General features: G+C 42.3%; 2 protein-coding genes across 4 annotated transcripts in view; one reads left to right on the plus strand and one right to left on the minus strand.

Annotated features, from left to right (window-relative positions):
• Window positions 1-9,135: 9,135 nt before the first annotated feature.
• On the minus strand, window positions 9,136-29,940 carry LOC129021736 (1,25-dihydroxyvitamin D(3) 24-hydroxylase, mitochondrial). 2 transcript variants are annotated; one of them, XM_054467581.2, is made up of 12 exons: window positions 29,268-29,940; window positions 28,851-29,041; window positions 27,520-27,613; window positions 25,129-25,225; window positions 21,392-21,483; window positions 20,106-20,217; window positions 18,372-18,517; window positions 14,670-14,836; window positions 13,799-13,877; window positions 13,101-13,298; window positions 12,882-13,002; window positions 9,136-11,435 (listed from the first exon to the last, which is right to left on the minus strand). In XM_054467581.2, exons 1-11 carry the CDS (start codon window positions 29,523-29,525, stop codon window positions 12,892-12,894), a joined length of 1,545 nt encoding a protein of 514 aa, XP_054323556.1. In that variant the 5' UTR covers window positions 29,526-29,940; the 3' UTR covers window positions 9,136-11,435; window positions 12,882-12,891. The 2 variants fall into 2 exon arrangements, with proteins under 2 accessions (XP_054323556.1, XP_063515063.1); XM_063658993.1 differs by having other exon boundaries at window positions 9,136-10,644; window positions 29,268-29,935.
• A 33,779-nt stretch (window positions 29,941-63,719) lies between these two features.
• The window catches only part of PFDN4 (prefoldin subunit 4), an 11,522-nt gene continuing 3,152 nt past the window's right edge, over window positions 63,720-72,089 (plus strand). The window contains exons 1-3 of one of the 2 annotated variants that reach the window (XM_054468059.2): window positions 63,720-64,018; window positions 70,200-70,307; window positions 71,144-71,284. In XM_054468059.2, the coding sequence (XP_054324034.1) occupies window positions 63,995-64,018; window positions 70,200-70,307; window positions 71,144-71,284 (273 nt within the window). In that variant the 5' untranslated portion in view covers window positions 63,720-63,994. Of the gene's footprint in view, window positions 64,019-64,460; window positions 64,497-70,199; window positions 70,308-71,143; window positions 71,285-72,089 lie in introns of those variants that run through there. The other variant, XM_054468061.2, reaches the window with a different exon arrangement.

The raw sequence follows: 72,089 nt of genomic DNA on the forward strand, positions 1-72,089 counted from the left end.
CTGTCCCACAGGCTAGAGTCCAGTGACATGATCACAGCTCACTGTAGCCTCAAACTCCTGGGCTCAAGTGATCCTCCCACCTCAGTCTCCCTAGTAGCTGTGACCACAGGTGTGCACCACCACACTTGGCTAATTTTTTAAAAAAGTTTTTGCAGAGATGAAGTCTTGCCATGTCGCCCAGGGTGGCCTGGAATTCCTGGGCTCAGGTGATCCTCCAGCCTCGGCCTCCCAAAGTGCTGAGATTACAAGTGTGAGCCACCACACCTGGCCTTAAAATTATTAGTTTGTTATATTATCATATATAAATTATAATATATGTTACATTATCAACTGTTAATTATATTATTAAAATATAGAAACATATTATTAACTATATTAATATATATTATACAATTAATTATAGTATATATTAATAAGAAGCCCCCCTTTTAATTTTGTACTTGGCCCCGCAAATTACATAGCCAGAGCTGTTCATACTGGTATACTTTTATAGGTGAGTTTTTCAACTAATTTTACAGTACTGATAATCTAAAAACTTTTGAAAATAGGAAAAGAAGGCTAATTACCCAGTTCAATTTAGAAGATCTTTGTAACAATTCCAAGATCTCTTGATGAAAGTCATTCAGAAATTTGGAAATAAAATGTTATTTCATTGGATCTGCCAAAATATGAATAACTGCCATAATCATTTATTACCTAAGAAGTTTGATATTGACCCTTACAGTTGAATTGTTGTGTCTTCAAATGAAGTTGTTTTCTAATTTTTTGTTTTTTCTGTTTCCAACAAAAAGTATGCTAGAATAGCTTATCCTAAATTCATTCTAGGTTAGTTGATGAGTTAACTATTTTAAGCTCTTCCGGCATTTCTACACTCTTAAAGTCTTAATATGAATGTTTTTCCAGGTCACTTGCTAGTGAACCTTGGAAAGATTTGGCAAATTGACTTAATGTTTGTCCAAGTCAGACTCAGCTTCTTTTTCCGGAAGCTCTAAGTTAAAAAAAAAAAAAAAAAGATGGAATTAGTGTTGGAAATCTTATCCAGAATACAGTGGAAGCATACTTGTTTTGTTCTTTTGTTCTGTTTCTATATTTCTGATCCAGCTACGTTGTTTCTCTATAAAGTGGGCAGATCATTTGAGGTCAGGAGTTGGAGACCAGCCTGGGTAACATAGCAAAACCCCATCTCTATTAAAAATACAAAAATTAGCTGGGTGTGGTGGCAAGCACCTGTAATCCCAGCTACTTGGGAGGCTGAGGCAGGAGAATCTCTTGTACCTGGGAGGCGGAGGTTGCAGTGAGCCAAGATCGTGCCACTGCACTCTAGCCTGGGTAATAGAGCCAGACCCTGTATCAAAAAAAAAAAGGTGGGGGGGCTGCCTTCTGTTTCTTGCCACCAGGGCCTCCCCAACACAATTGCCTGCTTCATCAAAACAGATGACTATTACAATCTTTTCTCACGTAATCACCAAGTGACATCTCATCACCTTTGACATATTCTATTGGTTAGAATCAAGCCACAGGCTCCGCCACACTTAAAGGGAGGAATTTACACAAAGCTTTGTTTGCCTCATAAATTATCATTCACTTATTATTTTACTTAGGGATCATCTTTTAAAATTTGAACCAATTGATTTACAAGTAAATTTTATAGTAGCACCAGAACTTTAGAAATAACTAGTATTACCAGAAGATAATTGTAAACATACATATTACCCGTAATAAAAATTACTTGTCTGTGTACCTTGAAAATTCTTCCTGTATATAACTTGTGATTATACATAAGCATCCTTAATAAAATGCTGAAAAAAATCAATGTAATACACTTAATATAGTGCCAAGCACACAGTCAGCCCTTAATCAATGTAAGTTATTCTTATTACAGATCTATTAGGTTGGTGCAAAAGCGATTGCGGTTTTTGCCATTACTTTTGTACCATCCTACTACAAGTTTGGTCTCCAGAATATATTGTATATCGGATGAAACACAGGCTGAACATCCCTTTTCTGGCACCCTTGGCCTGTTGATCATGATCTTCTTTCCTGGCATGCTTGGACTCAACTTTAGAATGTTTCTTGATACTGTGTTTCAGGCAATTGTCACCAATCAATTGGTGTTGGCACAATTCAGAGGACAGCTACTGGCCTCCAATAGATTTCACCTGGTGTAGAGAGATCTGGGTAAATCATAACGGAAAAAGAGCATTAACAATACATAAAATGAAGGGAGAAAATTGGTTTATTAAAAAGAAAACAAATGCAGATGAAAAAGCAAAGCATTTCTTTTTCAAGTATGTCATCAACTCTCAGCTTCATATTTATTTTGTCATCCTGATCTCTTTTCTCCCACAATATGGGACACCCTCATCACTTTACTTTTCTGCTCAATGTGTGCAAAATATATTGCACACCCATTTTTATGACAGCACAACAGATTTGGGAGGAGAAAGTTTCCTCTGTGCAAATCTTCTAATTAATTCTAAAGCATTGGTACTTGGGAGGTGATGCTACTTGAGAAGCTCAGGCACAAGTCATCCTGATGACTAAGGGTTCTGCAAATATTTTATTGCTGATAAAGGAGGTTCTAGAGGACAAAACAATCATGGAGAAGCATAAGTGATATTAATCACTTATTAGGTCAATGTCCAACCCAGGAGATTAGGAAAAGTTCAACAAATTAGGCCAAATCATAAAATGGCACCTTGGCTTTCAACCAACAGCTTTCTCCTAAATACTTGCTGATAGATTCATTGACTCTTTTAGGTTCTTTGAGCACCAAGAAGCGCAGGGAAATGAGCAAGAACTATGAAGTCAGACAGACTGGGGTTTCAGTCCAAGCCTGCTTGCTGCATTTCCCTGAGCAAGATACTTAACTTCTCTAAGCCTAATTGAAAAATGAGAAGATTCCCAGAGATTTGGCAAGGCTATGGGAGAAATTGTTGGGACAGGTTATAGAAAAGGACTAAAATACTCAAAATAGGTTCGTGGCCCTAATCAGATATTTGTGCATTTCAGCTTTTTAGAGAAATGCAGTGAGGTGCCCTAAAAACCAAAGGAAAAAAATTCATAGATTTCTAAAATGTGCAAAATAGACGTTGAAAATGAGGTGTGCCAGGTGCTATCAAGAGTAGAGGCTGAGTCAGGACTCAATGTTGGGGACCGAAGCTCAGGCCCTGCCCCAGAAATGATGGGCTCCAGCTGACGGCTTTGTGGGCTCAGGGGCCACACAGACCAGGACCTCTGTTTTTTCATGGAAGCCAGAAATATGAGATGGTGCATCTCATCCCACAACTGTTAAATGTTAGTACATCTTTAAATACCTGCTATTTACTGAGAATTCATCATGTACCAGACAGCTTCTAAGAGTTTTAGTGCATTGTTTCCATTTATTCTCTCAACAACTCTATGAAATATGTTTTGATCATTATTTCTGTTTCATAAATGAGAAAACTCAAGCACAGAGAGGTCAGAATCACTTCCCCAATGCCACACAGCAGAGGAGCTGGGATTTAAACCCAATCTATCTGCTTCCAGCACTCTTTTTTTTTTTTTTCTTGAGACAGAGTTTTACTCTTGTTGCCAGGCTGGAGAGCAATGGAGGGATCTTGGCTCACTGCAACCTCTGTCTCCTGGGTTCAAGCAATTCTCCTGCCTCAGCCTCCCGAGTAGCTGGGATTACAGGCACACACCACCATGTCCAGCTAATTTTTTTTGTATTTTTAGTAGAGACAGGGTTTCACCATGTTGGCCAGGCTGGTCCCGAACTCTCAACCTCAGGTGATCCACCTGCTTTGGCCTCCCAAATGGCTGGGATTTCAGGCATAAGCCACTGTGCCTGGCCTGCGTCCAGTTCTTAACCACCTCGATACACTGCCGATTTTTCTTTTCTTTTCTTTTTATTTTATTTTTTTTGAGATAAAGGCCTATTTTTCTTTTAAATTATTTTGACATAATTTCAGAAAAGTTACATGAACGGTACATAGAATTCCCATATACCACTTACCCAGATTCTTCAAGCGTTTGCATTTTACTACTTTGGTTTTGTCCTTCTTTTTCTCTCTTTCTACACACACACACACACACACACACACGCACACGCACGTCCTAACTCTGAATGCTGAGCTTGCCTAGAAGCAGTAACATCCCAGTAGCAACGAGCACCAGGAGCCAAAATCTCGATTTCTAAATGTTCTTTTCCACTGAAACAAATTAGGACTCCTTGAAGAAATAGATGATTCCAGGGTGGGGCAGGTAAAGTACAAGATCAGCCTGGAATATCTTATTGTTCCAGAAAGCAGGAAGTGCTCAAAAATGATAACATGTCAAAAGAAACAAACAAACAAAAAACCAGCAACAATGCACAGGAACCTATTTAAAGAGGTTCCCATTAGCCAAATCTGGGACAATCTGAATATCACAATGAATAATGACAGTGTAAAAATTATAACCCATTCAAAAACATAAGAATCTGCAAGCTCTCACTGACATAAATAGACATAAATTATAAAGAATTAATTCTTCCTGACAGCACGACTATAATCTCAGCACATTGGGAGGCCGATGTGGGCAGATCACAAGGTCAAGAGATCGAGACCATCCTGGCCAACATGGTGAAACTCTCTGCATAGCTCACCACAATAGCAAGTTTATATGCATTTCTGTGATTATTTGATTCACATTTCCTCCCTTGTTCTTCCGCATCCTCCGTAGTAGGATATAGATGGCGTAAGAGCAGGGACATGTTTATTTTGGTTTGACCCTGTACCCATGATGCTTGGCTTACAGATCTTAATAGGCACTCATTAAATATTTCCTTTTACCTGGTTGTCCTAGTTGTAATGTTTACAGCCACCATTTATGGTAACCAATAAAGCTAGGCAAATTTCCCAGGACTTGTGCCAAGTTGTAAATCCTCCTCTCCAAGGTCTTCTAGATTACCAGGTCATACAGTGCCTGTCACAGGGTAGATGCTTAGTGACTCAGGGCTATTGTGATTGTCATCAGTAACACACGCTGCTCAGTGCTCGTAGCTTATTATGACACCTTTCTGGTCCCTATTCTGTTTCCCTCAAGGCTGACTCCATATTTTAGCTTCAACAAAATTTCCAGGGATATTTGTGGGAAACCAGTACACAATAATGTATATGGAATTCAGTCCAATTGGCTTTTGTGATGTCCAAATAATTTTTTTGAGAGAGAGGAAGGGAAAAATAAGAGAGAAAGGAAAAAAAATGAAGGAGGAAATGCAGAGATCAAAGGAATTCCTCAATGTTTGTAGCAGGGATTCTGCAGACCAGGTACTGCTCCCCTGGAGAGTAGGAATTATTTATGGGAAACTACTCACGCAGGGGATGGAGTGAGGTTGCATTATATGCACACTTAACCCGGGCACATCCAACCATCCATGCTTGGAGTGGAAAGATGACTATGGAAGGATGTAGCCCAGCTGATTCCAACATCCTTACTCAATGATAACAGCAAGATGAGAAATAAGATCCACCTCTTGCTTTATTTCTCATGCACATCTCAAAATGTGAGCTCCTGATGCCCTCGGTGTGGTTCTAGCATCTGAGGAAGTGCATTTTTCATGTGACATGGCCCCTAGATGTAAGCCAACTACTTTAGGTTGTTTTCACCCACTAGAGCAGAAAGTTTTTCCAACACCGGAAGGAATCCTATGTGGATTAAAACCCATTTATGCCTAGTGTTCCATTAGTGGAACGCTAAGCTTTTGGGAGTTATTGATATCCCACTGCTTAAGCTCATCGCCAAGGTCTGATTTTTCGCAAAAAAATTTGCAACCTCTGGCATAAATGGGTTAATGAGAGATGAAACAATGTGTTTATGGTGTACTTTACAGATAATCGAAGGGATGTAAAGTTTACTGTAACTCTAAGAAATTTTACTCTGGTTGGTTGACTTTCAAACCTAAATCCCCAATGCGCTTTCTCGCTAATGAAACACCTGTGAGTTCCATACTCCTTAAACTTCATGCTGATATAGCAGGAAAAAACCTAGATTTTATTTTATTTTTTGATATGGAATTTCAATCTTTTGCCCAGGCTGAAGTGAAGTGGCGTGATCTTGGCTCACTGCAACCTCCGCCCCCTCCAGGTTCGAGCAATTCTGCCTCAGCCTCCCAAGTAGCTGGGATTATAAGCACCTGCCACCATGCCCGGCTAATTTTTAGTACAGATGGGGTTTTGCCATGTTGGCCAGGCTGGTCTCAAACCCCTGACCTCAGGTGATCCATCGGCCTCGGCCTCCCAAAGTGCGGGAATTACAGGCGTGAGCCACCGTGCCCGGGCAAAAAAGCCTAGATTTTAAAGTTGTTAACCTCACCAGGTTTTAATTCTAGAGGAACCATTTCCCAGTTGTGTGACATGGGGAGTTAACTTAACCTCTCTGAGCCTTAGCTATTCAATGGACATTAACATACCCGATGCACAAGTGTTCTCATGAAGATTAGAAAATTTGAAATGTACCTAGCTCGGTGCTGAGTACAAAGCAGGGATAGTGTCAGAACTCTTATTTCTCGATCAAAGAGGCAAAAGTCAAACAGCTCCCTTTACAGGGGCAGAACTTGTCAAAAGAAATGTTTTGGGCCCAAATGGGAAAAATGGGAGACAATTACACCATCTGGAAATACAGACACCATCAGTTTTACCTACTTGTGGAGCAGACCCTAAGAAACTTATGAGAAATTAATTTTTTTTCAGTGAAAGCAAGTTTATTAGGAAAATAAAGGCATAAAGAATAGCTACTTCACAGGGAGAACAGTAGCATGGGCTGCTTGATTGAGTATACTTGTAGTTATTTCTTGATGATATGCTAAACAAGGGGTGGGCTATTCATGAGTTTTCCAGGAAACGGGTGGGCAATTCCTGGAACTGAGGTTTCCTCCCCCTTTTAGATCATATAGAGTAACTTCCTGATGTTGCCATGGCATTTGTAAACTGTCATGGTGCTGGTGGGAGTGTCTTTTAGCATGCAAACACAGGAAATTAATTTTCTTTTCTGTTTAGATTAATTTTCTTCTTGGGACTGATGGAGAATTACCAGGACAATTAAAAAATACAATTAACTCCATCAACCCAGTGGTCTAATCATGGGAGATTTTACACTAAATACTGGAAACTACACATCCACAGATTAAATTTGATACATTTGGTTTGGTTCAAATCTAGTTGCCAAATAGTGATTTTTCTAATCCCATCAATTTTGTGTACTTTTATTTAATTAATTTTTTTTTTTGAGACAGAGTCTTGCTCTGTGGCCAGGCTGGAGTGCAGTGGCATGATCTTGGCTCACTGCAACCTCTGCCTCCTGGGTTCAAGCGATTCTCCTGCCTCAGAAGAATCTGCCTTTCTCCTCCCAAGTAGCTGGGACTACAGGCGTGTGCCACCACACCCAGCTAATTTTTTGTATTTTTAGTAGAGACGAGCAGTACATGACGTGCATCCCACAGGGCCGGAGACCAATCTATCTTTGTTGGAATCCTGGCTTCCCTACGTACTAACTGTGATTCTAAGGAGATTACTGAGCACCTCTGTGCCTCAGTTTCCCCAAGTGTGAAATGGGAAGAATGATCATATCTACTTACAGGGCAGTGACAAGGATCTGTGAATTCATATGCAGCAAGTGCTCAGAAGAGAGACTGGGGCAGCGAGAGCAGTCCATAAATATTATTATCATCATGGCTACATTGGCCATGTCAGTGTCGGCTCCAGACAACCTGCTCAGGGAGGTGAGGGGCAGCAGACGTGGCCCTTGCTCCACCCTGTGCTCCTCACACCCATTTGCCAGTCTTTGTGCCCTTCGCCCAGGTTTTTCATGCTTTGCTCCTCATGGCTGGCACCTGCAGCCTTCTTCAAAGACTACCTTCTGGCCACTATAGCCATTTTGCCTGGATATGTAAAGTCTAGAAGTATCTGAGAGTTTATACCCCAAGGTGCAGCCTGAATTGAAGGAGTGTGGAAGCCCTGCTCCCTGGGCACAAGGTGAACAAACTGAGCTGCAATGTACACTCCAGAGCTCCCAGGGATCAGGCTGAGGCTGGAACTTCACTCAAAACCACACGCTTGTTTGGCTTCTTTCCCTTCCTCATCCTGCTGTCCCCACAGTCGCACAGGTCTCCTTGGGAATCACAACCCTAATGAATCCCGGTGCTGGGGACAGCCCCTGTGGGATCTAAGCCATCAAGGAAGATTTCCTTCAGGAAATGAAAGCTGGGTGGACCTAGATGGTGCGTAGGAGAAGAACAGGCAGAGAAAGAGCGTGCTGGGAGGGAGACGGTGGGAGGAACCCTCTTGTCAGCATTTAAGGAACAGCAGAAACTGGCAGAAGCCACTGTGGCCGGGTTCCAGAGGCCTCTGGGGGTGGATGATGTGGGCTGAGGCCTGGGGGATCAGTGGGACCTCAGTTGATAGGGCCTGGAAGTGTGGATTGCAGAATCGGATCTTTACGTAAGAGCAATGGGAAGCCCCAGAGGCAGGATGAGGCATGATGAGGTTTGGGTTTTGAAAAGACCAATAAGGCAAGTGTGCAAAGAACAGAGGGGAAGGAAGCAAGAGAGGATTGAGATCAGCTGGGAGCTCCTGCAGAGGCTAGAGATATTAGTGGTCCAGGCAAGAGATTGTCAGTATTACTCCCAGCCATGGAAAATGTGGTTGTTGTGGGTCTTTCATTGTGAAATGTAAACTTATTCTTGGGACTTAGAGATTCAAACAGTGAATGTGGTAGGCAGGGGCTGAAACGGTTCGTAACCTCTACCTGACTGACAAGTGCCAGCCTCCTTTTCATGTCATGGAAGATGCAAGACAGAACAGGCTCCCAGGCCGTTCTACCCCCTTTTCAATCACACAACCAGTGTGTGACTGATTGTGTGATTGGAAAGTGGGTAGAGATAGAAGTAACTGGACTTGAGAAATATTTAAGCAGCAAAAAAATGGAAAGTTATTTTGCAATTCCAAGAATAAACTTTCAGTAAAACTGCTATTAAAATCTAGATTTATTTAAGGGTAAATTTGGTGATATAGGGCTTGTAGGCCATATGAGAAAATTTTCTACCAGTAAAATAAAGTTTGAATTTGTTTTTATTTTGTTGTAACAAAGGCAATAAAGAGGGGAAGTCTCTCAAATATTTAAAAACTTTTATTTTTACTTTCAGAGAATTTGAAGGTATACAGATGAAATCTGACAAGACATGTGAATTTATAATTCTAAAAATAATTTCACAGCAGAGAGAAAGCATATACCTAGATATGTACATATTTATTACAATATAAAGACATAAATGTATATTTCTGAAATGTTCTAAAAATATAATGTAGGAAGAAATATTTATTGAATATACAGAATTACATACAGTATGAATTTAGGAAAAGCAGTAGTAAAAATATGCACAAATAAACCACATGTAAACACAATTTTTAAGTCTTATAAGTATTGCATGCATTTCTGTGCATTTTACATTTATGAAATCATATTTTTCCTAGGAGTTCAAATCACAAAACAAATGTTATATAACAGATCTCTAACTTTTGCATGCTTTACAACTGTCCCATTTAATAGACAGAAAAATTATGGCATGGGAAATCATTTTATAATATTAAAGTCACACTGAATATTTTTAAGCTGTGACTAAACTTTGAAACATTGCCCTGCACCACAGATCCTAAATCAAGTACTGCAAATATTAAAAAAATGACTGAGGCAAATTACCATTAGAATACACACACACATACACGGACACACACACAGACACACACACACATGCATATCTGTGCTTCATATGCACATACACAATTTAAAAATTGTTGCTTCATCCTTACCCTAATGCCATAAAGGAATCACATTTAAAAAATAAAGAATTTTAAGGTCCTCTAACAAAATAATGCCCCAGTGAATCACTAGTCTTATAAGATGTTTGACTTCATTAAAGTCCTTTTCAAAATAGAGGTGTTCTCTAGTTTCCCAATAATGTTTTTATTTCAACGCAGGAAGAACGCAATTTCATGGGAGGCCTGATAACTTTAACCATCATTTAGCTTGGCTTACATTATTAAGCAGGGACAGTTTCCCAAGTAGTACATTAAGCAAAGCTACAGTAAATGGATTGTCAGTATTACTTCCAGCCCCAGAAAATTTAGCTGTTGTAGGTCTTTCATTGTGAAATGTAAACTTATTCTTGGGAATTAAAGATTCAAACAGTGAATGTGGTAGGCAGGGGCTGAAACGGTTCGTAACCTCTACCTGATTGACAAGTGCCAGCCTCCCTTTCATGTCATGGAAGATGCAAGACAGAACAGGCTCCCAGGCCATTCTAAGCACCTGAAGACGGTGCTGATACAGGTGAAGTGTAAACCAGCAGTGAACCCTGTAGAATGCCTTGGATCCCAGCACTCAGTCCGCTCCCTGAGTTGGATATGATGTTAGCAAATACCACCGTCTAGAAAGACAGTACATCTTCTGGAACAATTTTGCAGAAGAAAAAGTATCAACACCTGGGCCTAAATATTCTTTATAAGCTGTGGTATGGTGTGGTGGTTGAAGTTTGCTTTCCGGTAACGTAGAAGCCGTAAGCACCATTCTTGCAGAAAAGTTGAAATGGCTGTTTTGGTTTTGGTTAAAAAAAAAAAAAAAAATCTGAAAAAAAAAAAACCAAAAAAGGTATACCCTAATTGTATATATCAAAGAAGTGTATTTAAACAAGACAAATTATTAGCCCAAAAAAAAATGCTAAAACTTAAATTGCCATGGGCTCATGCCAAAGGTGTGGCTCACTGTGATAAACATGCATGCTCTTTGCTGAAGACTGGGGTCTCACAATTCAGCTAGAATACTTTCCTTACCCTACTTGATTCAATTCTGTTGGTTGGGATGCTCAGAATTTGACAAATTTCATAATAGCATCAGACACTTGGTGGAGGAATAATAATGTATTCATTTGGGCCTTGTTCAGAAATTTCATCTGTAATTGCATGTTTCTCTAAATAATCTACCAATAAGCAAATGCTCCTTAACTTGCCATTGGCAAACAGCATTTTTTTCTAGGAAGATCCTAGGAGGTGCTGCTAAAAGAACACAATGATAGAATCTAGGTTTAAACACTGACATGTCCGTCTATAAGGCCATATGTTACAAATGTCTTATTTCCGCCACTGGGGGTGGTGGCTCATGCTTGTAATACCAGCACTTTGGGAGGCTGGGGCGGGTGGATCATGAGGTCAGGAGATTGAGACCAGTCAGGCCAACATAATGAAACCCCATCTCTACTAAAAATACAAAAAATTAGCTGGGTGTGGTGGTGTGCACCTATAATCCCAGCTACTCGGGAGGCTGAGGCAGAAGAATCGCGTGAACCCGGGAGATGGAGGTTGCAGTGAGCCGAGATTGCACCATTGCACTCCAGCCCAGGTGACAGTGTGAGACTCCACCTCAAAAAAAAAAAAAAAAAAAAAAAAAAATTAGAGCTTTCTTAGGTGAATTTTTGATCACTTCAATAGTTTTGAATTCATTTTAATTCCTATTAGGAGAACATAACTAGACTTACTAACTCTTAATTTCATTAAGGAAATTATTACTCAGGACAAGGCCAACATATACTATTAGGCTTATGTTAATTTAAAGGAAATAACTCAGTAGTATTGAAATAAATAGCAGCTGGTTGGTATATGGATATGGCAAAAGTTGTGGAGGGAACATGAGAATTCCTCTATTGTCAGAAAAGGTATTGAATGGCATACTGCAGAAAAAATATTCTACTGTGTTCAATACAGGCTGATAAATATATACATTTATAGTATATGTGGTTCCATAACACAAACCTAGACCCTAGGGCTAAATACAGTCCACCGCTTGTTTTTTATAAAATTTATCAGAACACAGCCTTTGTAGGCAGAATAACAGTCCTCTTAAAATGTGAATGCCCTAATCCCTGGAACACATGAATATACTACCTTATATGAAAAAAAGGGCTTTCCAGATGAAATTAAATTTATGAACTTTGAGATGGGAGACATGGTCCTGGATAATATCTTGTCAGACAGAAGCAATGTAAGAAGAAAGAGAGATTCAAAGCGTGAGAGAGACTCAACCGACCATTGTTCTGGCTTTCAGATGGGGAAGGTTTCATGAGCCAAGGAATATGGGAAATCTCTCAAAGTTGAGTATAGCCTTCAGCTGACAGCAGCAAAAAAATAAAGACTTCAGTCCTGTAACCACGAAGAACTAAATTCTGCCAACAACCCAAACTAGCAAGAGAATAGATCCTCCTCTAGAGCCTCCAGAAAGAGCCCCGACAACACTATAATTTTAGCCTGGAAGAGCCTCATCAGACTTCTGATCTATAGAACTGTAAGATAATAGATGTGTGTCGTGTAACTCACTAAATTTTAGTAATTTGCGGTGGCGGCAATAGAAAGCTAGGACATCAGCTCACTCATTAGTTTACAAATTGTCTGTGGCTGCTTTCATGCTCCAAGGTAGTGTTAAGAGGATGTGACAAAGACTGTATGATCCACAAAACCTAAAATATTTGCCAACCGGCCCTTTACAGAAAAAGTTTGCCAACCCTTACTATTCACACGCAAAAACCATGAACAGCTGCTAGCATTTACTGAACATTTAATTGATGCCAGGCTCAGGAATAAGTATTTGGTATTCATATTAAATTTTTGTGATACACTCTCTTTGGGTCAGCATTTTACAAATGAAAAAATAAAAAAAAAAAAAGGAAGCTGAGAGTTTAGGGAACTGCTCAAGGTCACCCAGCAAGTTAGAGGTGAGCTGGGATTCAAACCCCAGTCTGGCTGACTTCCCAGCATAGCTCATCCCTCATTCTCACTACCTTGCAGAGGATAATGAACCGCCTAGATGCTCACCTGAGGCATCTTATCGCTGGCAAAACGCGATGGGGAGCTCCCGGCTGGGCACCAGGGTGCCTGAGTGTAGCATCTCAACAGGCTCATTGTCTGTGGCCTGGATGTCATATTTGCGGACAATCTGTAATGCACATGCACACAGAAACAGAATTACCCCTCTCTTCTTCTGCCTTGTGAAATAGCACAGAACATAATTGCAGAAACCGGTAAAGGTTTTACCCAACAAAGAGCCAAATGCAGTTGAAGCTCTGCTAATCGGCGACCAATGCACATTCTTTTTCCAATGCCAAATGGAAGATGCGCAAAAGGATTAATTTTTCCCTTCTCCTGAAGCCAACGTTCAGGTCTAAACTGACTTGAATCTTCAAAATTGTCTTCACTGGATCCCAACACCTGGGTATTTAGCATCAGCACTGTCTAAAAACATGCAGAAACACATAGTATTTAAAATAACCAGAAGAGACCTTTGAATGGCAAAATTTACAAAAGTTGTCACCTTACAAATCAAAAGCCAAATCCACAAATTTATAATAATGATTATTGCCAACATGCATGGAGTGCTTAAAATGTGCCAGGTAATAAATAGGTAAAGGGCTTTAAAATTTGTGCACGGCACTCACAACAACCCTGTGCGGCAGATTCTGTTATTAAACCCCTTTTACAGATGAAGTTGAGGCTCACAGAGATTATGTAACTCACTCAAGGCAACACAGATAAAGGTGAAACTGAATCCAGGTCTCTGTCTCCATAGCCATTAATTCTAATTCTATACTATGCAACATGTCAACTATTCACTACCATCTCTGTATTCCCAAAATGAATATTTTCCAGTACAAAGTCTAGGGAGATCTGATGAATATTTGCAAAGCGTATCTTCCAAGGTTTTGTAAGGTGTAGAATATACAAATTCTACTTACTCCTTTGGGTAAAGCATATTCACCCAGAACTGTTGCCTTGTCAAGAGTCCGAGTTGTAAATGGTACACTCGGCGTAAGCCTGAAAAGATAAAATCAAAGATGTAAAGGTGAGCACAGTCTAAGGTCTCTCTGAAGTGTCAATGGGAATGCAGATTGGATTAAATAAATGCTGCCCAAGTGCATACTCAAAGAGGCAGCACGATCACAGATCTTCCTAAAGAAGTTGTTTTTTTCTTCTCAATAATTGTATCTCTTGTTCCTCTCATCTTCTCGAGTTAGTTAAAACCCCAGTGCAAGGCTGTTTAGTAAGCTGTTAACGTTGGTTTTCTCCATTCACTCCAGACTAAAATGTGTATGTTTCCATGCTAGCCCTTGAAGCGTGATGTTTGTTCTATGTTTCTCCAATCTACTCTTCACAAAGTTGACAGTATCCTTCTAATCCTAAAATGTTGTGAGTTTTGTTTTCCCAAAAGGATGTAAAAAGAATTTCCAAAAAATGTTTTATACCAGAGGCTCAAAAGCAAAGCTTTCTCTATGTCCTATTATATAATAATATAGCTCTTTTGTGAGCTTCCATCTCATAACCTTCAGTCATGCCCCTATCTTAATTAGTGCTTACATCGTTCATTGGAGTAGCAAGATTATTGAATTAAAGGGGAGGGCACTGACTTTCCAAGATTTAATAGAATTTGCCCAAATGATTTAGGAAATGAGTGCCAGAAAAGAAATATGGCTCCAAAGATTTTTTTGCAGTGTGATAATTGTTTCTAGTTAGCTATGGGAAGCTGCCCATGAGTAGGGGACCACTTGTTTTGTGTTTACGAGAACAGTGTTCTAACACATTTATATTGGCTCAGAGATATGCTCTTACCTCATAGATTCTTTCAGACAGGCTTTTAAATACGGCATATTCCTCAAATCTTCTGCCCGTGGCACCTGATTCTCAGGTAATACACTTTGAATTTCCTTAAGAAGTTTTTGTTGCACTTGGGGATTACGGGATAAATTGTAGAGAATCCACATTAGACTGTTTGCTGTCTGCAAGCCAAATGGACATAAACTTGAGTTTTTATAAATAACTGCATTAAACCACTATTAGCTGAAAAAAAGGTGATGCCCACCACCTTATTCTGCAAATGTATCAGCGAAGCTCTTTCACGTGTCCTTATAGCTATGCCTTTAGACAAATCCAATATATAAAAAAGCAGACATTTCATAAAACACATCAATTAAGGATATATTTTAAATTATTTACTGAGGGAATCAAAGTATAATCCTTTAATCAGCTGCTTTAGAACATTTAAATACAGCTTTTTTTTTTTTTTTTTTTTTTTTTTTTTTTTGAGATGGAGTCTCACTCTGTCGCCCGGACTGGAGTGCAGTGGCACTATCTCGGCTCACTGCAACCTCCACCTCCTGGGTTCAAGCGATTCTCCTGCCTCAGCCTTCTGAGTAGCTGGGACTACAGGCGTCCACCACCATGCCTGGCTAATTTTTGTATTTTTAGTAGAGATGGGGTTTCACCATGTTGGCCAGGCTGGTCTTGGACTCTTGACCTCAGGTGATCTGCCTGCCTTGGCCTCCCAAATTGCTGGGATTACAGGCGTAAGCCACTGTGCCTGACCTAAAATACAGTTTGACGCAATAATTGTTCGAACACAAATGAGTACATGTAAAATTGGTGAAATGAGAATACTAGTGGGTTAAATCAATGCCAATTTTCAGATTGTGACAACGTTTTCTCATTAGACAGGAGGTTACTATTAGCGGAAAACTGGCTAATGGATGCAAGGGATTCCTCTCTATTTTTTCTTGGAACTGAATGTGAATCTACAATGATCTCAAAATAAACATTTAATTAAAAGTTGCTTGATATAAAAAACATTGATATAAAAATGGAGTAAATAGAGAGGGATGGTGATCCTCAGGGTGTTGCTAATGAGAGGCTTTAAGAGAATGTTATAGTGGAAATGGACAATAAATGGCATTTCTGAAATTTAAAAGTTCCTTTGGCCACACTCTAAAAAGTTAGCACAAAAATAAACAGGCACTACCTACACTCAGGGTTTCAACCACATGTAAACAGCCCTCATACGAGGGTGCCAACACCAAAAATAAGAAATTCAAAAATTGAGTTGAGTACTCCAGCTACAGTTTCTGACAAAGGCCCACACCCTTTTAAGTGGCATCTTTTATTTTCTCTGCACAGGCAATGACTAGAGAAAAAATATTGGTAGAAACAGCCAGTGTAGCTTTAAGCTACATAATATTCACCACTGGTAGTCATATGTATTTATTTTTTAGGCCGTACTTCGCTAATTTAAGCCAAATATTCCCTGAAAATGATCATTGTGTCCACCTCCGCAGACATGAAGACGCTGTTGCTAAGTGCCATGTGCCACTCACACAAATGAGCACCAAGTGCAAGACCATTCAGAGACGATGGTTATTTATTATTTTTGGAAGAAGATGCCTCCAAGGCGGGCTTCTTCATGTCAGCGGACTGGCAGCCTCGGCTGCAAATAAACTGTAGATGCCATTATTATAAGAGTCTAATTTACAAAACAGGAAGAGGGTGTAGCCATCAAATTAGATACACTTTCAAATGGCTCTGATTTTCCAAATGTGACTTTCAGAATAGCCAGGACCAAAAAAGAAACAGATTTAACCATATCAGTGAGTCCCTCACCGCAAGTACCAAATAGAGTTTCCAAAAGGCAGATGACTGTAGCTTTTGACAAAGCCACGTAAGACAGTCTGAGCCTGTAGGGAAAACTGCAGGGGCTAAGCTGCAGCAGCTGATTCGAGGGGAAGTGGCCTGGAAAACCTCAGGGGCACAAACTATCCTTGATTGACCTCCGTGGAACAGACCGAGCTCATTGACTGGCCTGCTGCACCCACTCTCTTGGCTAAGTCCATTCTCCATCTACCAGCCAGAGCCCACTTTTAAAAACATAAATGATCAGGTGATTCCCTTGCTTAAAATGCTGCAAGAGCTTCCCATCACAGGTGCAATCAAATCTAATGCCTTACCCAGGCTGGGCTCACAAGGCTCTGGCTAACATGGCCCATCCAATTCTCCAGTCTCACCTCTGACCACATTTGCTAGTTCTCTAGCTCCATTCCTCTTTCTGCCCCAGGGCCTTTGCATGGGCCATTTCCCCTACCTGCAGTGCTCTTCCACCAGGTCTTTTTGTGGCTGGCTCTTCTCATTATTCCAGAGTCAGCTCCAGTACTGTTTTCTCAGAGAGGGTGCCCCTTTAATCATCTCCATCTCTCTATATTACACCATCCTGATGGCATCCTCCACAATCCATACCACTATCTAAAGTGACCACATTTGTTTGTTTACAGGGCTACTATCTGTCTTCCCCACTTGCATACAAGTTCCATGAGAGTGGGAACCGTTGTCTCTGGTTCATGGTGGTCTCTCAAGAACGTGGAACAGTTCCAGACATACAGTAGGCACTCAATAGTTCCTGAATTCCTTCATTTATTCAACAAGTATCTATTAGCCAGTACTAGATGCCAAGTAGTGTTCTATGTCCTGGAAATGGCAGTGGACAACCCTAAGCCATTGCCCTCAGAGAGGTCATGTTCCAGTTGAGAAAATAAAAGAATAATGGGTGACATTTTACTTTGATCGCTGGAAGGAGCCACCCAGGGTAAGTAGTTCAATAGGAAAGTGAGCGAGGATGGATTCCCACTTTCAACAGCCTTGTGGAGCATGAGGAGAAATGAGAACCTCGTTGTCTCCTGATAGAGAAAACCCTACCTTTACTTCAGGCAAGAAACAGCACAGAAGGGGAAGCACATGGAAAATAAACAACTGCTTTACATTTTGCTTAGAGACTTTAAGGTACATGAAATGTTGGACTTAGGAGGAGATTAGCGTGCGTCACTCCCATCACAGCTTGAACTAGTATCCAAGTCAATTAAACCTACCTGAATGCCTATGGCAGGATTTGTTTGGGGTTGGTCTCACTTGGTATCTACTCTCTCCTAGGGAGTATCAGCTGCATCAGACACAGAATTTTGGTCTTTACAATGAGCTGTTTTGCTTCAGTTAAAATCCACTTGTCCCAGACTCTTTGGGACTTTGTTTACAATTCTAAGCAGATAAAAATATCATTGGCTTGAAAGAGAGTATGCCTTTTTTTTTTTTTTTTTTTTTTTTACAATAAGTAACAGCCACAATTAGGCACTTTGGGGTAACGTGCAACCGAACAAAATACTTCCAATTTTGAAAAATCTGGATTCTGTAACTTGCCGGGGCAGGGAACTTTACTGCTCCTGAACTCCCGTAGCAGTTTGCATGGACATCACGGCGCTCATCACATCCTACTCTGGCTTTTTGTCACTGGGGCACACGAAGTCTCCTCCTACCCAGTGTTTAAGCACAAAAGGCCGTGCACGGAGGCACCGTGGCATCTAGTATGAGACTTTTCATTTTTGTGGAGTTGGTGCTAGTGAATCCCAGTGAAATGAATGAGACGAATTACTATTTAAAATCTGTCATCTAAAAATTGTACAGAATGTTCATTTAGCAAACTCAAATCCAGCCCACCCTTACCGTTTCCACTGCAGCCAGCTGGAGCTCTGTGACAGCAGCATACAATTCTTTCTTTGAAAGCCGATTCTGGTGATAAATGTCACAAAGGAAATCTGCACTAGACTGCTGAGAATACTTCTCTAACCGGTTGTCGATACAAGATTTGACTATTAGAGCAGAGAAGAAAGAGAGGAAGTCAGTTGAAAATTAGGATGAGGAAAATCACAAAAGAAAACCTCAGTCCAAACTCCTTCTTGCAATATCTAAATAGTCTTTTCAGGAACACTGACAATTTGTTACACACACTAATTATATTATTGCCTTCTTGTCAAGTTGGCAAGGATTTTTCAATACCCACATGAGCAAGGCTTCTCAAACTTTAATGTGGATAGGAATCACCTAGGCATCTTCTCAAAATGCAGAACCTGAATCAGGGCTTGGGTAGGCCTGGAACTCTGCGTTTCTAATAAGCTTCTAGGTGATGCTGATGCCACTGGGCTGCAGGCCATAGTTTTGAGTAGTAAGAGTTTAGATCTTGGGAGGAAAAAGTGTAAAAGAAGGTAGGATTTGGGTTCACTTTCAGAATCCAACTTGGATCCAGATATTACTAAGCACACATACCCCACATACATACGCACAAGTAGAGTGCCCATCCATGTTGACAATAATGGTAAAAATTTCTAATATTTATAACATAAAATCTAGGCGTGTACCTCCCTCACTATTAAGCAAACAACCACCAGGCTCATTATATGGTAATAATAATGTTGATCACATATGGCACAGCAGTTAGAGTTCGAGTCCTGGAAGCTCTCTGTCTGGCTTCAAACCTTGGCTTTGCCATCACCTAGCATTCAATCTTGGGAACGTTTGCGAACTTCTATGTGTCTCAGGTACCCATCTCAGGGCTAATAAAAGGACCTACCTTATAGGTATGTTGTGAGGATTAAATAAATGTATAAGTGAACATGCCTGGCATCAAATATTCCCTTTCATCATGTAGCAGAAATAGCTCTAGTCTGCTGAGATACTGTGATATGCCAGGTTTTTATGTTAACTATAATCTGTAGTAGACCCAGAAACAGTTACATTAAGGTAGGTTCTCTTATTACTATTATTAATTATTAGTCCAGTTTACAGACAAGGCAAATGAGGATGAAAAGGTGATTGCACATTTGGCCAAGCCACCACAACCAGTGACAGAGCTGAACTTGAACTCAGGGGTCCCAGACTCTATAAATTTAACTTTTTTATTTTGAGATGGAGTCTCACTCTGCCTCCCAAGATGGAGTACAGTGGCTCAGTCTTGGCTCACTGCAACCTCCGCCTCCCAGGTTCAAGCAATTCTCCTGCCTCAGCCTCCTGAGTAGCTGGGATTACAGGTGCCCACCACCACGCCCAGCTAATTTTTGTATTTGTAGTAGAGACTGGGTTTCACCATGTTGACTGGGCTGATCTTGAATTCCTGGCCTCAAGTGATCTGCTCGCCTGGGCCACCCAAAGTGCTGGGATTACAGGGGTGAGCCACTGCGCCTGGCCAGATTTTACTTTTAACCACTCTTAATTCCCAAAGAAGACTACAGAAAGCTTGTTACTTAGAATTTGTGTATGCCGGGGCAATCCCCAAAACACCTGTGTTTGCAAAACCTAAACGTGGTGATGAGGCTCAGGAGATCACTCCAGACCTTCTCTCTGAAGCTCCAGACACAGGGGTGCTGGGCTGGTTCTGGCTGGATGTGAAGGGCGGCCCTTTACCTGATTTGAAAATGGTGTCCCAGGCCAGAGTGTGGTCCTGCCAGACCTTGGTGTTGAGGCTCTTGTGCAGCTCGACTGGAGTGACCATCATTCTCCCAAACGTGCTCATCATCTGAGAGAAATGCAAATGCCTTTTTATTCTGAATTCTCCTTCTCTCAAAGACAATGTTCGTTCTGGAAGAGGAACATTCTAAACCGCAGCACCCTGCACTTTTTAAAAGGCTGGAATTACAAGGACACCCCCGGCTCTCTCTGCACTGGTCCTGGGAGCAATGCTTGTACCCCACCTCCACCTCCTTTCAATATTGAAGGTAATGTGGGGGATGATTTTCCACTAGATGTGTTTGATAAAAATTGTAATCTTATGACCTAATGGTAAAAAAAAAAAAGTGGAAAAACCATAACTTTCATATTCACTTCAATTTCTAATAATTTCCAAACGTCAGTGATCTCTAAACCAATTTCACAGCATTTATCCTATCTACACACCACCCAAACTATTCAAAAAGGTAAAATCTGAAAAATTTTGGGCTGTTTTTAAAAAGTATTTTTAATCAACTGATCTTTAATGAAAATAGCTATTTTAACCTTGCCTAAACAAGTAAATAATGGACTTAATGTGCTTCTTTATGTTACGTGCATATATGCAGGGGTCCCCAACCCCCAGGCCATGAACCAGTACTGGTCAGTGGCTTGTTAGGAACTGGGCCGCGCAGCAGGAGGTGATCAATGGGCCAGCAGGTGTTACCACCTGAGCTCTGCCTCCTGTCAGATCAATGGCTGCATTAGATTCTTACAGGAGTGCGAACCTTACTGTGAATTGCCTATGCGAGGGACCTAGGTTCCACACTTCTTATGAGAATCTAATGCCTGATGACCTGTCAGTGTCTCCCATCACCCCCAGATGGGACCTTCTTGTTGCACAAAAACAAGCTCAGGGTTCCCACTGATTCTACATTATGGTGAGTATATAATAATAATAGAAATAAAGTGCACAGTAAATGTAATGCACTTAAATTTTCCTCCCTCCTCTGCCCCACCACCCTGCCTTGTCCATGGAAAAATTGTCTTCTATGAAACTGGTCCCTGGTGCCAAAAAGGTTGGAGACAGCCGCATATATGCACATAAATATACTAAAATATATAATGCACATTAAAATGAACACTTAACTATTGAAATAAAAGATGTGTGTATGCCATTTTTTGGGAAACGCTGTGAAGTTCTGTAAAAATGGATCTGTAAAAACATCAATCAAGAGAACTGCTCTCTTCAAGAGGCTGCTTACTGTTTTGATGGCCACGATGAAGTTCACAGCTTCATCCCCTGCATTCTTCTGGAGAAGCCCAAATCTCTTCTCATACAACACGAGGCAGATACCTATCATTTAAAATAATCATCACTTTACACAAACAGCAATGCTGGAGTCTATGTTTAGCTGGTTATTAAAGACTCAATTCTATGCCTCTTAAAAGTGTGGGATTTTCTGATAAAAGGCAACAGTCCAAGAATATTGAGGAAAAGCAGAGTCTGAGAGAAAGGGGACACAATCACTTTCTTTTTCTAGAAATTATCTCCGGGTCCAGTGACTCATCACCTTAGAATGTCATGATCAGAGATCCACTGTCCTGAGTCATGTAAGTCACACAGGAGATCCAGGGGCCCTAGCAAAGGTGCTGCAGGGTCAGATCTGTGCTATGCCTCTAACTCAGCTGTGTTTTTAGAGTTACTTATTGGATTCTATCGCCTGACATAATGAATTGGAAGCCATTCACCAGAGGAAGAGAAGGGAAGGGAATAATTATGTTCTAAACACCCATTATGTGCCAGGTACTGGGCTAGCACTTCATATAGGGTTTTTTTTCTTCCATGTCATCATTTTATTTAGAAGGAACTTTTTAAAAAATAAAATCTCAACTCTTCATTTCAAAATTTTTACCTACAGAAAAGTTGAAGGAATGGTAAAATGAATACCTGTATCCCCTGAACTCATCAACATCTTGCTGCCATTTCTTTCTCTTTGTGTGTATGTATGCATGGCTGTGTGTGCTGAACCATCTGAAAATAATTTTGAGCTCTCAGGACACTTCATCGTTAAATACTTTAGCAGTAATGTCCTAAGAATAAAGCATTCTCCTACATAACCACAATGTCATTAACATCCCTAAGAACCTTAGCGACCATTCCATAAAAAATCTACTGTGTCCCATTTTAAAATGTTCCCCACTGTCCTAAAAATTATCTCTTGTAACCTTTTTTTTAAAAAAGGACACAGGGCTGAGCATGGTGATTCACACCTGTAATCCCAACACTTTAGGAGGCTCGGGCAGGCAGACTGCTTGAGCCCAGGAGTTCGAGAACAGCCTGGGCAACATGGCAAAACCCTGTCTCTACAAAAAAATAAAAATAAAAAAATTATCCAGGCATGGCTACATGTGCCTGTAGTTCCAGCTTCTCTGGAGGCTGAGGTGAGAGGATCTCTTGGGCCCAGGAGGCCGAGGTTGCAGTGGGCCGAGATCGTACCACTGGCCACTGCACCCTAGCCTGGGTGACACAGTCTGGAAAAAAGAAATTATACAGGATTACTGCAACCACCTTTTTAGTGGTGGATAATTGGCTCTTGACTTATAAAGTAGGAAACTAGCATTAAAAAGGTAAACAACTGCCCTAAAATCATAAATCTGAGGAGTGAGAGTCAATTAGCTTAGTCAGCACCCGCTCACAGCTTTTCCAACTACATCCATGTTTTCCAAACTCTACTCATTTCTTCCCAACCTTTCAAGGTTTCCCCGTATTTGTGTTCCACAGTGGTTGGCAGGTACACCACTGGGAATATGTGAGATAGCTCTGGATGGTACATGAACTTTAAAAATAATTAGTTACTCTGCTGGGCACAATGGCTCATGCCTGTAATCCCAGCACTCTCAGAGGTCGAGGCAGGAGCATCATCTGAGGTCAGGAGTTTGAGACCAACCGGTGGCAAAACCCCATCTCTACTAAAAAACACAAAAGTTAGCCAGGCATGGTATCTCACGCCTGTAATCCCAGCACTTTGGGAGGCCAAGGTAAGTGGATCTCCTGAGGTCAGCAGTTCGAGACCAGCCTGGCCAACATGGTGAAACCCCATCTGTACTAAAAAATACAAAAAATCAGCCAGGCATGGTGGTGTGCACCTGTAGTCCCAGCTGCTCAGGAGGCTGAGGCAGGAGAATTGCTTGAACCCAGGAGGCGGAGGTTGCAGTGAGCTGAGATCACGCCACTGCACTCCAGCCTGGGGGCAGAGTGAGAGTCTGTCTCAAATAAGTAATAAAAAAAGTTAATTATTTTCATATTTATCTATTTATGGCAATATTTCTGACCTTGAATTTATGGAAGTGTTATAGGTTTTCCTTCTATCCTTCCCATCAGCAGCCACAGTGATCCTCCCAGCAAATCTGCCCATATCACACTGCTGCTGAATACACTCCCACAGCTCCCGGTTACTTACAGGCTCAAATTCAAACTCCTGCCCATACAGCCCCCCATGAGCTGGCTGCCGGCCCTCTCCCAGCCTGTTACAGGATATGCTTGTCATTCTGCACTTCTTCTGCAGGGACACTCTCCTTCCTCCCTTTTCACCTGGTGAACTCCTACTCAACCATCAGGTCTTAGCTGAGGGGCACCATCTCTGTGAAGCGACCCCTGGCCATGTCGGGCTTAGGTGGCCCTCTCAGATTCTCCCACAGCCCAGAATGTCCTCAGCCAGGCTCTCTCCCACCTGATCACAGCTGCCTGCTCTCCTCCTGCACCCCCATGGGCAGTGAGCTCTGCCCTTTATTTCCAGAGTAATCTTTGAAGAAAGCAGTCGTGTCCTCCCTCCCTTACTTGCCCCATCTGAGTCAGATGAGGGGTAAAGTCTTGCCAGGACCTATGAGCTGTGCCCTGTTGGACACCTGCCTTCTTTTTGACCTCGTCTCCTTTGACAGGCTCCCCTTCCTCCCGGCTTGTTCATCGTGATCCACTCACACCAGCAACTTGAAGTTCCTCAAACACGGCGCTCATGCTTCCACCTCCTGGCATTTGCACTTCCTGTCTCTGCTGCCTGGAACAATCCTCCACAGGTACCCTCATGATTTGCTCCTTCCCTTCCTTTAGGACTTACCTCAAATGTCTCCTTACTAAAAAGGACTTGCCCCTCTTTCATTCTTTCATGTTATTTCTTTCTCTCTTTCTTTTCTTTTTTCTTTCCTTTCTCTTTTCCCCTTCCTTCCTTCCTTCCTTCCTTCCTTCCTTCCTTCCTTCCTTCCTTCCTTCCTTCCTTCCGTCCTTCCTTCTTCCTTTCTTTCTCTGTCTCTCTCTCTTTCTTTCTTGAGACGGGGTCTCACACCGTCACCCAGACTGCAATGCAGTGGTGCAATCATGGCTCACTTCAGCTTCAACATCCCGGGGTCAAGCAATCCTCCCACCTCAGCCTCCCAAGTAGATGGGACTACTGGCATGTGCCACCAACCCTGACTAATTTTTGTATTTTTTGTAGAGACAAGGTTTTGCTGTGTTGCCCAAGCTGGTCTCAGATTCCTGGGCTGTCCTCAAGCGATCTGCCCACCTCAGCCTCCCAAAGTCCTGGGATTACAGGCATGAGCCACCGTGCCTGCCTTTCATGTTCTTTCTTAACTCCCTTTCTCTTTTCCTTTACTCTTTGGAAGAGTTTATTTTAAAACGTGTTTACTTGTTGATTATCACCTTGTCTAGCATATAAGCTCCCCAAGGGCAGGGGGGTTATGCGTTTCATTGATTGTCATAACCCTAGTAACTAGCACAGTGCCAGACACACAGCAAGTGTTCAACAAATGTTTGTTGTATGACTCATTAACAATCCATAGTTCAAAGCATAACTTAAGCACCTAAAAGAAGCATTAAAAGGGTTGCTCTGGCCTTTCCCTAGGCAGCAATAATGCCTGTTTACAAAAGAGTTGTCAAAAGAGCCATGTTTTATCTGCAAAATCACCTGCAAAGTCAATGAGCAAGACTGTGACAACAACTTACTTTCAAACGACCATTTGTTCAGTTCGCTGTACAAGTCTTCAATGTGGCCTCTTTCATCACAGAGCTCATCTATTCTGCCCATAAAATCAGCCAAGACCTTCCAAGAAAACAACCACAAAAGACACATTTTAAAGCCGTTGAAGGAAAACAAAACTTAAAACTCACTGAGCTAACTTCAGGTCTTGCTACATCGCATATTCACTGGCCATAATGTTATTCATCCTGAAGTCACACTAATTATATATTCTCCCTGGGAACCCACCTCATCCTCTAATGACCTTGTCCTGGGTTATTTCCTGAGCTTTTCCTGAAGCCACCCTGAAGCTTAAGTTTCAGCTTTTGATCTAAAAATAATTCTGGCAATTTAAGAAAAGGAAAACTTTTTTTTTTCTAATCAGAATGGGGGAATAAACCACAAAGGAATCAGCTAACTGTCCCTGTTGGCCCAGCATCTCAAGGATTGTGATGCAGCAGCTATCCTGAGGTGTGCCCTTCCACATCTGGGCAAGCAAACGTCTCTTTATTGGTTGGTGGTTATGTTAAGCATGTTGAACTTGGAACCAGAAGATCTACCAATTCTGGACACAGCTCCTTCCCTAAGTAGTCTATGACCTTGGGAAAGTCACATAAGACCTTTGGATGCCAGTTTCATAAACCAGAGTTTTCAATAACTAATTCCTCACATTTAATGAGGTCCATATGGTACCAAACACTGTACGAAGTGTATTGGTTGATCCTCTGACAAGCAAGTAGTAGTAGGTACTGTCATTACTCATTTCCCACGTAATAGATGAGAAAGCTGAGGCTTAAAGAGGCCAAGTCACTCACTTATGCACACAGAGCTGATAAGTTGCCATCCTGGACCCTGCCATGAGCTGGTGTGACCGTAAAGTCCACATGTGTGGATTTAGTTTGCATGTTTAATTTGCCCACGTAGTGCATTTAAAAGTTCTTTGAATTTGTTACCATTAAAAAAACAAGAGGTTTCAAGAAAATATGGCACATATACACCATGGAATACTATGCAGCCATAAAAAATGATGAGTTCATGTCCTTTGTAGGGACATGGATGAAAGTGGAAATCATCATTTTCAGTAAACTATCGCAAGGACAGAAAACCAAACACCGCAGGTTCTCACTCATAGGTGGGAACTGAACAATGAGAACACATGGACACAGGAAGGGGAACATCACACTCTGGGGACTGTTGTGGGGTGGGGGGAGGGGGGAGGGATAGCATTAGCAGATATACCTAATGTTAAATGACGTGTTAATGGGTACAGCACACCAACATGGCACATGTATACGTATGTAACTAACTTGCACATTGTGCACATGTACCCTAAAACTTAAAGTATAATAAAAAAAGATAAAAAAAAACAAAAAAACAAGAGGTTTCATATGAACATATGGATTTACCACTACTAGTTTAAAAATGTTAATAATAATTATGAGACTTGGTGACACGAGGTCTGCATTCCGACATGGCATTCGTTTGCTGGAACTGGGGCTGCTGTCCCTCCTAGGAGGGGCATGCACTATCATGTTTCCTGAAATTTTTACTGGGTCTGCCTCATTATTTTATATTAGTCATGTGGCCCCTGGAAGCTTCTGAGTTTGCAATCCTTCACCTATATGATCCCATCTGGGGACATGTCCAGTTCAAAATAAACATCCAAAGTGAACAGAAGTAAAAAGAGATTACTTTATGCTTAAAACTCCCTTTGACTCCATGCTGGCTAAGGGATAATGTCCAAATACTTCAGTATAATACAAAAATATTGTTAAGACCTATCCAGTATCATTTCAGAGAAAGCCTCACATCAGCTACACTAAATGACTGATTCTCTGAACACACCATGTCATTTCATGCCTCCCTGTTTTCAGAAGGCTACTCTGTCTGCCTTAATGCCTTCCCCCACCTTCTCTGCTTTCAGACTCCTCCTGCAAAACCCAGCTCAAATATCACTACTTAAGAACTTTACAAGGTTATCTCATTTAATTCTCACAGCAAACCCGTGGGGGTGGGAACTGTTACTCCCATTTTGTAGATGGGAAAACTGAGGCTTAGGGAAGGTAAATGGTATAGCCAGGTCTCATAGCCAGGGAGTGGAAAGCTGGGGTTCAAATCCAAGGCTGTAGAATACCAAAGTCCATGCTCTCCATTGCTCCCTCATTGTGACATGACTTTAAAAGAGGGTGGAGGAGGGAGAAATAAGGGTTTGGTGGGGAGGAGGTTGTAGGAAGGAATGGAGAGAAAGAGAAGACCCCCACTTTGAAACACCCGAATTGCATTCTTTTTTCCTTTGTACTTTGTAGCTGTGACTTGAAGCTCCACCAATATCCCTATGTCCCCAAGAGCCCCAGGAAAGCTGGCCCCAGCCTACAAACCTCATTGATTTTGTTGTCCAGCTTCATCACTTCCACTGGTTTCATTAGTTTCTTTTGAAAGGCACTCCGGACCCGCTGCCAGTCTTCCCCTTCCCTGTGAGAGAAGCAGGAATACATTTAGAGCACACTGAAGAGAAAAGAAGGGAGATGCAGAAATACCTCCAGCTGCAACTTCAGGAACCATAAAATCAAACACTGAGAATCGTGCCAAGAAATAGCCAGAGAATATTAGCATGAGAATATTTGGGATAAAATAGTGATCATCTTTTGACAATAGTTTGACAATAGGACGAAAAAAGCACCTTTCCTCCTAGTCAAGGATTGCACCAGAAAGTTGAAGTCCAGATAATTTGGGTTCAGAGATTTTGAGGTGTCCTTGCAGGGAGTGGGGCTGGGAGGCCTGGGGCCAATTCCTAGCGGTAAAAGGGGGCATGTGAACACCCCATCACCAGCAACTCAGATCTGTTTGAGGGAAGAATCTTGTCTTCTTTTAACTCATTGGTGTGGGCTTCATATTTACAAAATATCTCAGATTTAGAATTTTGCCATCGCCTCCAAATAATAACATACAGCCAGAGAGTCACTGGAGTAATAAAAAGCCTTTTGCGATCGTGCACTTGTATGCACCTGCCCCATAGCAGACCACACAGCCTGTGATGCACCGTGCATTAATAGGGTTTTTAATTCCAGTCATTATATCCTGGAAAATATAACTATTAGGCATGACAGTTCGGGGGTAAATAAAGGTGCTAACTTGTTAAATGCTAACAACTAAAAAGCAGAAGAATCACATCCCATCGTAGCATTTATCGACCTAAAACACAACTTTGATATCCCTCCTTATTCCACATTTACAAGTAGAAATAAGGCATGTCCCCCAATCCTCTGCAGAAAATGTCACTGTAAAAAGCAAAAGAGGCTAACTCCTGGCTTTTGAGCTTACAAGGTGTTTCAGGGAGTTTTAAGGGATAATTTTGTTTGTATAAGATGTTTGCCTGGTACGCTGACTTCAGAACCACATCCTGCCCAAGAGTCTGAACACCACAGTTTGTACAACCCTGTTTTGGCGTTTCTTTGATGGGAGGGTGTGGCCCTGCCCTGTTGCCAGAGAGAACGCAGGTGCCTGGTGCACAGCACAGCTTTTCCATGGACCGACTCTAATCTGTGCAAGAGCTCAGGGTTGCAATGGCACGGGAGAGGGGCTTTGGTATCCGCCCTACATAAGAAGCTTCCAACCCCAGGGAACTCTAACTCCGCCTCTTCACAATTTCCAGGCGCCGTCAAGCTCATTAGGTCTGGCCGCATGCCCAGGTCCCTCGGATTGGACTCACAGGATCAGCAGCCCGTAGCCTTCTTTGCGGTAGTCGCGATAGGCCTTCCACGGTTTGATCTCCAGCCGCTGCGGGTACGCGCTCTCGGTGCGGTACAGTGCTTCCAGCAGGCATGGCGAGCCCAGGTGCACCGACTCAAAGGAACCCAACTTCATGCGGAAAATCTTGCCGTACTTTTTGTGGTACTCCACCTGCAGCGGGCGGGGCACAACGCGGTGTCAGCGCGCATCCTCCGCCGTGCCCGAAGCGCTTTCCCTCCTCACGCCTCCTTCCTCCTCGGGGACCGGGGACCCTAGCTGCCCAGACGCCGAAGCGCACCGTGCGCCCCAGGCGCGCACGTCGGGGAGGGTTTGGAGCGCCACTGGGAGGGCGGAAGAGGGAGGAGAAAGAGAGTCAGGGGTGCGAAAAGGTGTTTACCAGGGTGTCGTGCTGTTTCTTGAGCCCCCCTTTCCAGAGAATCTGCAGCAGGCTGCCCAGCAGTGGCCAGCTGGTGGGGCCCGGCAGGGCGGCTGCGTTCTGAGTCTCGCCACCAGCTGTCAGCGGGCAGACTGGCACCTCTCGCGGCTGAGGGGACGTGTACGCCGTAGATGTCACCGGTCTCGGGGGCTGTCTCGGACTGCGCAGCTGCTTCAGGAAGGCGGCAAGCGAGCGGTTCTTGCTGATGGGGGAGCTCATGGCAGCGGGGAATACCGGAGCGCAGGAAAGCAGGGGGACGGGGTGGGGCGAGGTTGGTACGAGGCGCTGGTGGGGGTCGGGGCTTAACGATTCTGGGAAAGGGAAGCAAAGAGGGCCAGCTGGTGTGATGGAGCGGGGTGAGGCGGGACAGGCAGCAGAAAGGACCTCGGCGAGGATGCTCGACGCTGCACCACGCGACAGCCTGAGAGCGTTGGTGCCTCCTTGCGCCGGCCGCAGGGGCTGGAAGAGGGCGGCCGGTGTCTGGGGACCTCTTGAAAAGGGAAAGCTGGGAGTCCTCCTGTTGGTCCGCAAGGCTGACCTCCAGGGTCTGACTGGAGCCACGGGGAGGAGGTGTCAAGGAGGGTAGATGAGATGCTGCTGGCGCCGCGTTTCCTCCTGTCCCTCTCCATGTTCCTATGCCCAGGGACCATGCATTTATGGAGACAGAGCATGCCCTGGGTGGCCAATGAGCACGCAGAGGAGGGCGGAGTGGCCCCCGGCTGGCCAGGCTCCGAGGGACGCGGGACCCAGGGGAGGGGGGTGGAAGGAGGATGGAGTCAGCGAGGTGAGCGAGGGCGTCCGGGCCTCGGGTGACCGGGGCTCTGTTCTCTGGGCGCGGGAGGTGGGGTGGGGTGGCAGACTCCACCCCGGAGATAACCCCCAGGAAGGCATGCGAAGCCCGGAGTTCACCGGGTGTGCGCCGAACGCACCTCCCCGCCCTCCCCCGGCGGCCGTGGATGCTGCCCGGCGCTTGCACAATCGCGATGCCGGGCTGGCGAGGTCCCGAGTGCGGGCCCAGAAAAGCTGCCAGCGTCTGCCAGGGGCCCGGGGAGCCCGCACGCCTCCCGGGGAGCCAGATCCCCCCAGCCTGGACTGAAGTGTTTGTTTTTTTTTTCCTTTTTTGGGGGGGAGGAAGTTTGGCTTTCTGCGCCTCCCAGGGTGGGGAGGATTTGAGTCTTACTGAAATGCACCAAAAGAGGAGACTTTCTTAACTTGAGCAAGAAGGGGAGTTTGTAGAATTTCCTTCCTGCTGTTTCATGTTTGATTGTTTTGCAGATTAAATGAATTAATGCACGTAAAGCGGCAACAACGAAGCCTGGTCCATAGTCAACAGTCAATAAAAATTAGTTGCTGTTGTTACTTCTTTAGGAAGTTAGGAAATGCGCCTTGAGGGCGTGGCTTGCACCAACGATGCTTGAATTCAGGCTGGGCCACCTCCCTATGTCCACCGCCCGCCTCTGTGCTTGTACAACGACTACCTTGTGCAAAGGAGGGGCACACAGAGCTTGAAACCACCGCCCCCAATACTACTCCCCTCCCCCAAGGTGCGTCCTAGGCAGGTCCAGTGACAAACATACACAATTTCTAGAGTTATCGCGGCCGGCAAGAGTAGAACTCGCTTTGCTAATTCAGGAAGGGAAGTTGGAGATTTTTGTTGATTGTTTTAAAGTGGCTCGAATCCTTTCAACCTGATCCAATACAAAACTACCACCAGCCAGGGAGGAGCGGAGGGACATTCTGTTTCCTCGCCCTGCTTTTCAGTCACGCGTCTCAGTCATTTTTGCCCCGAGTGTTGGCAAATCCTTCCCTGGTAAATTCTTTAGTAAGCCTCTAGTTTGTTTCTTAAAAATCTTTTGCAGTCCAACTTGAGCTTTAATACCATCATTTCTGATTTGTCTGGAGGGGCTAATGACTGTTTATGTTAATAAAAATAATAGCTATTGATATATACTAAATTTTATGAATCTTATACATATTTTTATATACATTATATGGTATATATGATACAGCATACACTATGGATTATGTTATATGCAATACACACTAAATATACGTAATATAGTATAGATTGCATACAGTATGTAGATTCCATATGTTATATAATATTCTCATGAAAGCTTTCTAGGGCTTATGATAAGTCAGGCACTGAGCTAGACATTTTACATCATTTTTTCCATTTAGTTCTCATCTCAGCCCAATGTCAATAAAATGAAATAAAATAAAAAACGAAAAAAAATTAAAGACAAACAAACAAAAAAACCCTTGACTCTTACAGAGCTAAATAATTTGCCCAGTGTCACAGACCTTACTATTGGCTCAGGTGGGATTCAGACCCAATATTTTCTGATTCTAGGCTGGGCCCTAAATAATACACCCACATACATCATGCTGTGTTGTGTCACTTTTTCTTAAACCAGAGTGTCTCAGAATATTGGAAGTATTTCTTAAATGAGAATTATCACCAAGAGGAAAGTGGGTGGGATCAGAATGCCTACCATGTCAGTATGTGTGGGGCAGTGTGAGGCAAACGTTTTATGTGCTGACAGTGGTGAAAAAGAATAGCTCTGGCTGAGTGTGGTGGCTCACGCCTGTAATCCCAGCACTTTGGGAGGCCGAGGCGGGCGGATCACCTGAGGTCAGGAGTTCGAGACCAGCCTGGCCAATATGGTGAAAGCCCATCTCTACCAAAAATACAAAAATTAGCCGGGTGTGGTGGTGCACGCCTGTAATCCCAGCTACTCAGCAGGCTGAGGCAGGAGAATCGCTTGAACCCGGGAGGCGGAGGTTACAGTGAGCGGAGATCGCGCCACTGTACTCCAGCCTGGGCAACAGAGTAAGACTCTGTCAAAAAAAAAAAAAAAAAAAAGCTCTAAACAGAAGGTCTATGTTTCTCACCACTGAGTACCTTGATTCTGGTGAGGTGCTTGGACACAGTGAATGGTCTATTGTTATTTCAACTATTGAGTAATTTTCCCAATTATTCTTTCTTTTCCTTCTCTTTTGGCAGGTATGCACAAGGAGAAGAGGAAATGAGTTCAGATTTGCTAGGTTTTTCTAAGAGTTTCATGCTATACTGCTTTATATACTCTAAAGAGATATTTAAATGTATGGGCAATCATTGATTACATGATAGCCAAAAAGAAAATTCCTATTTCTTTTTGGGTATTGGTTTCTTTTGGGATATTGGTTTCTCATGTTCAATGGAGAAATTCCCCAGTAATTTTTAGACTGGATTGCAGAGGAAAGCAAGACTAGTTCTTTGAAACTTCATTGACCCCAATACATACCTGTCCTTAAGAAGTATGGTTAAATTCAAAATGACTATTTTTGATCCCGCTTCCAGGAATTCACTATTCCTCATTTGTCCTCATCCTTCACTCACTACTTAGCCTCTATGAGTCATCCGGACAGGGATCTTGTCAGGAATTACTAATGAGAGATCTTGAAATGCCTCATAAATGCCTGCCATCATTACTGAGACAGGCCCAGGCCCTCTGTTTTGTTCTGGGAAATCTTACCAAGTCCTGGAATGGATAATTAGACTTCAGCCCTCATACCAAGGAACCACCCATGACAACATGTGTGTGTGAGTTCACACACCTGTGTACACATGTATAATGAGGGTGGGGTGGAGGAGCCTGTAGGAGTTCAAGAGCTGGTTTCTCTGCACTGGAAAATATAAAACACTTTCAAGTATATGCAATAGTAATATAGTTTTGTGCTTAAAACTGCTTAGGCCTGGCATGATGGCTCACGCCTATAATGGAAGGGTGAGGCAGGCGGATCACTTGAGGTCAGGAGTTCAAGACCAGCCTGGCCAACATGGTGAAACCCTGTCTCTACTAAAAAATACAAAAATTAGCCAGATGTTGTGGCAGATGCCTGTAATCCCAGCTACATGAGAGGCTAAGGCAGGAGAATTGCTTGAACCCGGGAGGTGAAGGTTGCAGTGAGCTGAGATCATGCCACTGCACTCCATCCTGGGTGACAGAGCAAGACTCCATCTCAAAAAAATAAACACAAAAAACTTTGGCAAAACTGGGGCATGAGTACTAGATCCACTTTCTGATTGTGGAAACCTGGAGGACTTACTTGCCACATTTGTTAAATGGACAGTGTTGGTTCCGACATCACAGTAAAGTTCAAGCTTCATGGAAGCAGGAGAAGTAATAATAGCCAATTTCATGGGGTTGCTGTGAGAACACTGCAAATAAAATTCCTAGCACAGTCAAGTGCCCAGCAAATATGACCTTGTAGCATTACTGTATTGCATCAGAAGGGAGGCAATTTAGATGTCGCTGACTCAAGAAACTGTATACTTGAATAAAGCCAAAGGAAGATTAGCAGTGAAATGCTGGTGAATTCAAATCCCAGCTCAGCCACTGAGCAGCTAGAAAAACCAGGGACAATTTACTTGTCTTTCTCTCAGCCTTAGTTTCCTCTTCTCAAAAGTGGTGATCAGGACGGGTGCAGTGGCTCACACCTGTATTCTCAGCACTTTGGGAGGCCAAGGCAGGTGGATCACCTGAGGTCAGAGTTCGAGACCAACCTGGCCAATATGGCGAAATCCCATCTCTACTAAAAATACAAAAATTAGCTGGGCATGGTGGCGGGTGCCTGTAATTCCAGCTGCTTGGTAGGCTGAAGCAGGAGAATCACTTGAACCTGGGAGGTAGAGGTTGCAGTGAGCCGAGATAGCGCCACTGCACTCTAGTCTGGGCGACAGAGTGAGACTCCATCTCAAAAAAAAAAAAAAACTGGTGATCATGGTAGTTCCCACTCCATAGGGTATTTCTGAGGATGACAAAGCACTGAAAGTCCCTAGCGCACGTGCTCACTATTAATGTCATTAAAAACTACAGGAACTGGGCTCTGAAATAATTAAGGTCATAATCTTTATTACATGTGTCTTGGAGTTCTTTGCCCAATTAGACAAACCTTCTTGAAATTATAGGCATTGTTTTTTTGTCTTTGTTTTTGTTTCTCCTAAAGCAGATGACACAGTGCTGTTTATGTTGGCCAGCACCCAATAAGCAAATAATGGGAAATTGATTATTGATTATTTCCTCATTCCCAAGTGAAAAGGAGAAAGGTTAATATCAATGTATTCTTTGTTTTCTGAGGAAATCGTTGGGAATCCTGGAGGGCTTTATGTGTGGGTCATATAGAAAATAGTTCGATATGACAAAAACAATAGTTTTGGTCTCAAAAGCTTGGGCTGAAACCATGGCTCCACCACTCATTAGCTGTGTGATCTTGGGCAAGTTATTTAACTTCTCTGAGTCTAGTTTCCTTAATGGTAAAATTGGAGGTTACTATATCTGTGTCTCAGGAAGGTCAAGATAAATACTAAAAATATTAGGCAAAACACAACCATTGTCTTCACTAAAATCTGTTTGGCCTCTGTACTTGCTTGATAATTTCTGAGTAGAATTCAGGCATGTTGGTAAATTAAAGTTATATTACAGGTATGGAAAAATGGACCTTAAGTGCTTTAAAATGCAGTTCTGGGTGGGGCGGGGTGGGGGGGAGCTTTTCAACAGATTTATCACTAAAAGAGCTGCTTTATTGCAAAGGAGATGAGAAATACAGTATGCACACTGAAGTTTATGAATCATTCCACCATTGCTACAAATTATAACTTATTAAGGAACTACTATGTGTGTGGCAGACATTTTGCTGTCTCCACCCACACAACAGCGCTGTAAGGTAAGTTTTGTTATTTTCCATTTTATAATGACAAAACCTCACTTTCTTCCAGAGTTTAAGCCAGACCTGGGTTGAATCTACCCTGTTACATATTACCGTTGTTACCTTGTCCTCATCTATAAAATAGAAATCATAACAGTGTCTCTTACATATTATTATAGTATTATAATTATAATAATATTATATAGTTACTGCCCTGTAACTTAAAAGTCTAGCTTGCTTCAAGATGCCAGCTTCCTGAGGACAGGAAGACTGTCTGTCTTATCCTCTGCTGGATTCCTAGCACCCTATAGCTATGCCCAGATCAGTTTAGGTATACTCAATAAATGTTTGTCAAATAATACTATTGCAAAAATAACAGCAATCAAGTGCCTTACTTGTTATAACTGTGCTTGTTCAATTGAGTCTATCTTTCTGTTAAACTTAGCTCCCGGTAAAAAGGTGTGTCTAATTGCAAACCTTATATATAAAGAAACATTTTCTTTTGTTTTTTTCCTATTTTCAAAATATCTAGTAAAATAGAGATCTGTGTGAGACAGATGTGCACTCTTTAACAGTTTATCTCCACATGAAAACAGAGAATTTATTAAATGAATTAATATGTGTAAAATATTTGGGAAGATATAGATGTAGTATAATTACTGATTTAGAGTCAAGTGAAGCCAGCTAATGAAAAAATCCATTGATTTTTTTAAATGTTCCAATGGTTCCATACATGTTTCATAATTCAGTTTTAAAGTTACATCATCACATAGATACCTATTTTATCCTTTCTTGCATGATATGACTTGGCTAATACTATCAGAGTGAAAATTGGGGAAATTCCATGACAGGATTATTATTGTTGATTAATTTGGACCCAAAGTATAGTTTGCTCTGCTCCTATATGTCAAAATCCTGCCTCCACATAGCATCTTATTGCTGTTGACTTGGACAGCATTCTGCAGCATGATTAAGCTTAGGATGCATTTTTGCCAGAGCTTTAATACGAACCAACAAGCATACACCTTGATAGGAAATTGGCACCTAAAGGCACCTGATGGAAAGTACCTCCATGGTTGGATGAGTAAACTCCAGGAGTGAAAACGGATATCCGGTTTTTTGTTTATGAACATAAAGTGGCAAACAAAACAATTCCAAGCCAAGAAAAGTCTGGAAGGGTCCTTTTATCTTTGGGAAAAAAAAATTAGTTAGCAGAGTACTTACGCAGTCTTTGTGCAGTAGCAATTGCCAAACACCCCTCACAATCCAGATTTTATTACTTGATTTTTCACCAACAGAGAACAGCGATGTAATCTCCTTCCAATTTTTGTGCCATATGAAACAGTGGTGTTTACAGCATTGAGGAGGAAGTTTCTCAGAGTTCAGTCCTATTGCAGCTTGCATGGAATAATTTGGGATCTTACTTGTTTATGTGAATATTCACAGATTCCTTTAGAGTAGTGGGACTTTCCATTGAAAAATAATGTAATGTAAATTTCTAGTGATTTATTGATTCGTTTTATACTCTGTCCAATTAGAACAGAATTCTTTGGAAATGGAATCAGTCCAGAGATGGTTATTGAGCATCTACTGTGTGCCAGGCACCATTCCTAGCACTAGGGATACAGTGATGGGCAAAGCAGACCAGGCCCCTGGCTTTTTGGAGCTCACATTCTACTGGGGAAGACAGATCACACACATGTAAACAAAGAAACAGTATAATTTCAGATAGGCATAAAACTAACATTTGAGCTCAGACTTAAATTGCGGGAAATGGTCAGCTTCACTAAGGCCTGGAGGAAAAGAGGCAGGGGGCCTCTCTCAGCTCCTTGAGCTCAAGATGTAAAGAGAACCACGAAGAGAATAACACAAAGGATGCTGATCAGATGCACAAATATATTTAATATTTATTCTAAAGACAAAGAGGTCATATTCCCTACTGTCATCTCTAAACCTAATTATCAAATGGCTTCTGGTTGGCATGCTTTTGTATTGCAGAGGTGTTTTATTTTTTCAAGATCATTTTGTTTAGTGGCACAGGCGTGAAAGTTACGAGTCTTTAAATAGACATGAAGCTCTTAAAATAAGAAACAAGCTGAATAACGTCATTAGGATTACCTTCTTTATTTCCACCAGTTCACAGGTGCAACAAGGTTCTATGGGCTAAGCATAAGAAGAATGTAAATGTTGGTCCATTTCTCAAACACTGCAGATTACATTTAGAAGTTATTTGAAGGCCATTTGATCAGCCAAACACAGCACAGGCACCCTTGAGCACCTGCAAGGTTAGAAGCACATGGCTAGCCTCTGTTCTTGTCCCTGAGAAATCTGCTTGCTCTCAAATCATGTGCTTAAAATGAAACAGAGCTGGAGTCTGTGTGATGAACTTCCTTGGGTTTTACCCGCCCAGCAACCAAGATCTCGTCTTCTGATTGCTGAATGGTTCACATAGGCTAATCTCACCCTACAAGGCAAAGCCCATGATTTAGGACCAATCCACACATTCCTTCCTCTTGGCTAAAGTTGAGTGCATCCATCTGGGATGAGCTCATGTTCCAGGTTAGTCAGATCAGAGTGAATGTAGAGACTTTTGCTGGAGCAACTAGGAAACAGAAGACTCTTTCCCCTGGGAAGGTTACTTGAGGCCCTTGATTTGCTGGGGCCACCAAGTAGAGAAGGCTGGCCTCATGGCAAAGCCAGCACAAAGGAAAGCACAACTAAAAGAGGAGATGGAGGACAGGGAAGAGAAGGGAATGTCAGATCCTCATGCCATTGTTCGGGGCCATTCATCCATCTCCAGATTTCCTGTACATGAGCCAACAAATTCCTCATGGTGCTTATTTCACTTTGATCTGAGTTTCTCCTCTTGCAATTTGAAGAATACTGACTGATACAGTCATTCTAAACTATATATCGCTATTTGGATTTTATTATTTTTAATGATAAGAAACATCATCCGGGACCAGGAAAGGGTATAATCTTTCTGGCCTCAAGCAATTTAATGAAGCACAATTATGCATGGACCTAGCTAGAGATCCCAGTCCTGAAATCAATAGTATTTTATTTCTTTATTTCTATTCATTTTACATAGATGTTCTATCCAGTACGCTTTTCAAAAATATATTTAATTGTTGTTTTGGAGGCATAATGTGGTGGCTACACATGTGGGCTCCAGATTAGGCTGCCACCTTCACTTTTTCACTTTTCAGCTGTGTGAGCCTCTCTGAAGATTCTTTTTTAAATTGGGGGAAGCAATATTTACCTCGTAGCAATATTGTAAGGATTAAGTAGGATAATATAAGTCAATCACTTAGCACAGTGCTTGGCAGAGGGTAGTCTCTTACTTAAATTAGCTCTTATTATTATTCAATTGATAATATATGGCCCATCTGATGTCATGTGCTTCAATCTGGTATTATTTGTGTTTATCACATACGTTTCCTTCACAAATCAACCACAAGCTATCTGTTACTTTGTCTTTCCCTTTAGGTATCTCTATTGGAGATGAACGCACGTTCAATACACGTGGCCTGCCTGAGTCATTAGCAAAGTGTCCAACCACTCTGAGGTACTGAAAAATGAAATGACTAGTTAATGTAGATTGAGAGTCCACATGTCAGTCACATCTCATCTTGCCTAAATCTCCCACCAAATTTCTAAGAAAGATGCAGCTGAGATCATGAAACTCAGGAGGACACCAAGTCACACAGCACTCAGTTGTGATTTGAACCCCTGGGGGTCCCTGACTCCTGAGCCATCACCCTTGTTCACATTTAGACTGCCTGTATCCCTGCCTTTCCACAAAGAATATTCATAACTTGTAAGGCTTAAAATGCATGCCCATGACTTGGATATGAAAAAGAATAACTATTTTCTATGATTGGCTTCATCTGGCTGTGTAACCTCTATTCTTGTTGTGTCACCCTTGGGTAAATACCTAGGAGTAGAATAGCTGGATCCTTTTGTGGTTGGGTGTTTAGCTGTTTAAGAAACTGTTGAGCTGTTTCCCAATGTGATTGTACCTTTTCACATTCCTACCAGGAGCATAGGAAAGTTCTGATCCCTCTACATCCTCCCCAACACTCCTTGTGATCTTCTAAATTTTAGCCATTCTACTAGGTGCAGAGTTCTATTTGTTGAATCAGTTTTTATGTTGTGATTTTTCAGGAAATCTGTCCATTTTTTTCTAAGACATTGAATCATTGACATATAATTGTTTATCATATGTCTTTATTATCTTTTAAATGTCTGTTACAGCTGTAATTATATCCCCTCTGTTATTCCTGATATTGTTTTTGTTTGTGTGTGTTTCTCTTTCTTTTTCTCTTTCATTAGTCTTACCTTGGGTTTATCTATTATGGTCATCTTTTCAAAGATCCAAAGATCCAACTTTATGAAATTTCTCTATTATTTGTTTACTATTTCATAGATTTTTGCTATGATATTTATTATTTCACTTATTCATTCTGTTTTGCTCTTAAGCTCCCAATATTTGGACACTGTTATGGATATCTTATCTTGTATGGTTATTGATTTCCAATTTAATTGCAGTGTAACCAGAGAACATACTCTTGAAGCCTTTAATCTTTTAAAACATATTGAGACTTATTTTTTCAATCCAGCACTTAGTTTATCTGGGTGAATATGCCATTGAGCACTGAAAATGAAAATGTATTTTGCGGTTGTTGAGTGTAGTATTCTACAAATATCAACTGGGTTGTTTTCCATTTATTCCTTCTATTGTTGTTGGTACTACTGCTGTTAGACTATTGCTCTATTCTTGCCTTTTCGGAGAGGGTTAATCAAATCTTTAAGCATTCTATTTTATTTCTTTGATTGGCTTCTTTGCTACAACTCTTATTTGTTTATTTTTGGTTGTCTAGGGCAAATAATTTGCATTCAGAATGTACCAAAGTCCATTTAGAGTCAAAAGATGTCATGGCCTTCAACAGTACAATTCTAGTTATGCATCCCATTTTTTTGTGTGTTCTTGTTATTATATCCTTTACTTCTACTTACGTCATAGATTCCAGCTTACAGTGCTGTGAATTTTGCTTTAGTCCTTTAAAGAAAATTACAGGAATTACAGGAAGCATAACTTTTTATGTTTAGCCATTTATTGAATATTTCTGGTGCTGCTCCCTCCCACTGAAGATCCACTTTATCTTTCTTTCAGCCAGAAGAACATCTGTTAGCCTTTCTGGGACTCTCATCTGCTTTTTCACTTAATCCAGCAGTTTGGGAACAGCATCAGGCCTCTTGTTTTGTTTCCAGTTGCATCCTCTTAACGGTATGCCCTAAGGGTGCTTTATCCAAAATTGTAAAAGGAAACTAAAGCAAGATTTGTTTTGAGGATCGCTTGGTGCTCCTTTAAAAAAATTAAACACCAATCCAGGAAAAGAGTTGGAAAAAAGTACCCCCAAATTTTCCCATTTACCTAAGCTGTCTTTAAAACCAATATCAGTCACCAGCAATTACCTTTTGTTCCCAGACAACAGGAAAATTGAATGACTGCATCAATGCTAAAAAGCTTGGATTGAATCAGAGACTTTCCTCAGAAGTGAAAAATACCTGACAACAAGCCCTAGTTAATTTAAGGCCACTTAGATGGCAACTCCAGGAAAATTCCAGCTCAGTGCCCCAAGATTTCTCAGGGACTTGGATTTCTCCCTAACCTACTGGAAAAGAATTTGTCATCAGCAAAGCTCTTCCACAGAGAAACTTGAGATAAAATGGGTCTTTCAACAGGGCTATGATTGTGTGAAAGGATATAAACTGGCAAGAATTGTGCTCCTCATTCTTGATGGAAGGTTAACATGATTAGGATCTCCAGAAGTCTCATATAGCAAGATTAAATCCTTCCTGTCTTACATACTGAAGTCTCAGATATTCAAATTTCCACTACCATGTTAGATTCTCAATGTGCTCCCTTTATGTGGGAAATCTGTAACAACCACAAAGCACACACACTCCTTCCTCAGGCATAGGCACACCCAGACCCACCCACATGCGCACACACCCATACATTCACATGTGCACCCAGGCACCCGTGGTGCATGCCCTCACATGCACAACCCCACATGCAAGCACACCTCCATGAAACTTTCCTCACCAACACGAACATGCACCCACATTACACACCCATATCTATTCCCCCATATGCACCTCTTCCCACAAACACATCTTCCACACATGCATGCCCCTCACATTCATGATTTAATGGCACACATGATTCAGAATGTCTGTGAAGTCATTTCCAACCTGTTTTTGTAATAACCTGTGCTTCTCAAGTCGAAAAGATAGTGGAACTTACGTTTCCAGGAAAATATGAAACAGGAATTTCTCAATCTCCTAGCAGCATCCCCACCCTGCTGTACTAATATTAGTCCATGTTGCCAATAGCAGCAGCCCATGTCAGACTGGCTGCCTCTCCTCCCCACCCAATCCCCACTTTGCTTGTTTGTAATTGAAGAACAGCCGACTGTATCTCATGCTTGGGCTGACCAATGAGTAAGCAAAAGTGTCATGCGGGGAGACAGCCTTCTAATTCTGCAGAAATTATTAAAATAATCCAACACAGGTACCTGTGCAATTTTCAGTTTCTAGGATGAGAGGTATGTCACCTTGCCTTCAAAAGGCCAACCCTGGCTCGCTTCATTGTCTCCCTTCTCAAGGTCTGATTCAGGACTCAAAAAGGTCTCTGCATCTTGTGGTAAGAAGGTGGTATCCTCACAATCCAGGACCTGCCTCTGGTGAAAACTGTTGTTTAGGAAACAGATGCTTCATCTTTTTACCTTCGCTGCTCACCACCCTTTAAGAGGAAAATCTCCCGCAAATCTCTCTTCAAATCAAATGCCGGATGTCAATGGTTCTAAACTAAAGCTGAGCCCCTAGAATCACCTGGGCAGTGTTTTGTTGTATTAATGCTGATTTCTAGCCCCTACCTGAGACCTACTCCATGAGACTCTCTGGAGTCTCTATGAGCCAGAATTTGGTTAAAGTTACCTGGGAAATCGAGGGAAAGCCAGGTTTGGGAATCACTGGCCAATATGGCGATGCCTGTCTGGAGCCTGGACTTTAGAACCCAGTGATGTCAACCACACTCATTCCACCCATCGTGCCTCGAGGTGTGGGTTCCACGTGCAGGGGGGGCCTCTGTGCATGGTGGCCAGAGAGCTCGCCATCCCTCTTTGTGTGCTCTTACCCAGCTCCCCAGGCAGTCAAGGGCTAAAAGGAGAGGTAGCTGGGAGCTCCCTTGAGCAGAGGGGCCTTTGTAGGGTGATGGAGGCTCAAGAGGGAATTTCCTGCCTGTTTCTGGAGCTTGGGCCCCCAGTCCTGCCTGAAGTCCCAGGGTCCACAGTGGCACAGATAGAGACAGCTTCCCCAGACCTTGGAGAAGAATCTCAGTAATAACCGGGGGCAGGGCGGGGTGCTAATTACCAAAGGACACTCACTCCCTACAGAGTTCTCCTCCCTTACACAACTTGATGGAAGGTAAACACCCACACAGGGCATTTAAATAATGGCCAAGCCGGAATGCATTGATAACCAGTGGCATGGACATTTGGCAGCTTTCCATTTCCAGCACATACTTGACTGTGGAGAAAAGACGATGGTAGCTACCTGAGGGCCTTGGCATTTGAGCCCTGGTAGGTGAGGGAATCTGTCAGAGTGAATAATAAACTCGGTACTCCCAAAGACCACAGCCTCCCTTAATGGTTTAGTCCATAAACCCTCCTGAATTTTTGGAAGAATTCCACTTGCTCTCTAGTTCTGCTGCTTACATTTTCTATAAGTAGTGGTTAAGATCAGAGTGAGAGAAACCTGCTTTTAAGGTATGAGACTGGGCAAGTGAGCCCATCTTTCTTAGACACAATTTTGGCTTCTGTTAAATGGCTGTACTTACTTCATAGATTGCTTCAGGAATTAAATAAGATCATGAATATAAAGCATGACTATAAAGCATCAATAAATATTGGCACATAAATATCAGTAAATTACTAATTGGTAAATTACTAATTACTAAATTAACTGAAGCCAGAGAAAAGGGAATTCATTAGTTTCATAAGAAATGTTTATGGTAGATGTTTTGAGCACATTGATTTGTGGTAGAAATTTTGGCCAGGTGGCATTTTTATATGTATAATTTTATATCATAATTATATGTATATGTCTTTAGACGCCTCCATCATGAGAGAAGAGAAGATTACTTTTTTTTTTGAGACAGAGTCTCACTCTGTTGCCGAGGCTGGAGTGCAGTGGTGCAATCTCAGCTTACTGCAGCCTCCGCCTCCCGGGTTCAAGTGATTCTCGTGCCTCAGCCTCCCGAGTAGCTGGGATTACAGGCGTGCGCCACAAAGCCTAGCTAATTTTTGTAGTTTTAGTAGAGACAGGGTTTCACCATGTTGGCCAGGCTTGTCTTGAACTCCTTGCCTCATGCAGTCCTCCTGCCTCGGCTTCCCAAAGTCATGGGATTACAGGCATGAGCCACAGCTCCCAGCCTAAAAGAAGATTACTAAAGGGAATATTTATATAATATCTTGAAAAGCATGCACCTAGAAGCAACTTCCAAGGGTCATAGCCAACCAGTTAGCTTTAGAGAAAAAAGTGCCTAAGGTGTTACATTTTCAAGGATGTTTGAAGAATGTGTGAGTGGAATTTTCTATGCAGTTTCACAGGGAGAGCATTTATTTGGGTGTCCTTCAGAATTCAACACTACATCTCTCTCAGTCCATCCTAATTTAAGTCACTTTCCCTGCTACATAACTTCATTCATGTTAGTTCTGCTTCTAGTGGAAATGGGGAATTAATATATAATAGTATTTCTAATGTTTAGGTTTAATTTTTTAAAGTTGTGAATTTCCAAGCTCTCACCATCTCCTTAGATCTTCACAAGTCATGAGATAAATACCAGGTTGACCACCATTTTACAAATAAGAAAATTCCGAGAGCAGAGAATTTAAATCCTGTCTTTATTCAGCTCTTACCATAATCCCCCATTTTCCATCTTGAGTATAGTGTCTTTCCATACTTTCCGTTATTGAGTTTTCCTTACATTTAGATGACAAATACAACTCCAAAATACACATTTATCTTGAGTCCTTCGCTGACCAACATTTGAACCTAGAGTATTTAGAGAAATCCTAAAACAGACATTTGCACTAATTCCAGAAGCTGAAGGGGCTCAAAACTCCGGGCTCTCAGCTCTCCAATGGCTAGAGATCATGTGACTAACCTCAGCCAATCCCATGCTCTGTCTGGAGGTGTTTGGTGTGCAAAGAAACATTGCAGACTTCAGATATATTTGGTGGCAGCAGCCACAGAATTCAGCGTCCAATGCCAGCAGTCTGTTATTGCTTGTAATAGTGTCCATGAATATGAATCAAACCAGACTTTTCCTTTGGTATAATTTTGGCCACGGTTTGGCTGCCTAATTTCCCCAGATGCCTGCTTATTTATTCAGGCCTGGTTGTCCAGCCTTCTTATCAATTCTACGAACTCCCTAATATCCATCAACAAATTCCATTGCTGCATAACCACGAAAGACATCTGTTCTTCATAAACAAGAAATGTGGCCATTGCAATCACATGATAAATAAAAGAGGCGGTATTCTTCCCAGATGTTTCAGGGCATCTTCTCTTAAACCTTCAAAGGGTCCTGAGCTGCTCATTTCCGGGACTCGCTGAGCCCTCACAGTAAACAGACTTTTAACAAAGACTCTCTAAATGTTCAGATTTTTTTTTTTTAATTAATAAGAGAATGGTCCATTTTCTTTTCAAATCTTAACACAGAGCTGGCAGGATGTCCCCCATAGAGTTCAGAGTCAGAAGTTGTTTTTGATGCGCCGACATTCCGTTTGTGATACTCTTGCCTCTATCCGGCACTTCTCAGGCCTCATCTCCTTGGCCCGGTTTGTGCAGTGGTTAAAAGGGGTTGATTTAATCCAGACCACCTGAGTTTAAATCTAACTGTCCAGCTTTCTGGCTACACAACCTTGGGCAAATTGCTCAGTGTCTCCGTGTCTGTTTCTTCATCTATAAAATATATAGATTTTGATAATACCTACGTCCTAAGGCTATGAAAATGGTTAAATGAGTTAATTCATATAAAGCACTTAGAACAATGCCTGGCTGGTAGTAAATACACTGTAAATGTCGACTATTAACATATTATCCTCACCTCTGATGCGTACTTGCTCACTTACCTTTTCTTTTCTCAAAACAAGCTCTCATAAAATAATCTGAAATTCCTTATTGATCTCATTCGAAATCTGTTTCTCTCACAGGCGTATCCTCAAATGAAGGCTTGTCTCTGTGAAATTCCTGGTAAGAGAAGTTGAGGCATCAATAGTGGATCAGGAGGTATTTTTAGGGGAAGAGGAGTCTCAGTATTCATGGAACTCAATGAGACCTCCACCTACACAAGGCCAAGGCTGCATATGGATGTAGAGAAATAAAATTCAGATGTTGAAAAGTATCTGAAGAGATGATAGCAAAGGGAAATTATCTTTTATCTTTCAGATAAATCGTCATTTTGTGGAATGCCACAGGAAGAAGTTTTCTTTACAAGTTCTGAAGACTTGTGATGAATGAGTCCATAGTTTCACCTTTGAAAATGTCCCTGGGAATGTCAACCCCATCACTTTTACTTATATTACACTCACAATCAGTTCATCTTGCCAACAAAAATAATATTATCCTCATGCCCAAACTTGTGACTTGATTTGAAAACCAGTAAATCACAAATAAAACTTCCCATGTGTTTTTTTTCTACATGAATCCAAGTGACTCAGATATTGTGTTATTCAATAAGGCTGTTAACATGACTCAGGTAAAAGGGCTGTTTACATTTTCTGAAGTCTGAAGTCCAGGGTCCAAAATAAAACTAACATCTTTTATAGAATAATTTTTCTCTAAAATGAAAATGTGTATGTCACCTGGTTGTCAAAATCCTTATTTAAATCTTTAAGGAGAAAAGCAATGGTTTGGAGAGTGGACTTAAGCAATTGAATCTTGGGTTCAAATCATAGCTCCAGATTGTATCAGCCTCTATAACTATGGGCAGGTGGCATTACCTTTCTCAGTCTTGGCTTTCTTATTGGTGAAAGAAAAAAACAGAGAATATTACCAGTCTTGAAATGTTGTTGTGTGTATTCCTACTTAGCAGAGTGCCTGGCACATATATGCAGGTAATATAAGGCTCTGCTTCACTTCTGGCCAAAACTTCCTGGCACAGGAAGACGTGGTACTCAGATGTGAGAACATGTTCTGTCTTCTGCAGGAAACCAGAAGGGGTTCTCCCTTCTTTGACTGTGGGAGGAAAGAATTCTAATGGAATCCGTATCTTCTTTGGCCCCATTTAAAACTCCACACTCTGGAAAAGTAGATGGTGTCATGGAGTGAATCCCAAAGTCAGGCCCACTGGAAAGGGTCACTGGGCTTTCTCCTGCTTCAGTGGCCTGGGATTTTAAAAGTTGGGAAAGTTTATCCACACAACTTTATTGGAAATGATTGCTTTTTATTCTATTCTTGCCCTTTTCTTTTATGGTATAAAGTCTTTGCTTTTATGTTGTTAATTTTAGATTTAGACTTCTTTGATTTCATTCCCTTCTTTAGCAAAGTAAAAAGTTGGCCACTCTTTGAAGTTGCTGCAACCATATTCCCAACTACAGCATCCTTCTATGAGCCTCTGCTCTCTTAATGGGTATAGCCCAAGGGATAGAAATAGACCAATTCTTGGCCGGGCGCGGTGGCTCACGCCTGTAATCCCAGCATTTTGGGAGGCCGAGGTGGGTGGATCATGAGGTCAGGCGTTCGACACCAGCCTGACCAACATAGTGAAACCACATCTCTACTAAAAATACAAAAATTAGCTGGGCGTGGTGGCACATGCCTGTAATCCCAGCTACCTGGGAGGCTGAGGCAGGAGAATTGCTTCAACCTGGAAGGTGGAGGTTGCAGTGAGCCAAGACTGTGCCACTGCACTCCAGCTTGGGCAACAGTGCGAGACTCTGTCTCAGAAAAAAAAAAAAAAAAGACCAATTCTTTTTCTCTAATCAGGTAAAATGAACAAGGGTATTATATTTTAATTTTTTAAAGACAAAGTCTTGCTCTTTTGCCCAGGCTGCAGTGCAGTGGCATGATCATAGCTCACTGCAGCCTTGAACACCTGGGTTCAAGCAATCCTCCTGCCTCAGCCGACTGAGTAGCTGGGACTATAGGGGCGTGCCACCATGCTTACTAATTTTAAAAATATATGTATTTTTGGTAGAGATGGGGTCTCGCTATGTTGCCGATGTTGGTCTTGAACTCTCGGCCTAAGCAATCCCTCCCACCTTGGCCTCCCAAAGCATTGGGATTCCAGACGTGAGCTACCATGTCTGGCCCCAGGAAATTTATAACTAGGACAATAAATGAAGGCACAAGAGACCAATCCCAGTTGTTTTATCCTCTACTATTTTATTTGTCAACCAACTTTCAAGAAACTATCATTCGTGACATTTATAAGATGGTGGCCTCTGCTGCACGCCAATCTTGTGAAGCACACACAGGGGGCATGCCAGGTACAAGACAGTAATTACAGACTCCAACACAGAACTTCCCTGGAATGGAATCACGGCTCAAAGAATCCCACAAGGAAAGACAAGCAAGTGAGCATGAAAAGTCAGATGGGAAAGGCAGCAGAAATGCTTCACAGGAAGTAAGTCACTTATGGGAGCTCTAGAAAAGCAGCAAGGGATTAAACTTGCATTGATTACGATATGCTAAATGGGCTGGGCATGGTGGCTCATGCCTGTAATCCCAGCATTTTGGGAGGCCAAGGCAGGTGGGTCACGAGGTCAGGAGATCCAGACCATCCTGGCTAACACAGTGAAACCCCGTCTCTACTAAAAATACAAAAAATCAGCCTTTTACTCCTAAGCACTGATTTGGGATTTGAGAAAAATTTTACAAAAAATCAGACTTTTACTCCTAAGCACTGATTTGGGATTTGAGAAAAATCCAGCTCATCCGTCTGATCTGGTCTATTGATCTCAGAAGCTAGGGGAGACCATTTTTGCTCCACACATAACTGAAGCCAATAGAGGAAGGTGGTTTGCAGAGGTAAAGAGGATTGAAGCAGTTGAGTAGACAGCAAAGAGGAGAAATGAGGCAAAGGTCTGATGTCCTAATGGTTTCCATTTGCAATCTCTTCCAAAGGCACTTTCTGATCAAGTAGCAATTTGGACTTTTTTTAGTTGTAAGCAACAGAAACTGGCCCTGGCTATCCTCATCCATAAAGATTGTATTGCGTTTGGCAAAGGCTTGCAAAAGTGTGGCTGGATGATCAAGCTTGGGATGTGAGGAGGATTCCAAAACGGAAACCCACCACTGATGCATGGCCAGAACCCCCCACCAGAGGATCCTGCTGTGAAGAATTAAGAGCCGCGGACCTATCGACGCCAGGTCATCTACCCACCTTCTGGCTGCTGGCAGTGGGAAGAGTGAGTTAGTGCCCTTCCAATTCTGTAGTTGATACTGGGGTCCTGATTGCTACCGGGGTGCTCTGGTTATATATCACACTCCAGACTTGGTGGTGTGAAACAACAACAGTCTTTTATTATTATCATACCTCATCATGCTGGGAGATGACTCTCATCTCCTCATTGAGGTTTCCTGTGCAGTTGCAGAGAGTTGGTGGCTGGGGCTAGATTCACCTTAAGCCTTCCTCACTCAAGTCTGGCAGTTGATACTGGCTGAGAGCTGGGATCTCAGCAGAGACCATTGACTGGAACACTGCTGGGTGCCTGGACTTCTTTGTAGCACAAAAGGTGGGCACCAAGGGTGAGTGCCCCCAGAGAGAACAAGGTAAAACTAGATTGCCTCTTCTAGCCCAACCTTGGAAGTCATATGGCAACTTCTGCTTCTGCTGCACTTTTTTGGTTAGAGGGGACCCACTAGATAAGTCCATATTCAAAGGAAGGGAAGTAGGCTTTCAATGGGAGGATATCAAAGAATTTGTAGAAATGTTTTAAAAGTACAATTGCCTTAACACGAAGGAATCTACTCGATTTCCTAAAAATAGAATCCTGGTTGCTAAAGGTTCCATAAGACAACCCATATATTGCTTAGCAAATCACCATTCATTGTTTAAAGTAGTTCAAATTAGTTTCAATTTCTTGCAGGCAAAGACACCAAACGGAAGCATTGGATTCCAAGACATTGAATTCCTTGAAAGGAGAGATTTAAAAGTACCTAGAATACAACTTTCCATATGACATTTATTAAAATTGGACAACTATACTTTGAGAAAATGACTGATATGAATTACAGTGTGATTGACCTATGGTCTCAGATCCAAACTGTAAACACTACACATTCCCACAGTTAATCATTTTAGGAATAGACCAATCTCCAGATAATAAGTGAAGAATCAATGGATTTTGGAAGTCAGTTTGGCACAAAGACCCTGGAACAGCTTCCAGGGCTAGAGGTGGAGATTCCTATTGCTAAGGTGGAAGATCACGAAACAATCAAGAAACATGCCTCTTCCATGGCTTGAGGTCAAGTCTAAGCTTGCTCAGTATCTGTAAGTTACTCTCTGGTTGAACTTCCCTTTAATTCTCCCATCAGCCAAACCTTGTCTCTGAGGTCTTATAGGAAGTTTTTGCCAAAGTGGCAGAGGTGGTGAAGGACACCATGACAAAACCTGGAGCCAATGAAGCAGAAAGACTTATTCTGGAATACATGGTGTGGCATCTTAGAAAACTCTAGATATGACAGGTAAAAACCGGTGGAGGGAAGAGTGCATTAACATTCAACATTGAAGTAAGTTAACTTCAACAAATAGTTGTTTGGTTTATAAAAAATAGACCCAAACAGAGTGATATTCAGCCAGTACCATTCAAATACCTGTGGGTTATTTGAACAACATTCTTGCTTTCAATTTCTTAATGCTCAAATTGCTTAGGCATTTTTCTTTTTCAAACAGATGGGTAAATCTGACTTTTTTGGTGTCTGTCTTGGACATCCCAGTTAATGCTGATAGTTAAATTTATACTAGACAATCCCATAGGAAGCTGCTCCTCAGAGATCCACCTGCTTCCTGAAGACACTTCTGACATTCTTCAAAATCGCCAGATAACATTAGAATAGCCCTGTGTTAGAATAGCCAATAACCCCTGCATTAGAATAGCCAATGGAATCACTGATTCTTCAGCTACACTCCAGAGGCTTAGGGAAAAAGTTGCATGAAAAATTTTATGTCTATATAATATGTAATTATATACATATTATTTTATCTACATATATTTATATAATATAAATATATAAACATTAGTTTATAGATATAGAGGGCAGAGGGCATAGCATGGGTGAGTGCCCCCAGAGAGAATAAGGATGGAACAAATATATAATAAATATCTATATTTATATATATAAACAAATGAAACAAATATATATTATATATGTATATATAATAAATATATATTTAATTTAGGTATTATTTATGTATACATTACATATATAAATATATATATACATATAGTGAATCAAACTCACTATAGCGAGTGCTCATGCTGTGAAAGATATCTGGGAAAGGAGACTGATGGAGGGAACCGTATACATCCCAGGCTAGACTCTAAGCTTTTTGACTATGGGTGCCATATCTGTTTTGTTTGCCAGTGTATGCCCAGAACCTAGCACAATAAGTGACACCTAGATGACAGGACGGACTTCACAGGCATGCAGCCCGTGTGGTCACACAGGGTCCTGCACTCAGAAGATCCCCGCACATGACTCAATGCTCTACTGCTGCCATCCTGAAATTCTTAATAGTGTTTGAACAAGGGGCTTTGGGTTTTCGTTCTGCACTGGACCTCACAATCTGTGGTTGCTCCTGATGACACTCAATAACTATGTGTTGCATGAATGAGTCAGAGGCCAAGGCCAGGATTATGTTCCTACCTTACCCTTAAACTCTGGGTCAAGGTGAGAGTGTTCCTTTACCGGAATCTAAGGTTCATCTCTCTTGCTCTCATTGGTTGTTTTCAGGCTGATTTTTTCCAGCAATGAGTGACAGCAGGGGCCATCCATTTACTTCAAGGGAAAACTCTCCTCCCCACATGCAGCTGACCTGACCCAGTTCTGCAGCAGAACAATTTGCCAAGACTTTGATACAGAAAATTCCCTTAAGGGGACTTATTTGGTCCTAAGTATCGTGTGTGAAAGACATCAATATTTAAGTCCTGGTTGGGCTTCATCAGATTCAACCCTGTTCTTGTCCAGTTTTATCAAAATGTATAAAGTCTAATCTTAGGGAACAAGTGTGTGGTGCTGATAATGAATTTTAATAGCACTGGACATCTTTGATGCCTTGTCATATGTCCTCCTGACCTATCTTGTTGCTCTGGCATTAAGTTGACAAACAGCTGTGGCCAGGTGAACCTGACCTCAGTAGTACCTCATGTCTTGGGGCTTTTCTACTGGCCACAGGCAGCACCCTCAGCCATCTAGCGCAAGACCAAACCTGGAAGTGCAGGGGAGGTAACACCCACCAGGGCAACCCTTGGCTGAATGGGGTTGGGTGGATGAATGCTGTCTCTGTAGTGAGGACAGGTGCTGGACCTCAGAACGTTTGCAGGAGGAGTAAGCTCCAGCGGTCCACAGGGTCATCAGCCCAGTGGCAGCCCTTGGAACAGCTTCCTATCTTCACCTTTTTCACTTTTCCTCCGGCTTCCCCAGGATCCCTTCCCACAATGAACTCCCTGCAGCAAGCCCTTGTCTCAGGCTCTGTCAAGACGTTAATGTAGCCATGATGTATCAGTGAGCACTCTTTTGATTTTAAGTGACAGATAACTAAACCAAACTTTCCTAAGCAAATGAATTCAATGACTCAAGTCACTGAAAAGTTCAAGGGGAGAGCTAGCTTAGCTCTCAGTGTGACTAGGGGAATGCTTTTTAACAGACCCTGTTTTATCTGTTCCTCAGTTTCACTTCTGTGTTGGTTCCGTTTTTAAATGAGTTCACTCCTGATATGGCAAGATACCAGCCACTATGCTAGAACTGCCATTTCTACAGCTTCACAGCAAATAGGAAGAGAGGGCTTCTGGCTCCCATTGGAATCAGAAGTTGAGGCTCTGATTGGCCTCAGTTTGGTTCTGTGCTTATTCCTGAACAGTCATGTGACCATGAGTTGCTGAATAGCTGAAGGCTGTTCTTAGGCTCCACCACTAAGGTGGTATGAGAGTACACCCAGATCACATGGACTGATAGGGAGGAAGGGGAGGGTCCTCACATTGAAATCAGGGCTATTGCCAGAAGAGCACGAAATGGGTGTTGGGAGGCAAGCACCACATATTCAGGAGAACTAATTCTTCTTGGGCAGCCAATCAAATGTGGAGTCTGATAAATACAATTTTGCTTCCCATTCCCCATCAGCAAAGAGACTATTATAAAATAAAATCTGTAATGATGAGTTACAGTTGGATATAAACCGATTAAAGTAATGCATTATATAGATTAATTTCCTATGTATGCATTATTCAAGTGCTTTTAATACAATTCCCCCCCTTTGGGGAGTGGGATCTTAAAATAAAAAGGAGAAAAGTTTTCATTGCTATGTTGTCCTATATATCTTGTCAAATTATGCAAAAAATACATGTAGACTTGTTTCACAAACATAACTAGATAGCATAATTACTTGAGTGGTACTAAAATTTGTTTGAACAAAGTTAGTTCTAAAGGAAGTGAGGCAGGATTCTTTTTGAGAAGTATAATATTTAATTTTTATGAGAATGGGAAAATACGGTGTAGATGAGAATAACTACGATTTGTATCCTTATTTTATCAGACAACAGTTATATAAGGTATAGAAACTTAGAGACATTACCCGATCGTCCTGAGCCTCCTTTCCCCATGTACAAAATGAAAATTACACCTATAGTTTGAACTGAATTAATTTGCAAAAGTTAAGAACCCAAAGTATATATTAAATGCTTAAGAGAAATGCAGCCTCTTTTTAATGCCATTGACAATTTAGGGACTGCCCCTCCTCCTCATGTCTTCGCAGACAGCTCTTCTAGAGCTTCGCAAGTGGCAGCTCGTAAAGTACTGAAATCTCCTAGGATCCATGTCCTACACTGCTACAAGAATCAGTGATTACCTTGGCAATTCAACATTTATTAGGTCAAATGGAATTCACTGTAGCCAGGACCTCAGCTCTCCTTCAGTACGCTCAGGTAACACCTGACCGAATATGGGAAGAGGCTCATTATGTAAACACAAACGTGGAAGTGCCTTTTATTAAGACAAGATTTTACCTGTAGAAAGATTTGAGCATTCAATTTGCCTCGAGGTAGCATCTTTACCTGGAAATGAAATCTCACTCTGTCATTGGTGCCAATGTGTTTATGTCACCATTGGATGCAGGAACAACTTAAAAAATAGTAGTATACCTATGTTATGATTAACTCTAAACTTTTGTTTACTTTAAGGACAAGCTAAAAAAATCCCACTATTGTCAAAAATAGCTTCTGTAATTTGTTCTTTTCACAAGAAGTAAAATTCTTGGGTTATTCTTTATTCTTTGTACCTTGGGAATAACTCATAACTTAGGAGTTCCCAAGTTATGTTCATTCCTCCATTGCAATCTCTGTCCCACCCTTCCCTTTCTTTCCATTTCCGCTGCAATGTAATATAAGGTTAAGAGCATGGAATGCAAGAGGTGCTAGTTTCAACTCTAGCTCCACTGTTTCTAGCTCTGTGTCCTCGAGCAAATTATGTCCCCTACTCAGTTATACCATCTGTGTGTAATAATGATAATACCACCTCCTTTATAGGGTTAGTTAACCCTATATGGTTAACTAACCATATAGGTTTGTTTTATAAAGGTCTGTTTTATAAAGGTCTAAAATGGTCTTTATAAAAAAAATGGTCTGTTTTATAAAGGTCTAAAAACACTGTATACATTGAAGGGCTTTTAAAAATGCTGTACTTTTAGCCAGGTAAAAATTCGGTTAAGAATCCAAACTAGCAAAAGATGATTCTATTTTGGCCCAAAGACAGTGGTTTCCTGGGTTTGTGTCATCTTGCTTTGCAGCGTGTAGCCAATTCTTCAGGAGTTGCAGAGAGAAAAATAACATGCCAGATTTTGGGGTCACAGTGCCATCTGCCGAAGAAAGGAGTGTTGCTCGAACAATAAGTCCACATGATCACAATTTGTGTGAGTACTAGGCCTAGCCAAAAAGCAAAACAAAACAAGAGAATGCAATAAGTTATGGACTCTTGTACATTGTAATGGAGTGAATTCCTCAACAGCTTACGCTGTATTATATATTACTGTATTAATCTCTAATTACATTATCACTTATTTATTCATGCGTTGATTTATTCATTAGTTAACATTTGTTAAGCACCTACTTTCTTGTTGGTGCCGCAACAACAGAGATGAAGAAAACAGGCATGATCTGTTTCCTTTGGTGCTCTCAGTTTAACAGGGACACAGAATTCAAAAGGGAATATACCAGGGAGGCGTAGAAAGCTGCTTTAGGGGGCAGCGGATGCTGCTCTTGTCTGGGAGATGGGTGTGTTTAAGGAAAGCTTGTGTCTTAGTCCGTCTATGCTGCTACAACTAAAGTCCTGAGTCTAGGTAATTTATAAACAATAGAGATTTATTCCTGACAGTTCTGGAGGCTGGGAAATCCAAGGTCAAGGCACCTGTAGGTTTGATGGCTGGTGAGAGGTCCAGTCTCTCCTTCTAAGTTGCCACCTTGTTGCTGTGTCCTCTGCAGGGCAGAATGCTATGTCCTTACATGGTAGAAGAGTAGAAGAGAATGAACCCTGATATGGTTTGGCTGTATCCTCACCCAAAATCTCATCTTGAATTGTAATCCCCATAATCTCCATATGTCAAGGGAAAGACCAGGTGGAGGTCATTGAATCAAGGGGGCGGTTTTGCCTACTCTGTTCTCGTGATAGTGAGTGAGTTCTCACGAGGTCTGATGGTTTTATGTGTTTGGTAGTTCTTCCTGCATTCATTCTTGATCTTGCCGCCCTGTGAGGAAGGTGCCTTGCTTTCCCTTCACCTCCCACCATGATTGTAAGGTTCCTGAGGCCTCCCCAGCCATGTGGAACTGTGAGTCAATTAAACCTCTTTCCTTTCTAAATTACCCAGTCTTGGGCAGTTCTTTATAGCAGTGGGAGAATGGACCAACACAAACTCATTCCCTCAAGCGCTTCTATAAGGGACCCAATCCCATTCTTGAGGGCTCTGTCCTCAGACTTAAAGGCCCCCACCTCATAGTAAAACCACACTGGCCATTAAATTTCAACTATGAACTCTGGAGGACACATTCAAATCATAGCAGCTTCCTCGATGGAGTAACATAGATGCTGAGTTTTAAGGATAGGCGGAGGGTAGAATGTAGCTGGCTGAACGATAGGAGAAAGGCATCATAGGCTGCAGGAAAAGCAAGTGCAAAGGCCCTGAGGCAGGAGGGAGCGTGTAGCATTCACAGAATGGAGGCCCAAGAGGGTGAAGCACAGTGAGTGAGGGGAAAGATGGTCCAAAACAAGCTCAGAGAGGGAGGCCAGGCCCTGGTAAGAAATTAAGTGCAATGGGAAAACAATGAAACGTTTCAAACAGGGTTATGGAAAAACCATTTGCAAAATTGTTTAGCTAAATACAAACTGACAATACTTAACATTACCCAGCACAGTAAGATTCAAAAGAAGTGCAAAATATTCGGAAGGTGGATTCGAACGATTCAAGTCTGGGGAACACTGTCATGTTCCTCGGGTGCCCTCTGCAGGCGCCAAACCAAATTGCTGCATGATCCTGGGGATTTTCTCCTTCTTGCCCCTCACTCCTCATGGCCAGCATGGATGAGGAATCTGATCAAGGTTTCCTTTTTAAATCTTAGAACCAGGAGCCTGGAGCAGGTGTTGCAAGTTTTGGAGGGCACCCAGGTGTGTACTGCCAGGAAACGATGTGATAACCTCATTCTCGCTTTGTGACAAAATCTAAATTAAACTAGGACATGTCTGCACAATTTTGTAGCTTACATACCAATTCAAATAGGTTTTGTTTTTTTTCTCTTCGTTTTCCAGTCAACATACTGACCATTTCTGTCCTTATATCTTTCTCATGGAGCGTTCGTGATGATAGTCACACAGTCTTTTATTATCATTTTATGAGTTCTTGTTGGAGTGATTAATAGCATTTATACTAATAACACTTTCTAACATACTGTATAATTTACTTATATGTTTTGGTTATGATCTTTTTCTTATCAATAGAATGTAAGCTATATGAGGACAAAGAGTTTTGTCTGTTTTTTCAGTGTTAGGACCTCAATGCTGAGCACCTGCCCTTCTTGGTCCAAGCAACATCCCACCGATTCCACAGTCCTCAGGGACCACTCCAGCCAGATTCAAGCTCTTTCTTTCCTAGAATCACCCCAGGGTTGCCGCTTCTGGTGGTATGACTTTTGTCATATGTTTGCCAGCCATAAGCTTCATGATGCCAAGCACCTTGTCTGCTTTATTTTTCTGCTTGCAATAGCACCTAGCATGGTACAAATTTCAAACAAACACACACATAAATGCTCTCACCCACAGAAGGCTGGGAGTTACAAGTTCATATACCTGGAGGGCCTGACAGGTGAGCACACGGATGGGCAGGTGCCCTACATGTAGCTGTGTGTGCTCTGTGAGTGGGGGGGGGGGTCTGCCAGGCCCAGGAGAAAGCCTGCTGGCCGAATGTGCCAGGCTGAAGCAGCGCCAGCAGCTGCCAATCATGCAGAAACACAGGTGCAATGTCACCAGGATGCTGATTGTACCAGCTCAAGCAAAACTAAAAATCTCAAATATTGGTTCCACTAAAGAAAAATACCATATGGGTCAAAGAAAACATAGCTTGGATCCAGTCAGTGGGTGGCCAGTTTTCAACCTGCCATAAGTGAAAGTCTTTCCAAATGGTCATTGTTGATTCTCCTCCCTGACCCACAGGATCCAAATGCTTCCACTTGTACCCCATGCTTCTCCCCGGAGAGCCAGGGACAGTCCCCAGCTGGAGAAAGGACCAGAAACGAAGGTCGGAAATGCTCCACATCAGGAAATGAGAAGATGTTCAGCAGAAGACTTGAAAGTCCCTGTACCATGTGGACTTGCAGAATGAGTTTTTCTGCAAGAGAGAGATTAGCTCAAAGGATAGCAAGGTCTGGGGAGAGGAGAGGGACAAGAACGGTGAGAAATAGAATGAGAAGGAAAACCTCTAAAGCAAGGGGAAGCCAGGGGCTTCAGAGGGAGCTGAGTCAGCACCAAGACTGCCGGGAGCCGCCACTGTCCTCTGTCCAGATTCAATGACACTGCCCTGTGCCCGCAGACTCTCTGCCCAGTGCCTTTTCTCTCTGCTTTTGTATGGTCTATGTGGGGAACTAATGCTTGGAGAAGCATCCACCATCTCGTGTTAATGACGGAGCAGCCAAAGACTCATAGAGCATCCGATTGGAGCCATGGCTTCTTTGAGCCCAGCCAAAGGGATCCAGCCCCTACCTCCATATCACCTGTTAGAGGAGACAGTGCCCCCTAGCCCTTCCGTCTCTGGAGCCCCTGTCTCCTGGTGCAATTTCTCAGCTCAGTGACTAGTTAACCAGGCACTTGGACATTAAGGAGGCATGGTGATGAATAAGTGGGACCTGCATGAGGCAGGCTTCTCAGGGTTTCTTGGCGGCACGTGTATTAGCATTTGGACCAATCTGATTTTATTTTATTATTATGATTTACATTTATGCATTTATTTTTAATGTTGTGGGTACATAGTAGGCATAAATATTTATGGGGTACGTGAGATATTTTGATATGGGCATACAATGTGTAATAATCACATTCAGGGGCCGGGTACTGTGGCTCACACCTACAATCCCAGCACTTTGGGAGGCCAAAGCGGATGGATCACCTGAGGTTGGGAGTTTGAGATGAGTCTGACCAACATGGCGAAACCCCGCCTCTACTAAAAATACAAAATTAGCTGGGTGTGGTGGCGCATGCCTGTAATCTCAGCTACTCGGGAGGCTGAGGCAGGAGAATCGCTTGAACCCAGGAGGCGGAGGTTGTGGTGAGCCAAGATCACGCCACTGCACTCCAGCCTGAGCAACAAGAGCAAAACTCCGTCTCAAAAAAAAAAAAAAAAAAAAAAAGTCACATCAGGGTAAATCGTGCATCCATCACCTCAGGCATTTATCCTTTGTGTTACAAACAACTTGGTTACACTCTTTTAGTTATTTTAAAATGTACAATAAATTATTGTTGACTGTAGTCACCCTGTTGTGCTATCAAATACTAGATCTCATTCATTCTAGATGACTAATTTTTATATCCATTAACCATTCCCACTTCCCCCTCCCCTAGTACCCTTTTCAGCCTCTGGTAACCATCCTACTCTCCATTTCCATGAGTTCAGTTGTTTTAAGGCTTTTAGCTCCCACAAATCAGTGAGAACACGCAATGTCTGTCTTTTTGTGCCTAGCTTGTTTCACCTAACATAATGTCCTCCAGTTTTATCCATGTTATAGCAAATGACAGGCTCTCATTGTTTTTTTTTTTTTTATGGCTGATTACTACTCCGTTGTGTATAGGTGCCACATTTTCTTTTGTATTTTTATTTTACTTTAAGTTCTGGGATACATGTGCAGAACGTGCAGGTTTGTTACACAGGTATATGTGCCATGGTGGTTTGCTGCACTCATCAACCTTCATCTAGGTTTTAAGCCCTGCATGCATTAGGTATTTGTTCTAATGCTATCCCTCCCCTTGCCCCTTACCCCCGACAGGCCCTGGTGTGTGATGTTCCCCTCCCTGTATCCATGTGTTCTCATTGTTCACCTCCCACTTATGAATGAGAATGTGTGGCATTTGGTTTTCTGTTCCTGTGTTAATTTGCTGAGAATTACGGCTTCCAGTTTAATCCATGTCTCTGCAAAGGACATGATCTCATTCTTTTTTATGGCTGCATAGCGTTTCATGGTGTGTATGTGCCACATTTTCTTTATCCAGTCTATCATTGATGGGCATTTGGGTTGGTTCCAAGTCTTTGCTATTGTAAATTGTGCTGCAATAAACATATCTGTGCATGTGTCTTTATAGTAGAATGATTTCTAATCCTTTGAGTATATACCCAGTAATGGGATTGCTGGGTCAAATGGTATTTCTGGTTCTAGATCCTTGAGGAATCGCCACACTGTCTTCCATAATGGTTGAACTTATTTACACTCCCACCAACTCTTTATCCATTCGTCTGTTGATGGACACTTAGGTTGTTTCTGAATCTTGGCTATTGTGAATAGCGCTGCAATAAACATGGGAATGCAGACATCTCTTTGACATACTGATTTCCTTATTGGGGGTTATATACCTAGCAGTGCAATTGCTGGATTATGTGGTAGCTCTATTTTTAGTTTTTTGAGGAAGCTCTCTACTGTTCTTCGCAGTGGTTGTACTAATTTACATTCCCACCAGCAGCATATGAGGGTTCCCTTTTCTCCACATCCTCTCTGGCATTTGTTATTGTCTGTCTTTTGGATAAAAGCAATTTTTAGCTGGGATGAGCTGATATCTCATTGTAGTTTGGATTTGCATTTCTCTGATGTTCAGTGATGTTGAGCACCTTTTCATATCTCCATTTGCCATTTGTATGTCTGCTTTAGAAGAATGTCTATTCAGATCTTTTGGCCATTTTTAAACTGGACTATTAGTTTTTTTCCTATTGAGTTGTTTGAGCTCCTCATACACTCTGGCTGTTAATCCCTTTTTTCTTGCCTTATTTCTTAATTAAATATTAAACTAAATATTTAGTTTGCAAATATTTTCTTTCATTCTGTGGTTTGTCCAATGTAATTTTAAAGTCCTAAAAGAATTTAATTCAATGACTCTTCAGTATGTTATAACCTGAACTTCTTGGCTGATTTTATGGGCCTCAGTGTTAGACAGCACCTAAGGATGTGTCATGTTAAAGCCTCTTGGTTTAACCTGTCTTTGTCCTCACCTGCCATTGGCCACCTGCTCCACCCCAGTAGCTCCCACAGTGACCAGCTCCACACCGGCCGTGGTGTGCAGACTTGCAGAGCTGCCTCTCCCGCCAGTTGGCTCGTGCTTACAGCCTCACACCTTGTTCCTCCACCTGGGGGCTTCCCTGTGGAAGGCTGAGGTGAGAAAAATTATGGGAGCCTCAATGAGCAACCTGGAAGTGTCTGGGAGTGAGGTCCCTGTGGGGCCAGCCTTTGAATGGGAGGCAGGCACTGGCGAATAAGAGTTCTCCCCAGCTGAACTCTCCTGTGTTCTGGTTAACACAGCCTCTTACAGGACAGTCCCCAGAGAGGGAGCAGCCAGTTGTGTTTGATACCAAGCAAAGGTCAGCTTGGTGAGGCCTCCTGGTATGGGCTCTGCTGCCTTCCCTGACCTGCTTCAGTCTGCTTTTTCCTTGCTCTGGCTGCCCTGGGATTGTACTCCTTAATGAAGAAGCAGTATCTAGGCCTTTGCCTTGGGCTCTGCTTTAAAAATTCCGGCTGGGATGGCTTCTAACCATTGTCATTCTTCTCCACCAGGATGCTTTCCAATTTCTACATGTCTGAAATGGATGCTACAGTCTCAAAAGGCAGCACTAATAATGGCCATGAGGGCAGTTAGCAGTAATACTGAGCCAGGGGAGTTCTTTAAGAGGAGATTTGAAAAATCATAACTTGGGCAGAGGAATTTCAGAGGCAACTAGGCTCAACTGAGAAAGTAATCATAGCTAACATTTCCTGAGAGCTTACAATGCACTTTATTTGCATGTATTATCTCTTCTACTCTTTGCCACAAGCCTATTAGAGACACATTATTATTTTTGCCATGAAAGTAACTTGTCTAACATCAAAATTAGAAAGTAGTGCAGGTATGATTTGAACGCAGGCAGTCTGGCTCCAGTACGCCCTTTAATGAGTCTTAAACACTTTACTCATGCAAGTCAGGTGACAGGAGCTGCAATGTCCACTATGAGCTGCCCACTCTGGGACACATCTGACTTTATACATGACTTGTAGTGATGGGTAAAGCCTGGTGCTTAGGAGAGTGGTCTCTGGAGCCAGGTTCGCCAAGAGTTCAAACCCAGGCTCTGGTACTTCCTGGCTGCTGTAGCCTTGGCCAAGTAGCTTTGTCCTCCTGAAACTCTATTTCCTCTCGTGTAAAATGATCAGTAACAATATTGTGTGGTATGGTGAGGATTAAAACATCTAGCAAGGTGCAAGCCACATAATATGTACCCTGTCAGTTTTATATGTTACTGTTACTATTGCATTTGTCCATTTTCACACTGCTGATAAAGACATACCCAAGACTGGGTAATTTATAAAGAAAAAGAGGTTTAATGGACTCACAGTTCCACATGGCTGGGGAGGCATCACAATCATGGTAGAAGGCAAAAGGCACATCTTACGTGGTGGCCGACAGCAGAGAATGAGACAAGAGAAAGGGGAAACCCCTTATAAAACCATCAGATCTCATGAGACTTATTCACTACCACGAGAACAATACAGAGGAAACCGCCCCCATGATTCAATTCTCTCCCACCAGGTCCCTCCCACAACACACGGAAATTATGGGAGCTACCATCCGAGAGGAGATTTGGGTGGGAACACAGCCAAACCATATCAACTCTCATTATTATTATATTTCAACGAAAGGCAAAGGTTAGCGTAGATGAAAATTTACGTCCCTTCTGGTCCTAAGATCTATGAACCTGAGGATTGAAGTGCTTCTCTCTCTGAAACCCCCTATGCTACTTTCGGTCCCCACCATACAATTACATTTCCTCAAAATTCATGCTCCGTTGTTCCTCACCTTTCAACTCAGCCATTTCTCAATAAAGGTTTGAAAAAGTCAGAATTCTTTCTCTCTCTCTCCCTCCCCCAGTTTGGCCTCACCAAGGTCTAAAACATGCCCAGATCTGGCCCCTGCCTTGCACCCCAGCCTCGCTCCATGCTCCTCTGTCCTTTCTACCATGTCTCACCAGGCTCTTTCCCTCTCAGCCCTCCATCCCCGGGGTCCACTTGCGTCTCCTCTCCCCATGCTGAGGCCTCCCATTTTCTCTTAGCTTAGAGGCCAGCTCCAGAGCTGGCCCCCACCCCTCCCCTCTGTGCTCTGCCTCAGCACCTCATTTATCTCCTCCATGCACTTGGTACTGTTTGTGACAATTTTGCCCTTTATTTCTGTCTCTCTCTCCACCATTTGTTTCTTGCAGTGCTTTTACATTGAGCTCCGGAATAAACAGGTATCACTGATGGAGCATCTCCTATGTGCCAGACCCTGTGCTAAGATTTAACCCTGGAAAAACATCTTTATTCAACAAATACTTTTTTGAGCACATATGAGCTACACACTGGAAAGTCCCAATACTAAGGGCCTGGAGAGCCCAGAATAGGCAGGAGAACAGGCAATGCCCGCGGCGGGCTAAGTGGTTCGGTGGGGAGGGCACAGGGTGCTATAAGGTCTCATTCCCCTCATTTAACCAAAGACGAAATTGGGACTTTGAGAAAGGAGGCAGCTTGTCAGGGGCAGTTCTCAAGCCGTGGCCCATGAACCTTGGGGGTCCCTGAGACCTTTTCAGGGATCCATGAGGGCCTCCCTTTCCCAACTACGTGATTTGTATGAGGCTGGGGTTTTTCATACCTACAACTAGGCAACTAAACAGTGTATTTGGAGAGACTGAATGCAGAAGTAGACATGAGAATCTAACCTTCCATTAAGCTGATATTAAAAAGATCAGTGAAAATGTAAAACGATGACAATCTTCTCAATTTGTTTTTGTCTTAGAAAATATAGTTATTTTTAAAGTGTGATTTTTATTACCATGGAATAGAGTTTTATATTATTTTAAATGAATTAATAAATACATTTTAGAAATTCTGCTTTAATTTCTAATACAGCAAATATTGATAAATAACCCACATAAACAAAAGTTCTTTGGAGTCCTCAATAATTTCCAGGAGTATAAAGAGGTCCTAAGGCAAAAAAAAAAAAAAAAAAATTACTAATTGGGAGACACAAGTGTCAGAATATACAGTAATTGTTCAGTAATATTGCTGTAAATTAATTAATAGGATTGCCTATTCACAACAGCAAAGGCATGGAATCAACCCAGATGCCCATCAGTGGTGGATAGGATAAAGAAAATGTGGTCCATATACACCATGGAATACTACGCAGCCATAAAAAAGAACAAAATCATGTCCTTTGCAGCAACATGGATGCAGCTGGACATCATTATCCTAAGTGAATTAACACAGAAACAGAAAACCAACCAATAAATGCTAGGGATTCCAAAACGGGGAAGGAGGCAGGGGAAAGGGGTTGAAAAATTACCTATGGGGTACTATGTTCACTACTTGAGCAACGGGATCATTAGAAACCCCAACCTTAGCATCATGCAGTATATTCATGTAATAAACCTGCACACATACCCCCTGAACCTAAATTTTAAAAAAATTACATTAAAAGATAGGAGTGCCTCCTCCTTTACACCACCTGAATTATCATGGCACATAAATCTCACACCCTATTTGCCAAGGCCATTCGTTCCTAGCCGTTTTACAGGTAGGTCAGCTTTCTCAATGCAAGTCTGTGGGACGGGTGGAGAAAAATTCCCCGAGCCCTTTGATGCTGCCCCAGCTGGGCCCCGCTGCGCTGAGCCTTGGGCGCGCCCCCTGCTGCCCGCGGCCGGAGCCGTTCGCCACACCCCCGTGTTTATGTGGGTCCACGGGGGTTGCCTGTCCCTTTAATTGGCATGTACCAAGTCCTTCCAGGTCACATTTCCTCCCTACGTCCCAGCCGTTTGGAATCACTGGCCAAAAGTCCAAGAGGACGGAATGTGGAGACAGTGTTGTATTTTTGCGGGGAGTTCTGGGCCGACCGGGAGCGAGAGAACGCTCGGGGGCGAAGCGCGCCATTGCGGCCCTCCCCGCCGCCTGCCGTAGTCCAGTCCCAAGATGGCGGCCACCATGAAGAAGGCGGTGAGTGGGGCGCTCGGGGCTCTGGATGCTCGGGCGGCGCCGGATCTCGGCCGCTGGGGCCCAGGCGCGGGATGCTGGGGGTGCGCAGCTCTGAAGCCCGGCGTGGGACCCGAGGCCGAGGCCGAGGCCCTGAGAGCGGTCCCGCGGCAAGGCCTGCCCGCGCCTGGCGCCCTGAGCATTTTCCTAGGCACCTGGCCAGCCGAGGCGGGGGCGCCGGGGCTGGGGCCGGGAGCCTCGGAGGGCGCAGGTCCGCCTCCCGCGATGCCGAAGGTGCCCCCGGGGAGTCTGAGGAACCTGCAGCCCCGGCCTCGCCCCTGAGGTGTGGGAAGCCGAAGGTCCCGTTGAGTGTGGTTGGCCTTGCCTCGGGCGTTGCACCGGCATGATCGCATTAGCCTCACTGGTTATGGGTAGCTGCTGCTGGGACCGTGGTTACGGGTGAGGAAACTGAGGCCCAGAGATGGGGAGTCACCTGCCTGAGGTTAGTCAGCTCATAAGAGGGACAGCAGGTTTCTGCATCCCCAGATTATCAGGCCCCAGATCCCCCTGTGTCCAACCCGGAGCTGCCCATGTCCACGCTTGAGGCCCCTGAGTCCTCCAGGCTAAAACCAGTATTTATTGAGAATGGACGATGTGCTGGGCCCAGCAGCCGGCCGTTTATCTGTTATCCTCCCCGCAACTCAGCAAGTGCAATGGGTTCCTCCCCACTTTGCAGGTAGAGAAACTTAGACACAGAGCATTTAGGGGCCCTAAAGTGACTCAGCTAGTAAGAAGCAGAGCTGGAGTTCAAACTCAGGTTTGGTTTTGTTTTTCTCAAAGCACACCTATGTAACCACTAAGCAGGCTGAACTTCCATGTGGGGTTTATAATCCCGTGAGCCTTCCCAGATGTGTGAAGATAGTCAGATAGAAGAAAAAGAAAATTGGAGAGGGGGAAGGAAATAACGGCTGATAATTTGGGGAACTTTACAGTGTGCTAGGTACAGCTGTAAGTTTTTTTGCGTGTATTGTTTATCTTATGTTCTTTGGGGGAGATACTGTTTTTATCCTTATTTAACAAATGAGAAAACAGGCACGGAGGCAAAACTAGCATTTAAACACAGGCATTCTGACTCCGGAGTCTGTGTTTTAAACTGCTAGAGGAGTCTTCGATGAGAATTTCTTGGCTGAAGGGATTTGCGTTCATTCCACTTTTAAGACCACATTAGAACTTCCTTTGCTTTGCCCCTATCCAGTACCACATAGTCTATGCCATCTGTGCCTGGTGTAGGGTGACCCATTGCCCCCTTTTATATGAAATTGAGGAACTGCCAAAAATGGGAAAGCCCCAGCCAACTCAGGATGTGTTGCTCACCCTACTATTCTGCCATCCAAAAATTCTTACTGTGTCCCAGAGTAGGGTCTAGAGCCATGGTGATTCAAAGAAGTATGAAACCTTGTGAGATTCACTTCACCTCTAGTTTGTTAAATTGGGCCCTGTGGTGTAGGTATGGAAACTGAAGTGCAGAGAGGTGAAGTAAATGGTAGAAGAGGAAATGGCAGAAGAATGATTTGAACCCTGGGTTTTGATTGCAAAATTTCTAATTACCAACTTTTTTTGTTTTCCTTTCATTGATTCAGTAAATTTTTGGGGGCATGTAATATGGCGTAGTCTCAGTTTTAAGTGGAGACAACTGTGGTGACCAGTGAGAAAGCTCTTCTCTCCTTAATCTCTTAGCCCCAAAGAATGCATGTTCCAGGGCAGAGCAGGCATTACTCAGATAGTCACACAGAAAACTGGTTTCTCTGATGAGAACTGTGAAGGAAAAGTACTTATGAAATGAGGGCCAAAATGAGGTCTGTTTTGAGATCAGAGAAGACTTTCCTGGGAAAGTGCCATTTAAGTTGAGATCTGTGAGATTATGTAAGGAAAGGAAGGGAGAGTTGGATAGGGAGCGAAGCATTCTAGAGAGGAGTATCTGCAGAGACTCTGAGTGCATTTAATACAAGGAACGCCCAATGGCAGATAATCAGGGGAAGAGAGTTTGAACCATGATGGGAAAAGAACTTAGAGAAGGGTAGGTGGTGGCCAGAATATAAAGGATCTTCTTTAACTTTGGAGCCTTTAAGAGTCACATGATAGATGCAGTGTCCTCCCGTAGATGTTTCCAGTGTTAGGAACAATTCCCGATAGATTAGTTTACATGTACGCTCTTCCCCTTTGCCTTCACTAGGAGAAAACATACGTGTATGCCAGTGAGTGAGAGTGAAACAGAGAGAGATAGCCCTTTGAGTTTAATTAAAAGCAAATCATGTACAATCTGGAGTACTTTACATTTGTAACACGTCATATCTCTCAACTGGTCATGACTTTGCTGGGGAGAGTGTTTAGATGAGATGATTCAGTCCTCTCCTCTCTAGAGTTCTGCCTTCTAAGATCCAGTTCTTGACCATAAGGAGATCTGCACTTTGATTCTGTTCATTATCCTATATACAAATGTCCTTGGCTCAGAGAGGCTACCTTTGACCTTTATCTAAAGAAGCTTCCTTCACTCCCCAGGCCCCCAAAACTTTCTACTCCTAAGCTGTTTTATTTTCATCATCATGTTTGTCACCATTGAACATTATCTCGTTCATCTTGTTTTTTGCTCTCTTCCTCCACCAGGATGTATGCTTGCCATTTGTGTTCATGAAAGTGGGATAGTGGTTCTCTTGTCACAGTGCACGGCATATAGGAAACAGTAATTGTTAAATAAACTACTGCATGGATGAAAGTTGAATACAAAAATTAGCTGGGCATGGTGGCGTGTGCCTGTAGTCCCAGCTACTCGGGAGGCTGAGGCACAAGAATCGCTTGAACCCGGGAGGCGGAGGTCGCAGTGAGCCAAGATCACACCAGTGCACTCCAGCCTGGCGATAGAGCGAGACTCGTCTCAAAAACAAAAAACAAAGAAAGAAAGTTGAATACAAATACAGAGCAAAAGTTTACATCATACAGACTTGGTAGATATGTTTTTAAAAGTAAAAATAAAAGACTGAAATTGGCCAGAATTTATTTCTAGGGACCCAGCTGTCAGTGCAGACTGCGTGTAATACCTAGACTTGGCGTGGGGCATGACTGAGTATGGTTCAATTTCCTCCTCTAATCCCATAAGATATTAGTTCTCAAGAAAAGAGCCCAGGGAATTTTTACTTTGGATCTCGAGCAGGCATATTTCTCTTTGGCCTAGCAGAATTTCTTTCTAGATCTGGATCTGTTCTTTGTAATGATTTTTGATAGACAATATTCAGGATATAAAATGCTTAGCTATCATTTGACTGACTCCATCATCAGGCTTTCTCCTACATGTTCATTTTATCAACCCTATAAGGTAGGAACTAGCTTCTCCGTTTTACAGATGAGAAACCTGAAGTGGTTCCAAAGAATTGGGTAATTTGCCCAAGGTTCCTGTTTACTTGGATTGGATTGCAGCCTGACTCTTCCCACCACTCTGTGTGCTGCCTCAGATACTATAGGATATGAGTTCTTCCTAGAGTTTTTTTGACTTTGAGAGTAGCTACATCTGGTTTCCCTGAAGGCAGAAGTTCCTAACCTTTTGGGGTTGTGGATCCCTTTGAGAATCTGGTGAAAGCTGTGAAGACCTTCCAGAAGAATGCACATACTATACATGCTATTTTGCATACAGTCTCTGGGTATATTGACCTGTCAATGTCCATTGACCACCCCCCCGCCCCCCAGTTAAGAATTACCCACTTCTGGCTGGGCGTGGTGGCTCACGCCTGTAATCTCAGCACTTTGGGAGGCCGAGGTGGGGGGATCACCTGAGGTTAGGAGTTCAAGACCAGCCTGGCCAACATGGTGAAACCCCTTCTCTACTAAAAATACAAAAATGAGTTGTACATGGTGGCATGTGCATGTAATCTCAGCTACTTGGGAGGCTGAAGCAGGAGAATGGCTTGAACCCAGGAAGCGGAGGTTGTAGTGAGCCAAGATCATGCTATTGCACTTCAGCCTGGGCGACAGAGTGAGACTCTGTCTCCAAAAAAAAAAAAAAAAAAAAAAAATTACCCACTTCTTGCCAAAATGCAGCTTCAAGAAATGTAGGAATGTTCTAGGACAGTGAGACTGAAACAGAAGCCTCTGTTAGCCATCAAAGGCACTGACATCTTACTCTCTGCTGTAAATGGCACTCCACTGGGCGGCATGCGTTATATTTGACTCACACATCAACTTTAGCCCTTAACCCCAGTGGGAAAACCACTATAAAGATCTGGATACCAGGGGCCACATGTGTGCTGATGCCTGTGGTTTGGTGGGGCTACAACAGGAAATTCCTGCTTTGGAAAGACAGAAAGCGGATAGCCAAATTCTCTCTACCACATTTTGGAAACTATGTGTTTGAGTCTGATCAAGCATGATTTAGATTCAAATTCAGAAACCATGTATTAGCCTCAGTTATGTGCCAGGCAGTCCTGCGCTGGATCTGTTCATGTGAATGGCTCTGTTGAGCCCTCACTATGACAAATGCATCCATAAATACCTGTTAAGATTTTCAGGGGTTCAGTATTTAAACAAAATGGCATATACTCTTCAGGCAAACAGGAACTCTTCAGAATTCTCTGCTGTCTATTTGCGTAGGGAATTGACAGTTCTCACTTAGGCAAAATGACTTGTGTGCCAAGATACAGACTTTGGTTTCTTGAGTGTAGCTCAGTGTACCACAACTTCCATATCCATCAAAATTATGCATACAGTTGAACACTCAAAGCTAGACATAGTGTGATGTAAAGGATTTTTTCAGCCTATCTTCTGGGTTGTTGAGGTGGGGCATAATGGATGTGAAATTGTTTATTGGAATGAGAGCCTAACAAAGGGGAGGGCTGTGTTATATTCCGACCACTGAGCTCTGTATTGCTTGACACTGCCTTTCAACCTCTGAGAAATAAAAGTTCACATACCTTAGGTTGATGGTCATGAGAGACCAGGTCAGGGATGGAGTGTGAATGTTGTGAGCTCATTACTGTTATTGCAAAAGCCAAAAGTAGTTCTTCAGTATGAACTATCTTTATACACACACAAATATCTTTCCTCCTTTAAACTAGAATCAGGTGCTCTGGTTTTCATTTTATAAATGGAAGGGAAACCCTAAGGAGAGTCTGGTTTTATGTTTTAGCTTTATTTTTTAAAAATATATGGTACCTCCTTGAGAATCTGATGAAAGCAGACATCCTGCTGCCTCTTCCAGATGTGCCTAAGCCTGCGTACACACTCACACACACACATGCACACTCACACAGATGCACGTTCACATTCAGTTACCGAGAACTCATGGACCTGCCCGAACTCTGAAGCCAGTCTGCCTGGGTTGACATCAAGCTCCACCACCTATTGGCTGTGTGGCTTTGGTCACATTATATAAAGTGTGCCTCAGTTTCTCAATCTGTAAAATAGTACTGGTGATCCTCCTTAACAAGATGGATTGCAGGATTAGCAGAGATAATAAAGTACTTAGGAAGTTTTGGCACATAGTAAATTCAATCAGTGTTAGCTATTTTTTAATTATTTCATTGGTACTTTATGTTATCCAAGTACTCTTTATTTGCAAATTTGTAAATTTAATCACATTAAATATTTTTAAATACTAAACCTTCAATTTTCATCATTTTTTAGTAAAGTAGACCTTATTAAGGCATTTAAGCAGGTCCTATATTATAAACATAATTTTTGCTATGAATGGACTAGAGCTACGGAAATGTACAGTGACCCTTTAGCCAGTAAGCTCATGCAAGTTTTAGCTCCAAGAAAAAAAAACACTACTCTGAGACATTTACCAATATATTTGACCGCGTAACTTTTGGTTCCCTGGGTCATCTTAGTGAAAGAATGCTCCAACTTGAGAAATTCTGCTCTGTGCCAAAAGTTGGCTTTTTTCTTTCCTTTTAAAAGGACTTATTAATTGTTCTTTATGTTTGCAATGTTTTTATAGCTTAGGAATTATTTTATGGAGTATCAGAAAAGGTTATAGATTTACGAACAAACCTTAAGCTTGTGGAACAAAAAATAAGGCATTTGTTATGTTCTGTACTTCTTGTGATTCTTGACTATATGAGTGCAAATAGCTTATTGAGTTATTGTTGAGAAATATAAAAAGCTAACTGATAACTTCTCCGTTAAAATTTTACAAAAACTTAAACACTTTTTTCAGGCTGCAGAAGATGTCAATGTTACTTTCGAAGATCAACAAAAGATAAACAAATTTGCACGGAATACAAGTAGAATCACAGAGCTGAAGGAAGAAATAGAAGTAAAAAAGGTATTGAAAATAATTATTAGAAGAATAAGGTTTTTTTATACTATAGCTACTAAAACTGAACTCAGTTAACAAGTAAATATATATTTCTCTGGGCTGTTGGTTGCAGATGAATGACGCGATCCACTTAGTTAAGCAGAAAGTCATTTTTTTAAGGGGTATGTGATAACTTACAGAATTGTTGAGGAGTTTGAGTCTAGACCGAGGTTCCAGGAACAAGTCTCGGAGAACTTGGCTGGCAATGGAACAGCTGTTGCCTCCACTGATCCCGGAGTCAGCTGTCTTCCCAATGAGGAAGCCACCCTTGCAGACTTAGGAACACCAAGCTGCTGCTGCCAGTGCCACCTACCCCTGTAAATCTGGGGCCTGTGTCCAGCCGTCTCCCTTGAGTTGAAATCCAGCTCAATTGCATTTGATTGGTGGAACTGAAGTTATTATCACTTATGCATGCTGGCAGAACATTCATTACCAGCATGATTTACTTACACCCTATCAGCAAGCAAGGCTGAGAAATGTAGGTTGGTTTTTTGGTTTTGTTTTTGTAGGAAGGCAGAATTCACAAAGTCGAAAATAGTTAAAATAGAAGAAATTTTGAGTGACCATGTGCCTGCTGTCCACCACAGGGTGCTTATTGTCCAGAGGACTATGCGTTAGGTAGCTCTAAGTGCTTGCTTGTGAAATGTCCTCTTAAAAGTTACAAATTAAGGTCTTATTCTAATGTGGTAATAATACCTTTGTGAGAGGGTCCCTCAGAGAGTTGCTGTCCCCAAATTACAATTGGCCTTTAGCTTCTATCAGAGAACTTTGAGTACATTTTCTTTGCCATTTTGCATTTATAGAAACAACTCCAAAACCTAGAAGATGCTTGTGATGACATCATGCTTGCAGATGATGACTGCTTAATGATACCTTATCAAATTGGTGATGTCTTCATTAGTCATTCTCAAGAAGAAACACAAGAAATGTTAGAAGAAGCAAAGGTATGTTCAAGGTTAATTCTGAAATTAGAATTTATACCACTATAAAGAACATGTAATTATAGATGTAGGGAAATAGTGGATGCTAGCTATAGCTAATATTTACTGCCTTGTTATGTCCCAGGCATGCTCTGAATGCTTTGCCAGCAGGATTTTGTTGAATCCTAACAATGACCTGTTATCCCAATTTAGGGACAAAGAATAGAGGCTTAGAGAGGTTATGGGATTTATTCAAAGTGACACATACACAGTGGTCTTCTGACTCCAGAACCTTGCTCAAAACTAAAAGTATTTAGAAGGTATTGCATATATTGAAGCAGAAAAGAAAAATCCCCTGTAATTCTACTACGCAGAGGTAACCATTCATAGTGAACATTTTCCTGTATTTCTTTTATGTTCTCTCTGCTTCTCTCCATGTAGTTTGCTTCCTAGTTTGGACAATTAGTGTTCCAGGAGGAGCATTTTTGCTGGTTTCGTTGAATGTTTGTTTGTCCAACAGATGCTCATTGGAAGCCTGCCCTGAGCCTGGCACACAGGCCTTTTCAAAACATCGTTTTTGATGACTGTTTAATAACAGTTATCAATTGGGGTCACAGGTCTTATTGTTAGCACTAATTTGTTTCCAATATTTTGCTGTAGTAATGTTACTGTGAGCATTCTTCTACATAAATCTTTGTTCACATTTAGAAAATTGTTTTGAGGAAATAATTAGAGGAGTATAATTACTGGGTCAGTCAGCATATGAGTTCTCTGATAATATCTGAGACATTTGATACATGGTATGAAATTTTCAGTTCACATGCCTTCT

This window comes from Pongo pygmaeus, chromosome 21, assembly GCF_028885625.2.
Source record: "Pongo pygmaeus isolate AG05252 chromosome 21, NHGRI_mPonPyg2-v2.0_pri, whole genome shotgun sequence".
Lineage (NCBI taxonomy): Eukaryota > Metazoa > Chordata > Mammalia > Primates > Hominidae > Pongo > Pongo pygmaeus.

Coding starts and splice junctions, on each gene's coding strand:
- LOC129021736 (XM_054467581.2), bottom strand. CDS start 29,525: ATGAGCTCCCCCATCAGCAAGAACCGCTCGCTTGCCGCCTTCCTGAAG. Junction 25,226..27,519: donor TGGACAACAAAATCAATGAG/GTTTGTAGGCTG, acceptor TTTTCTTGGAAG/GTCTTGGCTGATTTTATGGG. Junction 21,484..25,128: donor GAACAAATGGTCGTTTGAAA/GTAAGTTGTTGT, acceptor TTTAAATGATAG/GTATCTGCCTCGTGTTGTAT.